A 54315-nucleotide genomic window follows, 5' to 3' on the forward strand; every position below is an offset into this window, starting at 1 on the left:
CCTGGGCTGTTAGCACAAAGCTGGGGTGTGATGGATGCGTGTGCCCAGCTTGTCCGTGTTTAGAAATTGTCCCAGGTCTGCCCTCCTCTTCACTGCAAACTCACAGCTGCGCCTTCAGCATTGCCCAGGGCAACCCCAGGAAAAATAATCCACATATGGGTTAAAGCACCAGGGAGCACACAATGAAATCTGTCAAGGATCAGCATAATCTGTGCCTGCAGAAAGCTGACAGCCGAAAGCAAGCTGAAACCACTCCATGTCTGGTACCAACACAGAGAAGTGCTCACCCACAGCCGCAGGACGGAGAGCTGGAGGTTCGTTTAGCTGCACATAGCCACAAATTTGGGAAAGAAAGAGTCCAATTCCATCAAAACCATCTCTTTTTCTCAAAAATTACATTTATGGTTACACTCCTACCAAGGATCTCTGCAACACTGCAGCCTTCACTTTGTTGACGCATCACTTCACTTCATTTTTGGTGATAAAAGAAAACTGAAACATTTAATTTCTTCTTAGTTTCCTTTTCCCTGGATCCGGGCGGTGCTGAGGGTGCTCTCTTTCTTCCCCTCACCTTTCCTTGTTCTTTTAAAATCTGCCCCACAGGAAGGAGTGTAGAAGGAAGTGGGATGATGCAGGTTGGGTGCACTCTGCTTGGCGCCCTGATGGAGCTGTGGTTTGTTTCTTTCAAGAAAGAATCATCTGAAATGATCTCTGAAAGATGGCAAATATTCACTTAAAGGAAAAAAAAATTCCCATGATGTCTCCAGCCCTCCCATTGTGTTGAGTGGGCACTGAATGAGAATTTACACACAAACAAAACCCATTGGCATCTCCTTGCAGCCAGGCTTGGCAGCAAAATAGTTAATGGTAAATAATCGCATTAGACACTTTTCTACTCCTTCAGTTTTAAGTCACAGCAGTCTTTAGAGAAGCAGCTTTGATAAATCAGCCCTGGTGGCTGTAATGCCCAAAAACATTTAACGGTTATTTTTTGTGTTTTAATTACCATCATTTCCATTTCAGTACCACCCCATCTTCCTGCTTTTTGTTTCCTGCTGTCAGATCACAGCCCAGTCTGTACAGATCCACATTTTCATTACGAATTTCACTGACAGACATGCATAAAAAGAAAAGCAGACAAATAGCTCAGCCCCATCCCTCCTCCAAAGCCAGCCCTGGCACACCAGGACCGTGCAGCTGAGGGTGAGCCTTCATCAGATCCCATGGAGACCAAATCGGAGTGGGCTGTGATTTCTGAGTTCTCCCCTAACAATCCAAATGAAGGTAAACTGCGCACACGAAGTTATTGAATGCAAAGCTTTTATTAACAGGTTTACATTTGCAAGCTTCAAGGCTCTCATCTGCTGCAAGAAGTGATGGTGCCAAAGCCTTGAAGGAGCAAACTGGAAGGTGAGCAAGGAGCAACCCACAGCCTGGAGTGGGCAGAAAGGGGTCGTTTGATTCCTGGAAGGATTAAGGCAGCTCCTAAAGCAGCCCCATTCAGGCTGCAGTGTCTATGAGTGCTGACATCGCAGCTTAACAGGGCTCTTTACCAGCAGTTTAAGAAAACAATTGTACATGCTGCTCTTGAGAGGCTTAAGCTGCCATAATTCATGTTCATACCTCTAACCATGAAAGGATGAAGAGAAGGTTTATTGCAGTGATGTGCCGCAATAATCTCTTTGCAGCTCTTTTCTCAGGATTGCTTTAAAGCTTTAGGAACTTCGGAGAGTTATTTGGACACATCATGAGATGTCTGGAGGCAGTGGAGTTGTGTTTTGTGGAAAACAAGGCTCGCAATTTATTCAGTCCCAGCCCTGCCAGAGTGACCCCAGAGCTCAGTAAATCAAAATGCAAAGCCTGGAAAATGGGGAGAATACACCCTGTCTGCTTTCTGGATCTGTGTGGACCTGCAGTGCAGATACTGCCTAAAGCTCCACGCTCACTGCCAGACACAGAGCACAGCCACAGCTTCCAACATCTTTATTCATTCAGGCCCTCCAATGTTTTAAATTGGGATGATTAATTGTCTAATCATGAATCCTGTTGGAAATGTGTTATTTTGATTCTTTCAGCACACAGGGACCAAAAGCTTCTCCTGGCAATTGCTTCCTAAAAGCAGCAATGTTGTCACTGCCACCCTGCCCCACATCACCAGGAGAGAACAGCCAGCAATGGAGAGGGGGAATTAAGGAGCCTGCTGCTGTATCACTGATCTGATGGCTGGCACAGCACGGGCCCTTGGGACCACACACTGCCAAGTGAATGGGAGCCTTCAGATTCCTTTATTATTATCATCCTGCGAAACCCCCGTGAGTCTCAGCATCCCCTTTCATCTGCCTTGTTCTCCCCTCCTAGGTTTCCTTGACCTGTTCTGCTCTGTGCCAGCTGCAGGACTGGTACCGACAGTCATTCTGCTCCCCTCTAGCCATGTGCCACAGCCCCATCCCCAGGAGATATTGCATCAGCAAACTCCCCCCAGAGCCCCAGCTGCAGTGCACTTCATGCTGTGATTTTCCACCCCATGACCTGTCCATGGCATGGCAAATTTCAGCCCCCCCAGTCCAGCACGGTCCCTTCCTCCAGCACAACTCGATGAATAGTGCAATAAAAGAGAGTGGGAAGAGGAGAGCTTTTCATTCTTTATTGGTAGGAACAATTTGTTCAGTGAGAACAGAGCTCTCACCATCACAATGGTGCTCCAGCTGAGTGCAGTACACGCGCTCCCCCAGCACTGAGGGCTCTGCAGAGATGGAGAGGCTGCTGTGTGCTCTCCCCAGCATTTGCTGCCCGTGGGATGGGAACTGCTCACTGCTGACACTGGAATGGACAAGTCGCAGCCTTTGCCCCTCTCCTGCACCACACGTGCTGTGCAAGGAGGTGCAGAACAGCTCCATACTGCTATGGGTCCTGGCTGCTCTGCTTGTGGGTGCAGATCTCTGACAACTCCCTCTCCACCAATTAATGACAAGTGGGCTCATACTGTGCTGAGCCGCAGGAGGGACGGAGCAGCAGCAACAGCAGCCTGGGAGCTCCTTGGAGGAGGCAGGAGGAGCACTGCTCAGGGGGCAGAGCTCACCCAGTGAGCAGCGGGTGTTTGCAGAGCATCACTGGGAATAATGGAATGAAGACTTCAGGAGGAAGTGCAGGTGCAATGCTAATAGCAGCTCTTGACTTGGACTACAGAGCAGTCTCCCAAAGGAAAGCACAATAACCCTGGTGTTAGGGCGTTTAAAAATAGGCTGTAATGTAATTCATGGAACAAGCTTGAAGGTCCATAGGCAGATGGATTTGTAATTTGTCTCTTCCATCTCCAACAACTCTTCAAGGAAGCACTCAGCAATCCGCAGGTCACTGCTTTGGGCCACGCTGGCGAATTATCAGAGCAAGTGAATCCATTTCTCTTATTGCAAACTGCACATGAGAGACTTTGTGAGAAAAAGACCTACTGAGATCCCACGCGTGTCTCTAACCTGAATGCTAATCCCAAGGGCAGTACTTTCAGTACATAATATGTGACTGGAGTTAGCCAGGAATCTTCTGAGGAAACAGGTTTGGGTTGGGAGATGTTTCCATGCAGCAGCCACACAGTTTGGGACAAAGCCTTGGTGGGGATGGGGCAGGGAAAGGAGGGCACGGGGCAGGGTGCAGGGCTGGGAGCAGTGGGAGCAGCAGGGCAGAGCCCCACACTCAGGGACACAGCTGCTCCAGGAGCAGGGAGCAGATGAGGAGATTGCAATGTTGCAGCTGGGAAGGCAGGATCTGGGCATGGAGGAAGAGTGAGGAGAGATGTGTGCTGCACAGCCTCGGCTGCAAGCAGGAAATCTGGCTGGAAGAGCTCTGCAGAGATTCCATACAGCTGTCCTGCTGTCTTTCACAACAGAGTCCATCCTGCCTGTTCTTAATTCTCCAAAGACCAAAAGTTGTGCTCACCCCAGGCGATACATTCCTGTTTTACTGGCAGCCTTTTCCTCCTGCCCCACAGATAAATGCTCCCACAGCCCATGTGCCTGCCTGCATCTGGCCTGACCAAGGCATTTCCCGCTGCTGTTCCTCACCCACCCAAACCCAATTGTCCCTGCATGTCCCACTGCATGCCCTTGGTGAGCCCCACAACCCAGGGCAGGCTGCTTTGTGCTGCTCCACAGTCAGTCCCTAGGGGAGGGCAGGTGTCCGTCTGTCCGTCTGTCCGCCCCCATCTTGCAGGGGCATGGCACATGCTCCCTCTCTGTGTCCTTGCCTGTTAGCAGCACTGCATCAAGCAGTAAGGGCATCAATCAATAAATAAATACGACTTCAGAAGGGGAAGGGCTCTGCAGGTGGAAGCCTGGCACAGCAGCTCAGGGATGGGGCTCCTGCCTTGGGTCGGTGCTGACCTGTTGTGCCTGGGCCTGCAAGAGATGCTCAGTGACCAGAGAGCTGCAGCCTGCCAGTCTGTGCCTGGGATGCCATCTGCAATGAAGTTGCAAGTTTCCCTATGGTTTTGAACCATTTTTTCCTACAATTCCCTGCCCAACCCTATGTTGCTCCCTGTGTCTCTGTTCCTTTCTCTGCTGAGTTCTTAATATTCCACAAACAGGAGCTAAATGTGCAACAAACTCATTTCAACAGCTACAGCACAGAGCCAGATGCTCTATGTGATTTTGGCTCTCGGGTGTTTAAACTTGGCTCCCAAAAGTGGCTGGTCATGCTAGCATGTGACTGCTTGCAAGGATTGCCAGGCTCAAGCCTTTCTCCTGTCCGAAGTCCAGGCTTTGCAGTTCCAGATCTGTTGGGATAAGGAGTGAATGAAGGCCAGGTTATGTTTGCGCTGCTCAGTGTCAGCCCCATCTGACAGCAGCATGCTGCACTGAGCAGGGTTTGCCCTGTGCAAACCTCCTGCTTGTTGTGTGGGGCTGTCCCATATCCAGTACGTGTAGTGCTAAAGAGAAAAAGAGGTAGACAGAGCAGATACCAGAAGCAGAAATGAGCACAGTATAAACCAAAGCAATCTCCCGTGCTCCTCTTCCCTGTCTTGGTCAGGTTCCTGTTCCACCTGCAGCCCCAGGCAGCACAAGGCAGGACCTTGCTGGGGCTCCTCTGGCCCAGCCACTGCATGCAGCCACGTGGTCCTGCTACCCTGCGCTTCTGGAAGCTCTTGCCAAAGATGCTGTGCCAGGAAAACCCCACAGTACTTCTGTGGTCATTGGCCATTCACCTCCTTCAGCTCACAGGGCTCTTCTAGCATTTTCCCAGAGCTGGTTTCTACGCAGCGACTCCTGCAGGGTGCCTCTCAGTGCTAATCCCCCATCTGTGCTCTGCAGTGCTTGAAGTGCTGGCAGAGCCCTTCCTGGTCCTCTGAATCCTTCATCAGCTTCTCCTTCAGGTGATGCACGATGGGCTATGGGCTGAGATGAAGGCATTTGCCAAGGCAATCACTTCCAAAGCAACCCTGGGCTCAGAGAAGCATGGCTGTGCTTCTACTCCATCTCTTCAGAGCCCTCGTGAGCTCAGGGTGGTGAGGAAGAGAGGTCAGCCTTCAGCTCTCCACCATTCCTGGACACCCAGGGATCTCTGTGCAAGAGAGAAAGAAAAAAAATGCATCAGGTTTATGCAGATTTTCCTACTAAAAACAGAAGAGTGTTTCTTTGCATGAAATAATTAGAATAAACAGATGCATCTCTACATGCACACTTAGACCTGCTGGCCAGAAGATGAGAAGATATTTCCTTCTGGTTTTATATCTGTGAATCTACAAAAAGGAAGGAACAGACCCTTTTCTTGATGGAGGAGATACCTGAATGACTGACGTGTTAGATGGAAAAATGGGAAATTAATCTTGAGATAGAGAAAGGAACAAGTACTAGATATGCCTGTGCTTTTGTTTATTGGAAAGTGATATTTTAATGTGATATTTTAACAAGTACACATTGAAGACTGTGGTCTGTGCGGATGTAGGGGGAAAAACAGCAGTGACAAACAGAATGGATCTGGAGGAAGGAAGAGAAAACATTTCTGTTCTCTGGGAACACAGCACCTCTCAGAAGAACTCTGGGTATCCAAACTGAAATTGTGCTCCTTGTGCAAATGGGAGCTGAAGTCTCAATGTGAGAGGGTTGCTTTGCAGTAGTATCAGTTGCCAGCATCTATGAAAAAATATTCATGCTCCATCTGCCCTGCCACGTTGTTTGGGGGATGCACAACCAGACACGTTAGGGTATAGTAGTTAAGAAGGCACAGTTATGCCCTGAGCAGAAAAATCAAGCTCTGGAGAATTTCTTAATAGCAATTTGTTGCTTTGCACCAGAGAAGGAACAAAAGTCTTCCACTTTTTATGTTTCCTACTTCTAAAAAAGCTCTGTAAGCTGCAATGACTTCTGCTGGTACAGTTAGTGCAGTGAAGTGTGAGCTGAGGCTGGCAATCATTAAACACCTAGGTAAGAAGAAACCAATTTGCTAAATCAGCTGCAATTAGATGGTTTGGATAATTGCTACCATTGAGCTTTGCATACAGGCTGCTGCGGGCTATCAGAGACTAAGGGTGCCACAGTTGGGACCCAGAAATCTTCCAAATCTCTTTAGAAAATCCCTGAGATTTCCCATGTGGAATAACAGCAGTTCCACAACTCCAATGATTTCAGAGGAGGTTCAGGTTGCATATTAGGAAAATACTCCCAGAAAGAGTGGTCGGGCACTGGCACAGCAACCCAATGAGGTGGTGGGGACACCTTCCTGGAGGTGCTCAAGAGCTGTGGAGATGTGGCACTGAGGGCCGTGGTCATTGGGCACGGTGGGACGGGTGGGGATTGGACCTGACGATCTTACGGGTCTTAATGACTTCCTGATTTCCACAGACAGCAGCCACAAAGTCGCTCAGTATGGGACCAAGGGCTGACAGGGAAGGGAACTATACCTAAATATCAAGGCACAGCGAGGAAATCAGAGACGTTCTGCGATATGGTATGAGTTCTTCCAGAACAGAACTAGGGAAGCTTCTCCGCCCTTTTCAACAGCTTGAAGCCGAGAGGCTCTTCTTCGACTGTCCTATAGATGGAGCTTGTAAGCTTACCAGGAAACCTGAACCAAGCTGTCAGCTCCGAGGGCACTGCCACTGATACAGAGTTCATCTGGAAAGAGGAAGTTCTCTGAACAAGCTGCGATCTACATCCAGGAAAGACACCCATGGAGCACAGCGAGGCTTTCTGCATTCCACAGCCGCCGTGATTTAAGTGCCTCCTTTCCCCATGGGAAGGGCTCTGTGCCTTGCAGCAGGGATAACTGCCCTCCTCCTCAGCCCAGCCCCAGATATCCTGACTGGATTCTTGTCCAGAATCCAAAAGAAATCAATCTTTCTCGATATCTAGATGTTTCTAAAATTATTATTGTAATTAGTGACTGTCTGGTATTCCAAATCCAAGCCAAGCTGATTAGTTTTGATAGGATGCAGAAGCCTGATGCCCTCTTTCTGCTCCCCCATTGGATGATCTTTGCTTTCAAGCTCAGGTTCCTATGGCAACAACCAGAGTTTTGTGTCAGGACTGGTAAACTCTGCAGCTTCCAGCCAGTGGTCCCCTTGGCTCAGTTTTCAAGAACAAGGAGAGCAGGACAACCTGGGCCATGTGGGTTCCTACTCAAGCTCAACCCAAGCTGTGGTGAAGACACAGTTCATCTTCACCAACAAAATGCCAGTAAAATCAGCAGAGTTTGTCTCTGTTGCTGGATACAGAGCAAAACGTGGTTCAATTCCATAGTGCCGGGACATGCTGAGCCCCACTACTATTGCTCTGGGTCTGGACTACATCAACAGCAACATTCTGAAGCCAAGAGGGTCTAGCTTTCCTTTACACTGCAATTACAGTGCTGACGTCAGTAGAGTGACTTCAGATTTATGCCAGTGTTGCTGAGAATGGAATTAAACCTTGCTGATTTACATCACTGTAAAACTGATACATAAGGGGAACTAGGTTTGCAGACACATCCCTGGCCAGGCACTGACAGAAGACAGGGCCAGCTACCCAAATAACTGCATACCCTGAAGAATCCTTATTTATGGCCTCTGAATGTGTGTGCGTACATAGAAGGGAGGTTTGGAAGATGGCAATTGAAATAAACAGCAGATCACTTCTCCTAAACATCTGCCTCATAAAAGCAGAAAATCAGATGTTGCCCTGGAACGCTTGCTATTTGCTGCTCTGGGTAACGCAGAGGGAGCACAGCGCGCCCGACCTCTTCCAACATTTCCTCTGCCCTGAATTCCTCCAGGTTCACAAGTCAAAACATCACTTTCAAAACAGAAGTCGCCTGAAGAAGCCTTGTGGTCTCTGCTATTTGACTGTTGGGAAGCTTGGATGTGCTCACAGATCAGACATCAGGAGAGAGTGGGCCACCTGCATCCCACAAAGCAATGGCTGCATGGAGATGGGCCACGGGCCAAGTGCGTGCAACCTGCAAACTAACAGACAGCTGGACATCACTACTCGACATGCTGGAGGTGTTCAAGAAACTATTAGATGTTGTACTGAGAGACCTGGTTTAGTGGAAAATACTACTGATAGATGGATGGTTGGATGAGATGATCTTAGAGTCTCTGTACTTGACTGCACAAGGCGATGCTCCAGGTGACACATGGTGATACCGCTTGTCTTTGTTTCATTGCAGGGCTCTGATGCAGCATCTTCCCACCACAGAGTTCACCCACAACTCCCAGGTACAAGCGGCAGCTTTGGGAATACCTGGCAGTGGCTCTGAACATTTGATAGTGATTCTGTCAGCTCAGGATTCATTATTACTCAGAAGTATTTAGCCACTGCCATTCTCCCCTGCACTGGTCTGTGCTTGTTTTGTACTCATTCCCCATGAGCCCTCCTGGGGCAGCAGGGATCCAGCAGCCAACACAACCGAGCATCAGTACAACTTCCCAATCAGCGTCAGTCCTTAGCACAGATTTAACTTCACATCTTCTCTTTTTGGTTGTTGTCAGAGTTCTCTCAGTCCTCTTTGTCCTGTAAGCCTTGTTGGAGAACACAAATCTCCCACCACAGAGATGGCACCCAAATCTTCCAGGCTCTCTGGGAAGGTCACTGGCTCTTTGACTGATACCAATGGCAGTCCGTCCACTACAACCCAGACCTGGAGCCTCACTTACTTTAGTGAGAAAATGCCCACAACAAACTTTACATTTGAAGGACTCCCTTTTTTTCCTGACAGTTGGTCAATCATTAAATTAACTCTGGAAAGCAGCCAGAATGTGGAACAGCTGAAAAGCAACAGGATTTTAAAAGCTGTGTTGTCCTATTTCTCTCCCTTGTTCGCTTGTCCCAGCTTTTCTGAGGAGCTCTGTTTGCCTCCTTTTTGATTTTTGGGGCAGTTGGAAGGAGATTATTTGCTTTGCAATCACTGAGCAAATTGAAGGCAGTTCCCAAAAGAGCAGCAATTCTCTTTGAAACTGTTAAACTGAACTCTAAAACCTTGCAGTCCCCCAGCAGCTCCCAGAGCTGGGAGCTGGTGCAATGTTTTCCTAGGATGTTCATTTTTTGACAAGTAATGGTTTTCCTCCCTGTATTTTCCTGACTGTAGAACAATGTGCCACAGCATGTGCGTCCAACTCCACACCACTGGCAGACTTCACACAAATGTTGCAACCGTGACACAAACCATCACTAGGGCAAAGAAAAGACATTTTCAGAAGCATTAATGGGAGAGGCTGACTCTGAAACACAGTATTGCGTGCACACATCAGGTAAGGCAAATGATTCTTCACTGCTGGAAGCACTGCTGCAAGGCTCAGTGCAACACCACCATGGCACTCAGCCCACGCTGACCTGGTAATGCTCAGCACTTTGCTGCTGTGTAGGGCTGAATGTGTTCTCATCCTGGCCAAGTGTAAATTCCATGCATGTGGGATCTCAGTGTGCTTCTGAGGTGCAGAAAGACGATTTCACAACGATGCAAGAAAAAAAAAAAAGAAAGAAAAAAAAAGCCACAAAACACATCCTTTTGATATTCTGCAAGCCTGAAGTCATGATAGAGATAAGTGTGCTTTTATAACCAAGGCCTTGCGTGCCAGATAATGCAGGGAATGCTTTCGTCTTGGTTTGTGGCACACCGTAATTTCCTCTCCTTGGTGTGATGCCAACATATACTTGTCCTTAAGCTGGGCTTACACCCAGTTTCCTCTGAGGTTTAAACAAATACGGACTTAAATCAAACAAGTTACAATGAACAGAAAGTCCTTCTCCCCATAGGAACCTAATGCTCAAACAGCATTCTCACTCCTCATCTGCTCTGCACTCAGCGCCTCATTGAAGAAAGGTGCTGGGATGAGACCTCAGCTCCCCTCCCACCCCAAGCCAAGGGCACAGCTCTGAGCAACCAGCTCTTCCTGACCCTGCTTTAGCAGGGGATTGGACTGCATGATCTCCAGAGGTCTCTGCCAGCCTCAACAATTCTGTGTTGCTGTGAAATACACTGGTGTCTGCCAGACTCATGTAACAAAAAAAGACATAGATGAAGACACCACCATCTCTATTTTCTTGCCAGCCAGCTGGTAAAGCACCACAGACTAAGTCCTAATTTCCCTTCCCTCTGGATAGCACGCTGAGCTGGCAGGGCTGTCAAGCACATTATGTGCCACACTGGTGTGAAGGGTCACTCCAGGGGAAGTTTCCTTAAGTACTCTTGAGGTTCCCAATGAATTACAACAGCAAGGACCCTTCACTAAAGTGTCACTCTTGCGTTTTAGTGACAAGGTGCTTGCAACAGGGTCACCAGCAAATGAAATAGAAACCCCACCATTGACTTTACTACTAACTTGTTTTCCCCACTAACTCAGAAGTTCTCTATTTTCCTGCTATGCTGTAAGAAGCAAGCTTTAGTGCAAGCTGCTAAGCTGAGAGCAGAGATGCTCTGCTGAGGGCACAGCAGGGCTGTTTCTCATGTTTGACGAGGTGGGGTCTCACTAAGGGTGGCTGCTGATCAAGGCTCATCCTTCTGGGCTGGCCCAGGGGTGTTTATGGCTGCCAGCCCCAGGACACAGAGGTGGGCCACCATCAAGGCGACCATTAGGACAGAAATTAAGCCCAATGGCTCAAATACTCCAAGGATCTCTGGCAGATGTTGTAAATGCATTTTGAGTGGTCTGTTTAATTGTTTTGTGCAAAATAACCTGAAGTCAGGAGGCAGTGAGAAATAAGTTTTACTTTAGAAATCCCACAGCATCACGGGGCAGCTCTCTGGGAAAACACCGAGTGCTCTTTTCTATCACATCAGGAAAGTGGAGACATCTCCCTGTGCTGCCTTATGGCACAGGCAGACACACATGGGAGGGTCCTTCTCAGCTCTTTGGGAGCTCTTTTCCCATTCCTAGAATATTATTCCTGGTAATGAGAGATTGAGCCAGACTCAGAACCCAATACACAATCAGAAAGTCATATGGAGAGAGAAAGGCTTGGGGAAGGAGAGGGTCTGGGTCTTTGCTTCTGATTCACTGGCAAGCACCCAAACCAGCTGTCCTGAGGTTTCTCAGAGCACAGAAATCTCTCCTTTCAGAGGAATTTGGCAGTCAGAGCTACACAGGTTGTTATGATTGAAGTTCTGCCTCATTGAACTGCACAGTTCCAGGATGGTTTTCAGACTTGAACAAGGAATGAAGATACAGGTGGCATTCAGGACAGTTACTAGGTAATGCCATGACACCTGTGCAAACACTCCTGTAAGTGCTGTGCTGTGAGCTTTTGTGATGCAGCTGTGGCTCCCTGGGGTAGGAGGCAGAGAGCATGAGGCATGGGGATGGCTTCTCCTCTCTCCTACATGCAGCACTGCAGCCATCCCTCTCTCAGGCAGTCCCACATGAGGCTCCAGCATGGAGAAGCTCTGATCCACAAGTGGAATGTCCCCAGATGTGGGAAATGGTTTGCAATCTTAACGCCAAGTCCTTCAACCTCAGGCAGTCTATGAGCCCTGTGCTAGCCCAGGGGCAGTGGGCAGAGAGGTGACACTTCCACCACCTGCAGCTGAACCCTGCTGAGCTGCAGCACTGGGCTCCCTACAACAGGAACCTGCAGCCATTGGGGTTTCCTCCCACCTGGTCCTGCAGCCAGAAGGGAGGTGGCTGCTGCCTACATCAGCACTCAAGCATTTCCCTTGCTTTCAGACTGCTGCATTTCACCTGTCCTTAGCTGGGAAAGCTGTGTCTCTCCCACCCAGAGGAGGGGCCAGGATCCGATGGAGGTCAGTCTGCAGGCTAGGGACACTTGTGACTCTGGTTCCCAAATCTCCAATCTCCAGATGGCTCTTTGCACAGCTCTGACATCTCTGGTGATCTCTGAGAAGTTTATGACTAACATGACTAATGAGGTAACCCAAAGACTAGTTTAGGCTCACACAGAGACACAGCGGATGCCATTTCACCTACACATAAAATTCTTTATTCAAGTTTGTTCCCTCTCTCTCCTTAGAAGAAGACATTACCCCAAAATATGCATTATTCATCACTTTAATTTCTTGAGATTGGGATGTGGCAGAGGAAAGGGCCCAAGAGGGGTGACTGTGGGGGAAAGTTTCTCCTGAGGGGTTCAGATCAGCCCATTGCTGATGGGCCATTGCGTTACACAGCTCTGGGTTTGGTATGAGTGCCCAGCATGACACAGACCCAAAGCAGCAGTTCCTAGATGTGATTTTGGCGATGCACTTTAAAGCACCCCTATTTGGGAAGGAAGGAGGAAGTCACAGCGCTCTGCTCTGTTGATATTCTCCTGCCACGTGATGTCACAAACCACGAAGGGATGTGGGCCATTGGGGGCAGCTCAGGGTCTGCCTGTCTGTCTGTTCAGCTCAAGCTGTTTTTGGCAACACCAAAAGTGTGAAAGAGAAGTTTCCCTCACGTATGAGAATCAAAGTAAAAAGAGAGAGGTGAGATGTTAATGCTTTGGTGGGGAAGGAAGTGCCCCCTGTGCTCGGGAGTGACTGCGAGGCTCGGAAAGGTCAGGGGTTCTTTTTTAGAATCTGAAGTTGTGAAGACATTTGACCTGGCAACGTGTGGCTGCTGCCAATGGGACGGAGCTGCGGGGCTCTGCAGGGAGTGGGCAGCAAGGAAAGGGGAAAGCAAATGAAAGGGGAAGGAAGAAAGAGAAGTCACAAGGCTTAGAGGTTTTCTTAAGGCGGGGTGCTGGGGGACTCGCACGGCATCTGAATGCCTGGGGAGAAGGCATTTACGTAACTGTAAGTGATTCAGCACGGAGAAAAGCAGCCAGCCCCTTCCCTCTGTGTCAGCAGCGGCACCAAGAGTGCGCAAATAACACAAAGGGAACACAAACAGCATCACCGTCCGTCACAGCTGTCCCACAGGGCACACGTGGCTATGGGGATGGTGAAGGTGGGATCAGTCCGGGCAGCTGCACACATCCCCATCCTGCACAGGTACAGCACAGAGCAGCTCTGCCCTGAGCTGCCATACGCAGCACCAGACACCTCTGCTCCCTTTCCCCTCCTTATGATACGTAACGTAGTAAAAAGTAGTGCTGTTTTTCACCACACAGAAGAGAAACCTTAGAGCAAACAGGTGCACTGCAGCCTGTGTGTGCTGGGGTCACACAAACGCCTCGAAGTGGCAATCAATCGCGGGTATCTGTTGGTGTTTGGAGGAAGTCCAGCAGCTCTCTCATCCCGTCACATCGGTGAGGAACACGTGAGAAATTCATGGGCAGGGACAGGGACAGAGTGTGAGCTGTCCTTTATTTCTCTCTTGTGCAACAGATTTCCAGTAACTTTCTCAAAAGCGGCTCAAAATTGCTTTGGGAAATCGTTCACATCCACTCCCCACGTGAGTAGATGTAGCTCGATGAGAAGAAGTCGGATTCTTTTTCCCTCATCCTGCTCATCCACATCAAAGGGCGGAGCACAGAGGTCTGTGCCAGGGCTGATAAACAGCCCCAGTCTTTACCTGTGCAGAAAACACAGCCCCACCACAGCTGAGCTCCCACTATGCGTTGCTGGACACGGCCAGCAGCATCACATCAGGCACAGCACAGTCCTGCAGTGGGCTGGCAAACAGCATGAAGGCCATGGTCAGAGATCCAGGGTGGAGCAGGCCTTGCACTGGATAAATACAGACCTAGCAAGAAGGGCTGTTCTCCCAGAGCCTGGCATTTAGGTGCTGATTGCTCCATAGCAGCCCTCAGGGGTTTTCTGCATTACGTGCTGGCAAAAAATGTCTTAAGCAAATGAGCACATGGTTGGCATCTGCATGGAGATATGAAAAGCTTTCCCTGCGATGTGGAGCTCAGCTTCTTGGTGATCTGATGGCTCCAATCCTGGTGACCTGCTGCACTTGGATGCGCCCATCCCTCCAGTGCTCATGCTCATCATCCAGTATCAGCAGCTGTGTCTGTTTTCATCTGGGTGTCCAGCCAGCAAGGCTGAGAGTTCCGAATCTACTGCTTCCCAACACAGTTCTCTCTGGCACACAACCCAACAAGAAGACCTGTCCTGGTCTCCACACAGGGAGATGGAAGTAAGACAACCCCTGAAGAAGTGAATGAAAGGAGAGGAAAAGCCCAGCAAAGCCTCCCCAGGAACATGCAGAAATGGCAAGGGCAGAATGCTAAAGGGACACCAGGTTCTATTTTCAGTGGTTTGTTTATTGTAATTTCCCTCCTCTTTAGGAAGTGCCAAATCCTACCTCACAGCACCATGACCCTGAAGCAACTGCAGGCTGTGCTGTGAAGCCCAGCTGTAACCCGAGAGCCCTTTTAAAAATGGCTGGTCCCAAGACTTCTGCAGGAATGACAGTCCTGGTATTTATTTATGAGGGTTCAAGCAGCTCAGCTACAGCCCACTGATGGTCTGATATGGAAGGGCTTTCAGGTTTACTGTATTTTAAATAGGTTGCATAGCTATGATAGCACTGAAGTGATGAAATCTGAAGGCCTCCAGCTTCCTATTGGAGACTCACCAGCAGCCGCACGAGGTTGCTGTGTTCCTCCACACCTCACCCTGAGTTATGAGGACTCGCTGTGACAGCAGGAGGAAAGAGTGGGGTTCATGAGCACAGGAGTTTCCAGGAGTTTCATTGGCTGAAATGGCCAATGAAGAACCAGTGATGTGCAAAGAAAGAGTGGTTTCTCTGGCATGGAACTCCAAGCAGATGGAGCCTGCATGGAACTCCTGTAAAACTTTTCATAAATTACTGCAAGTCAAATGAGGACAGCCTCCAGGTAAGGAAGGCATACAAAGTGAAATGCATACATGTACTCAGCTCTGTTCACCTCACCTCAAACACCAGCCCAGCCTTCTCTCCAGAGAGATGGGCACCAACTGTCCTGCACCAGGCAAACAGCACGAAGATCTGAAGGGTGAGCACAATATACCCATGCATATATTTACATAGAGGAATCCTCTAGACATGCACAAGAGAATAGAATCAAAGAATCATAAAATAGTTTGATTTGGAAGGGACTTTTAAAGGACATCTAATCCAACTCACTGCCCTGCAGAGAACAGGGACACCTACAGCTCGATGTGTTGTTGCTCTGTAGCTCTGAATAACACTGGTATGATACCACTGCAAATGGGAGTCCCATAAGGCTCATACAAGACTGAGCAGTTTAGGACAGGATTCAAGACACCTTTTGTAGATCTAGTGAAAATTAAATGTTTGCTTTAAGATGACCTAATAGGTCTAGTTTCTATTAATTGTTTGATGGTAACAACCAGTAATTTGAACTCCTGGCTAAAATCAGTGGGGATTTCCTTGGGCCATTACTTGGACCTGGTTTTTCGGTGCTATAATTAGCATGTGTACAGAGAAGCACCCATTAGCATCCACCGACTCCTCTGTCCCCATTTGAATCAGTGTCTGTGATGCAATTGCCTCCTTGGCGCTGGCTTCTGTATCACCCACGGAGGAACGTGGCATCCCTGAATGAATCACCACAGGAGAAGGGGAAGGAGGAAAGTTCTCTGCAAACATCACCTTTTTGGTAATCTGTAGTAAGGAAATAGGGGGAGGAAACATTAACAAGTACTCGGGGTTAATGCAAATGGTACGTTTTTGTGGGGGATGCAGTCACTTTTAGGTTGGGCACAATCATGCAAAACTCTCTGACAAACATAACAGCTATCGACTTTCTACAGCCCCCCTGGTGATGGCTGCCCTCCTGGTGCACAGGGCTGCATCCTATTCTTCAGGGATCTTGCCCTGGCCTCAGCCTGCTTCAGGTGAGATAGAACGCATTACATCTCTCCAAACACCCTTGCAGAGGATTTGCCCTTCCAGGGCAGGCTCCATTTCAAGGCATGGCGATGTGCAGTGAGTCACTGCAGCTCAGCCTCTAATCTGGTGCCCGAATCGCAGATGTTTGCCGTTTCAGAACATGGTGATATTTTCAGCTATTTCTTCCTGCGACTCAACAAGCACCTCACATAAAAGCTTTTGTGCTTCGGAGAGGATTGAGGTCTTGGGGCATTATGCACAAAACCCGAACAAACATCTCAACACAGCTGCCTTGCTGTGTTTCAGTAACAGACTGCTTTTCAAGGACGGCAGTGGAGGCTGAAGACCTGCAGCAAGTGTGATATCCTTTGGGCAAGGTGCAGCCACAGGGCTCCCTGCACACCTTCCTGAGCTGCTAAAGGCAAAGCTATCTCAGCAGACTGAGGCTAAAATGGTGTGGCTGTAGCAATGCAAACCCATTTGCCATACTGACAAGTGTGCCCAATGGACACACCAGGAGAGACAAGCTATGGTACCCCATCCTTCCCTAACCACAGCTGCTAGCTGGCACACCGTGCATCACGGAGACACCACAAAGTAACAAAAAAAAAAGCAGCAGTGAGCAGCGGAACTCTGAGAGTGATGCTGTTGCAGAGCCCAAGTAGCATCCCTGGTGCTGTTCTGATGCCTCCAGCTCTCCTCCAGGAAATTCCAGCTGTCCCCACCTGCACCTCCTACACAACAACACGGCCATCACCAGGCTGGGCAGAGGCGGCTGTCCCAGTTTGTCTCTGCACCTGGCAGACAGGCTCACTGCTCACAGTGATCGTGCCTTGGCAGGCAGCAGAGCAGCTTCTGAGGAGGAAGCGAGCTCACTGCTCACGTTAGAGGAAACCACTGCCCTGCACTCGGCTGCAGCTCGGGAAGGAACATGGGGACCAAGAGGAAGTCATGAATGTTTTGTTTTATATAAACTTGCCTTGAGCCAAGGACTGAGAGGGGACTTTCCAAACACATAGCCTTGACTTTGTGTCTTCTACAAGGAAGAGGAAGAAAAAGATGCTTCGGGAAAGAGCCACATAGCAGGGCTCAAGGGCCCCTACTGCAGAAGCGGATGGATGGAAAACAAGAGAAATAAAGATGGCGTATTAGAGTCACAGAATCATAGAATCACAGAGGTTGGAAAAGACCCCTAAGCATCCATCTACCACCAATACTGCCCACTAAACAGCATCTCTCAGTGCCACATCTCCACGGTGCTTGAACACCTCCAGGGACGGTGACACCATCACTTCCCTGGGCAGCCCATGCCAGTGCTTGGTCACTCTTTTGGAGAAGTTTTTCCTAATATCCAGCCTGAAAGGTTAAGGTAGACACTGTAACTCTGGAAATGGATTACAGGCTGTCTTCATCTGTTGCCCAGCACTGGTGTTCTCTGGGCACCTCTATCCCTCTATCTACAGATGAGGGATCCCAAGAGAAAACACATTTAAACTGCTATTTTAATGCCATCTTATCATTCTTTCATCACAGACTCGTGGACATCAGAAGCTAAAAACAAAACAAAACAAACAACAACAAAAAATCCCACAAAACCAATTGCTGATGTCATCCAGAGAACAAGCAGGTACTGCGTAAACATGTCTGTCCTGTTTCTAAACCAAGATGCTGCTCTCCCCACTTGTTCTGTTCTATTCTATTCTATTCTATTCTATTCTATTCTATTCTATTCTATTCTATTCTATTCTATTCCATTCCATTCCATTCCATTCCATTCCATTCCATTCCATTCCATTCCATTCCATCCTACTCTACTCTATTCTACTTTCTATTCACTGCTTCCATTCAAAATGCAATGTATTTGGCAGGGACCCTTTCCTCAGTCCTTTGAGCTCTGCTCCTTTGGAGGATGCACACAAGCATTTCAACCTTTCCACAAGATCTCCTTCTTAAAAAAATGTGAGGTGGGACTGATACCTTTTTCACTTGACTCCAACAGGAGTCTGCTGGGATTGATAAAAGCTTGGACACTGACAGTTGCTGCGACATCCATAATATGAAACCCTTCTCCCCTTGATTACCTTTCCTTTGTCCCTGCAGCCCTGGGCAGAGCTGAAGAGCCACAACAGCCTGTAGGAGATGGCTCTGTGCCCTGGCTGTGGGGCTGTAACAGGGTCTATTCCCTTTGCACAGACTGACCACCTGCTTGTATCTCAGAAAAACCTCTCAGGCACATTGAGAGAGCATGGAGAGGCATTTCAGAGAGAGTAAAGATTGTTCCTCTGTTCAGAGGTTTTATGCTTGGATGCAGCAGACAAAGCATTGCTAGCACAGCACAGGTAACACATTGTGGCCTATCAGCCATGCAGGTTCCAACATAGGCATTTTGGGGTCTGCTGCAGAGCTGCCAGAGGTGCAGCTCCAGCAATAAGAAGCAGATGCAGGCACCAAAGCACAAACAGAAGAAAGAAGCTGGGAGCAGCCAGGAGCACAGTGACAGTGCTGGGCACCACCAGCATCACAGCTGAGCTATGGAGCTGGGAAACCCCACCTGCTGCAGGGCAGAGCCCCTGAGTTCACCCCTCCCTGCTGCTCCCAGGAGACACAAGGCAGGGCAGTGCCTAAGCCAGGTAATTTTACATCAAGTTTGTTTGTATGCGTGCTTGTCTGAAATCAAACAGAGGATTTTGTGCTGCTTGTGAGCTGTGATAGTATGCCACTGTGGTGACTCACATGAAAGTCACTGCAGTAAAAATGAGAGCAAGGTCCTGAATGCAACTGTGCTATTTGGTTATCTCTCTATCATGAGCACCCACATCCGTACCAACAGTTGCACAGCTTGTCCCAGGGCTCTGGTGGGGCCGGATAACCCAGGGTCAGGTTTGGGCCACCTGTTCGCACACTGAAGGGCCCTGTGCTGTCAACAATAAAACAAGCTGCTTATGGAGCATCTCAGGTTTGCAGTAGGACTTTCCTTCCATGACAAAATCCCTGGCTTTCCTTCTCACTCCAGCAGTAAAGGAGCCATGCTGTTGCTGCAGTGAGCCTGCTGAGGGTTAGCAGGGAGAACACCTGAGCAGCATGGCATGACTGCAGTGTGCCCTGGGCCTTTTCCAGTGTCAGCCTGGGCTGGGACGTGGCATGGGGCTGGCTTGATCCTGCTGCCTTGTGACCCTGAAACTGGCAGAGTGACAGGGTGTGGATGGACAGCCACGGCCTGGGCTAACTTGGTCCACTTATGGGTAAAATTCATTTATGGGCTAAATCACAATGTATGAGTTTGAACAGGGCTGTTTTTTCCCTTCCTCTTCCTGGAACTGGAACCCCACCGCAGAAAGTGGCACGGCACAAGGTGGAGGAAAAGGGCTTTAAAAATAAAACAACACTCACCTTCCCTGCTCCACGAGCATAAATTAGGCTTTGGCCACTTGCCTTGGATAACTCCCCCAGAGCTGGGAACAATCTGTGCATGCACTGCCTCTCTAAAGGCCATTCTTTCTCCTGCACAGCTCCCAGCACTGCTGTACCACTGCAGCCACCTCTCTCTCTGCTTGCCACCTCCTTCCTGCTGAAGGATGAGGAGAAAACACTGACACAGGAGGAAAGGGGCAGCAGTCAGGCTGCCTGCACTGACATTCAGGTCCTGCTCTCGCAGCACTTCCCAACTCTGTCTCTACTTCTGCACTCCTTTTCCAGCTTCTCCCTCCTTTACCACATGGAATTCAGCTTTCAGTTTTCCATCCAAGTTTGGTGTTTGAGTAATTTTCCCTCCCAGAGACCATTTCTTATCTCCATTTGTTTTTTCATCACTATTTTATACTCTCTTTGGGCTACCTTTCATTTTGCCTCTGTTCTTTGGCTGCCTCCATCCTCCTGAAAGTCCTTCTCTTTCTCTCTAGTCTTCTTCACTAACTTCTAAGTATTTATGAATCTGTTGGCAGGGAGACGAAAGCCTCCTTACAGCCACAGGCCATCAGTAAGCTGCAGTTGTTCAAATCCATGCTGAAAGGTTGGCTTTTCCAAAGAATTTTATCACTATTTTTCATCTCCCAAGATGAAAAATTGAAATTATCAGGCAGAGAATGAAAAGATCTCCCAGATCACTGTCATCGTACATCCTTCCCACCCAACAGCTCTGTACCAAACTCTTGAGCCCAGCTTGTCTCTACAAGGAGCCCAGACTCACTTGGAGGCTCAGTATCACTACAGTATCTTGGTCACAATGCAATGTCACCATGACCTACAGGCAAGGATGATAAGGAATTATCTCAGCATCATTCTCACACACAACCAATCAACTACTGAGCAGATAGCTTCCTGCTGGAGCATCAGAAGCAGCAGAGCTTTGCAGACTTGGTGGGACACCAAGCTCGGCCGTGGTGCCAGTGGAGAGCTATGGGCAGGGCTGGCAGCTGGTACCCCAGCAGGACAACCTGGGTAAGGTGACAACACGCTCCTATGTGCTGCTGCACATCTCCTCCATCCCACTGCCAGGTGCATAGTCATACCAGGTCCCCAGGATCTCTGCTGCAATGTGGCAGCACGTGGCAATCTTCTCATGCATTTATCAGGTGAAGTGTCTCTCCCTGAGCAGTGTGATTCCAGGGTCAGACCTCAAGAATCTTATCTTTTCTCAGGAAAAAAACCCTGCCATTCATTTCCATAAGCCCACTAAAACATGATTCCAGCAGTGGGGACCCTGCAACCCCATGGACATTGTGTACAGGTGTTCTGAAGGCTTCTTCAAGGCTGCCCAGACTAACTGCAGTCCGTGGGACCTCCATCCAACGCATCCATCATGGGGGGCAGCTTTCGCTCGGATGCAACCTGGCTGAGGCAGGAAGAGCAGCGTGGATTTGGGAGAGATAAGAAATGCTCTCAGCAGTGCTGGTTTTGCTTGAGCTGATGGTTGCAAAATGTCACAATCTCAAGCGGAGGGCCATCCCCACCCAAAGATGGACAAACATTTCTTTCATCCAGAAAGAGAAAAGATTAAGGAGGGATTTTTCACACTCACATACACTTAAGAGGAAAAAATATTTACATGAGAGAGAGAGGACTTGGCAGGGGTTTTGCAGAGGCCCTGTTGCTGTTTATGTGTTTCTTAGAACAGGGTTGATGCTGTGGAGCTGAGTGATGGAGCCTGAGCCCCCCCAGCTGCCCAGCAGGGCGTGAGTGGGGCTGCAGGCAGTGCAGGCTGCAAGGAAGCCATGTGGCAAGGACACAGGTTGCTCTGGTAGCCACTGCCATGGTTTCCTAATGCCATTCCTTTGGCATCGCAACAGACCAGAGCCAGGCAGGGCTGTGGGAGCCTCAGTGCAAGCCCTGGAGTGGGTAATGGGCTCTGGACACCTCTAAGTACCAAGGACAAGGAAGGACATAGGGAGAGCTGCTCTCTGGTCTGAAGACCCTGATAGAAAGGAACAGTGGATGGCAGATGGGGTTCCCACCTCTCCAGGATCCCTGCAGTCAGCAATGGCACCTGTTCCCAGCTGGGACCCTCCAGCCCAGCACAAAGTTACAAAATCATAAATTACTGTAATTTGTGCATCCACTGCATTTTGTAAGAGCTCAGTGTGGTCCCTTCCCGTCCTAGCTGCACTGTGAGACCTGCTGCTCTTTTGGAGAGGAGAAGCCTTGAAACACACAGGACACACATCGGCCTTTGCTGCCAATGCTTTCACTGTGGTTTGAGTGGCATAAGAAATGCAAATTGCGTGTCACTGCCACACGCTGGGCTGGGATCTTGTTTGATATGAGCCATGCTCTTCCTTTACCCCTCCTGAAGCAGTAAGAGCAGCACAAGGGCTGCACACCTGGTAACAGAAGGGGCTTGGATATTTGTCCAAAGACCCTCCAGGAGATTTTCCAGCCCTGAAGGGAGATAAAGCAACTCGGGACAGACAGAAAAGATCTATCACTCTGTGCTGCTCTTCCCCCACTCCAGCCAGGTGATTCAAACCCTCATGGCTGCCTCAAGCCCAGCCCAACCAGGTTAGGACAGAGGCACAGCAAGACCTCACTCAGCGCACAGCAGCACAGCACCAGGATCTGTAGACCCTTGCATGACTTTCCTGGATTTCACTTTCCCATCCCTACAGACCTTTGTTTCCTCCCGCTCCCAGGGAACGTTGACACTGGAGATCAGCAACAAAGGATTAAAGCTCAGCTGTCCCCAGCCCTTCTCCATCCCCACCACGCAGGAGGCACACATGACTGCAGCTGTTTGGTGTCCAAACAGGCAGAGCAGCAGGTGAGTTCCCCAAAACCTCTGTTCCTATAAGCCCTGGAGATGGAAAGCAGAGAAGGCCTTTTGCAGGAGGTGCTGAGCACCTGCAGCATCCTCAGTGCTTCCAGGGGAGGCAAGCTCAACGTGCAGCATAAATGAATGGAGCCCTGCCACTCTGCATGCTCTGGGCTCCTCAGGTGCCGGGTTTCCAACAAGCCCTGAGGATTTACTCACTTGGAGAGTATGTGGGAGATACAGCCAGCAGGTCAGCCTGAAGCAAGGACACTTGACGACAAGCATACCATAAATATTCTTTATTTAAACACAATGTCAACCATTAGGACCTGCAATAAATACTTTAACTTTTGAACATACATGTCTTCATCTAGCTAGCACAACAAAACGCCTTTACATTTCCTTATTTATGTACAGATCTATATATCACTGTATATAGATAACCAAGGTATATACACACATATACATACATATATCTAAATATATATGCACTTGTGCAAAAATGGCCTTACCAAGGACAGTAAACAAGAAAATATTTCCCAACCCACTCTTGCTGGCACTGGTAATATTGCACTGAAAAGATTCCTGCCATTGATAGGGTGAGAAAACAGGAGAAAAACTCAAACTGTATGCACGGAGAAGCAGCAAATCCACTTTTTTTCCATGATAAAGAACGTATTTAAGGGCCGGGGTTAGGTCCAGCTCCTACAGACAGATCTCACCACACTTAGCAGGACAGACAACTTTCTTCCAAGCTGTGTGTAAACACAGTTCCAGTGTGCACAGCTCTGCCCAGTCCTGGGATGCACTACCACAACCACAGGAGCTCTGTGTTCCCAGTTGAGCTGCTGCAATTTGTTCTATGGCTGTGCCCCAGCTCTGCCTGTACCACCAGCTGCAGAACGGACACAAGGAACATCTCTCAGCAGGCAGTGTTGCTGCCCTGCTATCATGAGCAGCACCTACAGGTTCCCTTGAGTGTCCCTGCAGCTGTCGCTGGAGGAATGTCTGTGTAAGGGTGTAGCTACCCCAGCTGCCAAACGACTGTGTGTTCACAGCCTGGGCTGTGTGTCAATTGCAAGATGTTCTCTATGAACCCAAGAAGAAAGGTTAGGGCTTATGCTTTCAAAACATGGCACACGGCTCTTACAAGTCAGCAAACACTGCGGCTCAGCTGAGGAACAGGATGCTCCTGGTGCTGGATGTTCCTGCATAGGTGGCTGGGGTGACAGGCCCCCCAGCTCCCCATTTCCACCCTCCCTGCTCAGGGACACAGCCATGGCCAGTCAGGGAACCTCTGTTCCACTGCTGTTGTGATGGGATGGCACTTAGTGTTTGCTAATGGACAGCACAGAAGGGAACGTGCAAGACAGGATGTCCTCCCTCCTGCCAGAGGAATGAACATGCTCATAAACTCATCTTCTTGGGAAATGGGCTCATCGTACCAGGGAATACAAACACTTGGATGCAGAGGGCTGGTGAAGAGAGAAGAAGCCTTTCCCTCAGGCAGTGCTGTGTGGGTGTTTGGGGCTGCTGGCAGCAGTGTTGTAATATCAGAAGGGCAAGAGATGCTGGGAGAGCTTGCAGCCTGTGGTGTGCTCACAGCCAGCCGTGTAAATGCTCACCCTCTGCTGCAAAAACACGTTCCTTATAGCAAATAAATACATAAACAAACCCTTAGAAAAGCACAGCAGCTGTGACGTGGCAGAGCAGAAGAGCACGCTGTGTGCTGCTTGGAGACACGAGGCTCTCCTCTCTGCGCTGAGCCCTGGCCTGTTGTCAGGCATTCAGAAGGGTTTGCTAACTTCAGCCTCTGCTGTCCTCCCTGCTGTACCCACTGCCCAGTGCTGTCTTTAACCGGGGCTCCCAAGGAACAGCCACAGGTCTGGGCCAGGCCCCAGCACCCACACAACAAAGATACACGGAGGGGCACACTGTGCATCAGTAACACACAGACAAACACATCGGCGCTGAGGGGGATCTGCTGCCCCACAGCTCCCCAGAGCTGCAGTGAGCGAGGCTGGTTTTCAAGGCCTAGGTTCCCAGAAAGCAGAAGGTCTCCAGAAGTGATCCCAAGAAGCAAAGGACTGACAGAAGGCAGCAGCTTGTGATACTCTGCCTGTTTTAGGGGATGGAGCCACAGCAGTAACGGAGGGACCTGCAGTGAGAACAGTATTTTGTGACAGCACAAGAGCTGCAATCGTGCCTCTCATCTCAACTAAGGCATTAAAAACAGTAACAACCTCCCTGGCTAAAGTGACTGCAAGTATGAAGGTACAGGCATGCCAAGCTCCAGCTCACAGCCACCCTTCGGGCTGGCACCATCCCGCCCTTGCTCTGTGCACATCGTGGCTGCAGCATAGAAAACAGCCCATCAGCCTGCAATAAGAACCCAGCATTTCATCACAGTGCTTGTCCTCTAATGAAGTTACTGCTGTGTTTTATCAGATGTACATAACCCAAGTCAGCCCTCTGCTAGTGTTAATCCTGAAATGTGGGTGCTGGGTTTCTCCTGACCCTAAAATCACTGTAGCAGTTACAGTGTCCTGACTTAATGCTCCATTTCTGAATCCCTAGCTTACATCTGTAAATTCTTTTCATTACAATGCATTTCAATAGGCAAAGGGATTCCTTTATTCAGCTTTTCTTTTCTCATGAAACAGGAAGGGTTAATCAAGTTTGACTTCATTGGTGCCACAACATTTACTACTCTGGTATTTATCTCTTTTGGTTCCAACTGCTTCCAGAACTGAGCAGTTAGTATCTCACCAGTTTTACTAGTGGAGTCTTAGAGGAAAGAAATCAGCTTTTCAACATTCAGACATGGGTAAGCTTGAGGTTTCCTAACACTGCACCTGAGCACTGCGCTGCAGAGGTCATCAGACAGACAGACATCCCCTGTCCCTTCTACATCTCTGTGCTCTGCACACTGCAGCAATGCTGCAGTCACCCATTGCTCATCTCTCAGCTCTGGCTGCATACGGCACCAACATCTGAAGTATGAGTACAGCCAGCCAAGCAAGCAGAGTGATTATTTGGACAATAAAATCCTCATCCACGGCACATGCTATTGAAATGCAAATAATAGTTAATAATAATAAAAAATCCACACAGCAACTGAGATGTGGATGCTGAACTTCTCCTGCCCTTCCACCAGGAGCCATCACCGTGGGACACCCCCTCACCTTGCACTCCTGCTAACACCAGCCTTGGCAGGATTAATGGAACAGAAAAAAATCAATCGCTTCAACCAAGAGGCTAATTTTCACTTCTTGCTTTCTTTATGATAATCATGACCCATACTGAGCTGAAGTGCATCTCCAATGTGGTGCATCTCTAACCTACATGGGGCACCGACACCAGCCACGCAGCACAGGGCCCCTTGCCTTTCAGCCCTTTAGAGTAGGAAGCTGAGAGCACCTGACCCCACACCAGGTCTCCCCTGCCAGGACAGCCTGTTAATGTTTATCTGAGGAGCAAATGTTTTTCCAACCTGGCCTCCTGCTCCCCGCAGCCACACACCGCTCTGTGCCATCACACCCCTCTCGTTTGTTCATGCTGTAATGTAAAAACTGAACACAGTGACTTGAGGAGTGTTTGGGCACTGCTGACAGCACCAAGGAAGGTGCGGATGGGCACGGGCAGCAAAGCTGGCAGTGACACAGAGCTCTGCTGGACACACTCCCTACTGCTCTGTAGCCTGCACCAAGCTGGAGAAGCTGCAAACGGAGCTGAGCCAGCACCCAGCTCAGGGCTAGGACAGGGCTAAGGGCTGCCTGTCCTCCCAAACTGAATTGGGATACCTGGGGGAAGGCAGAAGGGAGCACGAGGATTTTCAAACCCTTCCCCACAAAACCGGGTGCGGCTTTATCACGAGGAATGCTGCGAGCCCAAGGATGAGTTTACAGCCGCCCTGAACCTTGCAGCACCAGCGCTGTCCTTACGAGCTGATCCCAACCAGCGCGCCCTAGGCGTAACCGCGAGGGCAGCAAAGGGAGCCGCGGTGAAGGGGCTGCAGGAGCTGCGGGCCGGCAGAACCTCCTCCCCACAGAACAGCCCAGGTGGGTGCGAGCCGCCTCCTAGCAGCGCTGCCAACAAAACCGTCCGAATGCAGGCAAGGAGAAGAGCTCCCACGGGGCGCGGGGCCGTCCCTCCCCCATCTTTCCCACGTGCTTCTGAACACACCGCACTTTCGCATCCTCCTCGGCTCCCCTCTTTCAAATTGCAGCTGCGGAAGAAAGCAAGGGGGGAGCTCCATTTCCGCCCCGCGATCGCTGCTTTCTTCCAGCGAGGGCTCCGAGCAGCGCCGAGCAGCACGGCCACCCCGTCCGTCCGTCTGTCCGTCCGTCCCCACCTGCCCGCCCGCGTCTACTGCCGTGACAGCCCGTGCGCCCGCCGCCAAGTGCTGCGGGAACGCAATGCAAAGCCTGCTGCAAGGGAGAGAAAAAACCCTTCACAAACAAACCAACCAGCCAGCCCAGAGCCGTCCCGCGGCCAGGGCTGCGCTGCCGGACTGTCAGCCCTCAGCGACAGAAAATAAAATGCTCCCTGCCCACCTCCTCGGGCTGCCAGCTGGGAACCGAACTTAAACAAACCGGGCGGCTACAGAGCTTCGGCTGCAGTCTCGACAAAAGGACGAGCTGCGACTGCAGCAGAGTATTGCCCAGCTTTCCAGTACCACATTCCTGAGTCCCACAGTCACAGTGTCACATTCTGGGCAAAGACTCCGTTTATTTCTATCCTTATTTCAGCCGAAAGTCCTATAGCACTTGGCAAAAGACGCATTCGTGGCTGTTTTGTTTTGTTTTGTTTTGTTTTTCCGGGCGTTGTTTAAACTTTCCCACTGACAGTAACAGGATCAGATACAGCCGACCGCACTCTAAGCATCCCTCGGGGGGATTTTGGGGCAGGTGCTGCACAGCCCGGGGAGCACGGCGCTCCCGCAGCAGCCGCCAGCACTGAGCTCATGAGGTAGTTCAACACCGGCCACAGCCAGGAAGTTCCTCCTGGGACGAGCTTTCTGCACAGCCTTAAAATACCACCCCCCCCCAGCACTCCCCCCGGCACAAGGAACCTAAGGTCGTGCACTTAAATTCATAACCCCTGCAAGCAGCCAGCCCACCCGAGCCACCCGGGGCCGCCTTCCACCTGTTTGTAGGACGTTTGCAGAGTTTTAGGTTTCTTGCAGCCACTGGGGTTTAGGTGTGCTTTAGGAGAGGATCGTTATAACTATCAGGCTTTTGTATTTCCTTAGAGAAAGGCTCATCGTTAGGAGCAGTGTGCCACGCCAGAGCCCATCGCGTCTCAGAGCTACCCGCTAGGCACAGTACCTTTGCAGTGCAAAAAGTCCTCGGGGTGAGGGAAGGAGCCCTCTTCACAGAGCAGCTCACAGGCTTTATCCGGTGCCAGGGGGTAGCCGTTGTCCTCCTCGTTGTAATCGCTCCTGCCGTTGCTGTTTGAGTAGCCGTTGGCATACATCTTCAGAGCAGACCTGCGGAGGCACAGGAGCTCCTGGAAGGCGTACCTGAAGTCCGGGCTCCGGCAGTAGATCAGGGGGTTGAAGGCAGAGTTGACATAGCCCAGCCAGTTCAAGAGAATGTACACATACTTGGGGATGATGTCGTCCTGGATGACGTGCACGATGTTGACGATGAAGAAGGGCAGCCAGCACAGCGTGAAGGTGCCCATGATGATGCCCAGGGTCTTCAGGGCTTTGTGCTCCTTCAGGAAGAACTTGGAGGAACGGCGGTGCCCGGCTTTCCCGTTCTGGTCCTGCTCCTTGTTCTGGATGTGAAACCTCCCCTCACTCCGGTCTATCTTCTGCAGCTGCTTCTTGGCCACCTGGAAGACCCTGGCATACACAAATACCATGACCACAAGCGGCAGGTAGAAGGAAATGATGGAGGAGGCAATGGCATAGGCTTGGTTGGTGAAGAAGTCACAGCACGTGTCCTTCTCATAGCAGAGGATGGCCTCGTCACGGTCTGCCCGGTACCAATGCATCTGGATGGGCAGGAAGGAGGTGAGGGCCGAGATCGCCCACACCACCAGGATGACCACGCGTGCCTTGCTCTTGGTCAGCAGGCTCTGGTACTTGAACGGGGAGGTGATGGCAAAGTATCGGTCCACAGCAATGACGCAGAGGGTCTCAATGCTGGCCGTGACGCAAAGCACATCCAGAGAGGTCCAGAACTCACACCAGAAGTTCCCAAACTTCCACATCTCCATGATGATGTGGCAGGCACCGAAGGGCACCACGCCCAGGCCCATCACCAGGTCGGCGCACGCCAGCGAGGTGATGAAATAGTTGGTGACCGTCTGCAGGCGCTGGAAGCGGGCGATGGCGGTGATCACCAACACGTTGCCGAAGACGATGACCAGCACGATCAGCGACATGAGGATCCCCATGCCCACCACCCACACGTCCCGCGACACCGTGGGGTCCGCGGCGCTCTGGTTGGTGCTGACGTTGCCGCCGGGCAGCTCGGTGCCAGCCACCCCCATGGCCCCCCAGCCAGATCCCCAGGCAGGCGGCGGGGGCTGCGCTCAGCGTTCCGGCGTCGTGGCGCTGCGCCGGGCTCCGCGCATAGGGGACAGCAGGTGCGGGCGGGCTGGGCGCGGGGTCTCCCGCCGTGCGGGGCTGTGCGCGCTGCGCTCCGCTCCAGTTCGCTCGCTCCTCACCCGTCCGCACCCGTCCCACGGCGGCTCACCCGCCCGACTGTCCCCAGCCCGTTCGGCGCCGCCGAGCTTATAGCAACACCCGCCGTGACATCAGCCCGGCACGGCCAATGGCAGCCCGCGCCGCGCCTCGCGCGCACCTCGCACCCCCCCGCGCGCCCCCCCGTCTCGGCAGCCGCCCCACGCGTGTCCCCGCTCCGGGCTTCAGCTGGGAAAGCGGCAGTCCGTCTCCGTCCCCGCGCCGCGGTCCCGCCGCGTCCCCCCGTGGCTCCCTCTGCCCGTCGCGGTGGCCCCGCGCCCGCTTCCCACGCGTGCTCCCCGTCTCGCGGTGGCCCCGCGTGTGTTCTCCATCTCGGGTGTCCCCACACCCTGCCCCGGGGGTCTCATACTTCCTACCCCCCACGCATCCCATTTGCCCCCTGACACCCCCGGGGCAGTGCGGGGCACGGGGCTGTGTGACTGCTGCGCTGCTCTCTGCCACCAAAGCAAACAAATATCCTAAATAAGGGCTGAGGAATCCTACAAACTTCGATGTCACGAGAGAGAACGCTGTCGCTGGAACGCCACGTCTGCGCGTTGCTGTGCATGGAAGGGCCCCGACGCCTCGTGCTGCAGTCCCGCAGGTGGTACCGTGTGTGTGCTGGGGGTGCCCGCAGCCGCTCTGCCCGCGCTATTAATAGAGGAGCGGCTGCACGCCGGGGGAGTTTTGTGGGTTAACAGAGGGCTGAGCGAGGTGCTGGGATCGGAAACACGATGAAGGGCAGCTCCAGTGGTGTGTGCTTCTGGCTCAGGGGTCTGCTGTAAGGAGCGGCTTTGGAAAGGAGGGACGTGGGGCAGCCAAGAGTGCAGGGGAGCACTAATGACCTTAGTTAATTACCAGGATTTTTCAGTGTCCCATCACTGAGATAAAGAGGTCCATACGATCCATTCAGCGTATGGCTGCAACTGGCTGGTGGAAGGCTGTAGCATCACATTGGCTTTCACAGACTTTGCACCAGGTGGGGATCTGTTCCGTACTTGAATACAGGGTCGCTTAGCATCTGCAGGCTGCATTACCCATCCCTGGCTCCTGTGCACAGAAGTTCTTTCACAGCGCATGCACCTCGTAGGGAGAACACAGCAGTAAACTGCCAGGAAAGTGCAGGTGGATCAGATGCAGTGTTGGGAGAGAAGAGCAGGAAGGAAAAGTGGTGGGTGTGGGAACTACACGAAATGCTCAGCTCGCTGTCCAATGCTCTTTTTAAAGACCTGGTCAGAAAACTCTGGAAAATGATCAAGGTAAGCCTATGGTAGTAACTGGCAAGTTTGCTGTGCTGCTTCCTCTAAGGCTAACATCAGGAAATGCTGTGACACTAAATCACAGCTTTCAAAAAGCATCAGGTTCCTCGTTCCGATAGATATGTCATGTTCATCCTTGCAAGAAATGCTGTCTTGAAAGGAGGAGAGGCAGCTTTGGGAGCTTAGGAGAAAACACACTGAGTCTGGAAGGGTCAGAGCTCAGGTCTGTGCTTCATAACACATGCAGAACACATCAGAGCTGTCTGTTTGTCCTGCACATCCTGGAAACAGCCCTCCATCCTTCTCCAGAGCCTGTATCAGCACCATGGCATGGGATGCAGAACTCAGCAAGCCCAGCTTCTATCTCAGTATTTTGGCTTTTTCTATGTTATATTCACGGCAGCTTGGGCCTCGTGTGCTTAATGGGGCATGGTGGAGGTAGCAGGGCTGAATTTTCTTCCTCAGTTTGGCAGCTCTCTGCTTGCTTTGGCCATCTGCTCACCTGCATGGGGTATGCTGGGGTGTGCCCTCAGTGCAGGCTGCCTTCAGCCCCTGCTGTGCAGCCGTGACCCACACTGTAGCAGTGAACACAACTTCAAATTAAAGGCAGGATTTTGCCCCACATAAATGCCATCACCCAAATTCTGGGTTATTTTTGTGGTTTGCCTGCTTTTACTTGTGCTTTTGAGTAGCTACAGGCTTTTTTTCAAAACAGAAAGAATACCAAACCTCAGAATAGAGGTTGGGAGGAGGGTTAGGTTTGCATTTCTTGCACTGCCCATGGGGGGGGGGGCTCTGCCCACCCCACAGTGCCTCCTTCTGGGGCCTCAGCTTGCAGGGTGTCACAGCCAGGTGCACCCTGTTTGTTTCATGCAGTACATCCCCACACTGACCCTGCTGCTTTGTCATCCCGTTAATCTTTTCCTTTTACAATTGGATGTGCGCTCCTTCCTTGCGGGGTGACATTTGAAGAGCAGCCAGTGGGATCAATGAGAGAGGCAGGGCTGGGAGAAAGAGGTAATCACTTTTACCAGCCCGTCTGACACAAGTGGAAACAAACAGCCATGCTTTCAGGTACACACATCTTCAGGGCTGTGACAAGGGATGCTCCCTTGGCCTGATCCTCAGGTGCGTATCGTGGGCTGGGAAGCAGGAAGCCCCCCGGTGGAAGCAGGTGGCCATGTGTACATGCATAAGGGTTGCTTACATTACTCTGGGTCTCTAGGGGCTGTTGGCTTCCTAATTCCTCTGCTCAGACAAGCGGCTTGGCAGAGGCAGTGAGCTTTTGGCAGGTTTCTCGAGGCGGCTTCCTGGCTCCCATTCCTCTTCCTCTCCACTTGTCACACCGTGAGGGGGAGCCACCTCTGAGTCACAGCTCCAGAAACACCTCCTTTCTGTTAGTCAGGAACAAGTGTGATTAGGAATTAGGGCTTGACTGATAACACCCACCCCTGCACTGCACAGGGGCAGGAGCAGCAGAGGAACTGCCTGCAGCGCTGGGGCTCAGGGATGGCACAAAGCACCTGGCACAGCAGCATCCCTACTGCCTTTGTGTGTAACATCTGATGGCCCTGGCATTCACAGTTCTTGTGTTGTTGTCCTGATTTTAGAGTCTAGACCAAAGGGAAAGGAAATGGCTGAATATAAGAAATGATCCCAGTGAAAACCAAGGGCTTAATATGGAAGATGGCATATGGAACAGCCGAGCTCTGGAGATTCGTTGTCTCTGGGCTAAACTCTGAACTGCTGGTCCATAAATCAGCACTGATGGTGAATACAGGTTGTGGAATAACGTAACATGAGGGCAACAGCGGAAACAGAGTAATAGAGATAAGAGGCTGTTATCAGGACTCTATTTCTTCTCATATCTATCCCCCATCATTGAGAGTCTACAGAGACCCCCAGGTGAGTCCTGGTCCTAGGGCAATGGTCCCTTCTTGCAATGGGCTCAGGGCTTGTCCTCTAATTCCTAATTTTAGAAGGCTACTTCATAAGCTTATAGGAAAGGGAACTGTGTGTGCCGGAATATGTGCCCAGTTCTACTGAGTCCAAGAGGAAATTTGTTTTTTCCTGAGAGCTTTCTTATCAAATCTGCTGCATATCAAACCCAAAATAGCTTGTGAGGCTGCTGGTCAGAGCAGCTTCCCCCAGCTTTGAGGGATTGTTCAGGAGCTTTGCAGTCTGAGCATGCCAGTGTACTGCAGCACGGCCGCTAGCGCCCGTTTCTTTTGGAGCAGACTTCACAAGGTGGTGCAAAAAAGGTTTTTTTCTCTTAAGGGTTGCACCCTCTATGGTCCCCAAGTGCCTTGCTGGAACAAGGAAATCACAATGCAGACATGGTTTAGGGTAAGCCCAGGCTTGTCTCATTTCTCTGTTATGCCTCAGTCTGACCAGAGCCATCTGTCTTCCTGCTTCATAGAGGCTGTGACATTGCAGTGGGAACTGTTGTGGAGTTTTGCTCTCAGTGTTGACGAAAATCCATGTCCTGAAAGAAAGGCAGTAGTGTTACGCAAGGTCCAGGGACATGGAAATCCCTTGGAAGTGAACGCATTGGCTTGAAATGATCACACTCAGAACCCTGCACACAAACACTTCCAGAACACACAAAGATACTTATTTTGCTGATCACCAGTGTGGTGGAAATGCTAAGTCATGTCCTGAAGCAGTGATTGAGCACCTGGTAGGAAGGCAGGGCCAACCCAGGGGAGCTCAGGTGCATGCAATGCGTCTGAATGACCTGAATGGGTGAAGCCAGGATCCACCCCTTCGCAGACCTCATTTAAGGGTTGGCAGTGGAGGTGAGGGTATCTTGCTGGAGATTCCTGCACACTTGAAGTCTTCCAAAGGTAGGCAGCTTCTTTGCTTTATTTCTGTGGCCACAGCTGTTGCATTTGGGCAGATTCTTACTTGCTGTAGCCTAGAATCTTGCTGCTCTGCTATCATTGCTGTGCTTTTCATCACATTACAACCACTAACAAACATACACAATTTTCTAGCAATGAGATAGGCAGTAAGCACTAAGAAAACAGTCACATCTCTTGCCTCTTTGCCCCAACCTGTTTCCAGCATGTGACGTGAACCCTGTTCAACTTACCCTTAGCTCGGGGGGGAATTAGCAGCACGTTCCCAGCCCACATCTCATATCCTGCCTGGCATCCATGGAATCATTAAGGTTGGAAGAGACTTTTAAGGTCATCAGGCCCAACCACCAACCCATGCTCACTGACAACATCCCTCAGTATCACATCTCCACAGTTCTTGAGCACCTCCCTGGGCACTTGTGCCAATGTCTGACAGGTCTTTCAGAGGATTATTTCTTTTCCCCTAATATCCAACCCAAACCTCCCCTTGTGCAACTCCAAGCCATCACTTCTAATCCTATTTCAGTTTCTGCTCCCTGATGATCTCAGGCTGAATTCTGAGCAGCACATGAAAGTGAAAGGCACCATGTCCCACGACCACCCAGTCTCTTTGCCCACCCCAGCCCATTTTGGAATGCCAGAACAAACACTCCTTAAACAATGTAAGTAATTGCTTTTAGATGGACCATTGTGTGTGGCATTCATCTAGGAGATGCTATCTGTGAATGGTGTTTGTGTGTTAGTGTATTTTAAAAGCATGTGAGACTACATCTTTGACTAGTGTTTTTATTTGCTATAGTATGGTAATTGAATTATTTTAATCTGTGGTTGATTGGTTTTTTTTTCGTTTTTTTTTTTTTTTTTTTTTTCCCCTCAGCCCTGAGGAAATGGTGTAAAGCTTCTCTTACTAAAATTAGCCCTGGCAAACTCAAATTCACCCCTTCTACCAGTTCTCAGCAGAACACTCAACATAAAAAGGGGTGTGAGTTCAATCAGTAACACAAAGAGGTTTGATAAGTTCCAATCCAGTTCTGTAAGTGTTTTTTTTCCAGAAAACCTCTCTGGCTGATGCATGGCAGTGAGATGCTGTGGGACATGGCATAAGGCTGGGGCAAGTGAGCTGGGAGTTGTGATGAAGATCTCAGTGTATGAATTGAGCGTAATGCGTGCTGGCTCCTTGCCCCCTCCCAGAATAACAGAAATGTAATGCAGTGCTCCTGGTGTGTCTGTAAATAGTTCTGCCTTAAATCGGTCCCTGCCCAAGCGTTGATTCCTTACTTCAAAGGTCAAAGTCATTTGGTTTCATAATCATTTGTGTAAGCCTCTGGTGGGAGTGGAACACAGTGGGAGGTATCCCAGGTGGCGCAATGGAGAGATCCCACTGATCCCGAATGCTGGATGGTAGTAGAGGTCTTGTATGAGGACTAGAGAGAGGGAAGGCAAAAATGCCACGGAGGGAGCTTGGGGTGGGCAGAGGACTTCCTCCAGGCCCCCTTGATTCTATCCACATTGCTCCTAGCAGCCTTGGGCTGCTCAGTCTGGAGAAGAGAAGGCTCTGGCAGACCAAAGAGCGGCCTTTCAGGAGGAGATAGACTCTTTAGCAAGGTCTGTTGTGGTAGGACAAGGGGAAATGGTTTCAAACTAAAAGAGGGAGATTTAGATTGGATATAGGAAAAAAGCTTTTTATAAGGGAGGTGAGGCACTGCACAGATTTCCCAGAGAGGTGGCAGTGCTTCATCCCTGCAGACACCTGAGGTCAGGCTGGAGGGGCCCTGAGCACTGATGGAGCTGTGGGTGTCTCTGTTTGTTACAGGGGGGTTGGACCAGATGGTCTTTAAATGCCCCTTCCAACTCAAACTGTTCTATGAAGCAGAGGTGCAGAGGAGACCTGGTGCTTCCACATCCATCAGCTGTACCAACTATAGCTGTCCTCAGCAGCATAATTGTTTTTCATCCACAAAAACCTTTGTCCCTTTCCAGGTTGGAATTTTAGGGTGACTCATGTTGATAGACATGGATAAGATGGAAATATTTTACAGGAAGGTATGCATTCCCTTCCCTTGGAAAGCTCGGTTAATTCCTGTTGCATTAGTTCAGGCAGCTGTCTAGTTTGAGTGGGTGCAGTTTTGAAAGGGAAAATCCTGCTTGATGTCCAAAATAAACAACAATGAATATAGCCATGTGAAAAGTAATTATGGGGGCTTTAAATAAACCAAACTAACGTGAAGTAACCCAGCACCCTCATCCATCACCTGCTAGCAGCTGGACCTCTGCAGCTACATTTCCCAGTTAAGGTGGGTGAGGATGGAGCACTGCAGCAGGTAATGCAGCCCAGAGCATACAGGGCAGCAGTTCTGATGTCTGGTGCCAAGCAAAACAGCTTTCTCTCGCAGCCCTAGTATGGGACCAGGAGGTCACAGGGCTGGGCTCCATCACTCACTTCGCAGCCAAGCCACCAAACCTTACTTTTCACCCAAGAATTTGAAGCTCATTAACCAAACAGCCCTCACAGTCTGTGTTTATTATTATCATTGAGTGAGGTCAGCAGCTTTTGTGGGAGAAGCAGCAGACCCTGGTTCACAGGAGCTTCACTGCAGGCAGAGGGATGGAGGTGTCTGGGCCAGTGCTGTGAGACCCAGCTCCCACCAGCCAGGGAGAGGAGATCCAGCATAGAATTACAGAATTGCAGAATCGCCAAGGTTGGCAAAAACCTCCAAGATTATCGTGCCTTACTATCCACCTACCACCAATGTTTCCCCATTAAACCATGTCCCTTAGCACAACCTCCATTACCTTACAGGCCTGTGCTCTGTTTGCAATTCTCTTTTAATTCTGTTTGTGTTTTCTCTGACAGCCCCTGTAGCCTTTATCTTTTTCTTTTCCTTTTTTTTTTTTTTTTCCTTCTTAATTAAAACTTTATCTCTTTCATGCTTGGATGCCACTAAAGCAAAGTTCACTCACCTGGGAGCCCATGTCAGGAAGCAGGTGCCTTGTTGAACCCCTCAAAGAAGCAAACAGGAGGCATATATGCACTGAGCTTAGAAACTGCTCTGCCATGCCCTTCACTCAGCTGTACCACCTCATCCATGCCCATCTTCAGGATGTTCTCCTACACATCTGAGTTCCATATCAGGACTACAGCAGAGCCCCAGCAATTGGGATTCCTTTAAATGTAGGCATTTTCCTGGAGTAAGGTTTAAAAATGTGCTTTCCATAGATTAGACTCACAAATATAATGCTGCCCTGTGACCTCCAACCACCTTCACATGGTTTTCTCTCTACAGACAGTGTCTTCTGCATCTCCACTGCAAAATCTTGACTCACCTATTTTATGCTGCTATATTTACTGAGCAAAATGAAAAGCACACTGTGGCTGCTTAGTGTTGTCCTTATTTCTTTGTGAAGAACGAGCTTATTATTGCTTAGTATTATGTAAATACTAATTAAAGAGCCAACCCTTTAAGAGGAGCAGAGCAGGGCCATTCACTTCATATGGGTCTGGGAGCAGCAGGGCTGGGGTAGGTGAATGTGGGCATGGCTGGAAGAGCCCCACAGGTCTCAGGGCACAGAGACCTGGGAGATTTCAAGAGAAGAGACCCATTGTGCTTGGTGCTGGGAAATGGACTAGGACAGGAACTTCGTTAAGAGTTCTTCTACAGTAACAAGGGAAACACCCTCATTAGGAGCTCTGGCTTGCAGGAGGGCTATCTGATCTGTGCCATGTGCCTGTGATTATCCCCTTGACAGAAAAATGTTCCTGCTAATCCCCAGCTTCCTGCTCCGGATGGTGACTTCAGAGCCGGCGTCAGCACTCGCTCCAGCAGCCAGGGCAGCGGCAGCCTGCATACAGGCTGGAGGGCACCGGGGCCATCCATCCTGCAGGTAAAATCCTGGCAGTCCTGAAAGCTGCCTTCTAGGCACGTGTTCTGGCTTTTCCCGATTTCCTGATGACCTTCAGGGAAGACCACCTTCCCCTGAAAGCTCGGTGACCCTCACAGCGTTCCCAGAGGGGCGCTCAGCCCTGGGGCACAGCGCCGGTTGGCAGCACAGCAGCAGTGGTTGTGCATCTTCCCACCTCTGCCCCATCTGCCCTGTCACTGAGCTGCCTGGGGCCCTGGGCACTGCCACAGCTGTGGAAAGACTGTGGCTGCACCAAGACCCGAGGTCTTGCTTAGAAACACCCCCCCAACCAGTATTGCTGCCCTGTTAAATGAAAATTCCCTTCCCTCAATAACAGGGCCAATTGCTTCCTGCCTTTCAGCTGCTGTTGATCTCCAGGGGCCAGTAAAACACTTGTGGGTCTGCAGTGCTCTTTAAAAATTGCAGTGGGTCTCTTTCCTAAGTGGTAAATGTGTTCCTGCATGGAGGAGAAAACTTCTCAGTCAGGAGACTCTTCCTGGGTACAGAGCACTCTCTGAGCGCTCTTCTACTGCAGGAGCCAAATTTCTGGGACCTGAAAGCAATGCTGGGAGCTCAGAGGACAGTCCTGAAGCTCTTTTGGGGTTAGGTCCACTTGGGGATTTCTACAGTTTGGAGAGCATTTCAGCATAGATTTAAAGAAGAGTTCTGTCAGTGCATCTTGGCTGGGACCCATGGCACCATCTTTCCACCCATCCCCAGCCTGCAGGCAGCTCTCACAGCCTTCCTGCTATCCCAGCCTTCAGCTTCTGTCTGTATTTTCAAGCAGAACTCCATCCAGAGCTACAGTAACACCCAATCTTCTGCATCTGAAAGTAAACACAAAGTTGATTCTAGATTTGTGATGTGCAAAGGTGAGGAAGGTGCCTCCTTGGCAAGCAAATGCTGTTCTCTAGCAATTGAAAGAATTTATATGTATTTGATACATCCTTCCAAGTTCCCTCCATCCTACTAATGGAATACTCCTGAATTTGTTATCTGAGTTGCCTGTGGATCCAGATCTGCTGTTTTATATTGATAATGTGTTGGTTCCCCTCTGGAGCGCCGTGTCTCTGCTATCAGTGGGTGTTTTATGTGGTTATCAGAGTTAAAAGCACAGCTCAAGCATGGCTAGCCATATGCCACATAGCTTATAGATTTGGAATAAGAAATGAAGGAGCCTTATGTTTTTGTTATTGTTGTGTCCCTCACTGTTTTCTTGCTCGCATCTATATGTATACACTCACTGCTGAAGCTCAAAGGATTTAGCTGGAAACAAGAATACTTCATCTGAGAATAGGACAAAGCACTTCAAAGATTCTGAGCTGTGCTTCAGTCACTTTTGGACCTCTCCCCAGCAAATGCTTTTGTTAATAAGGACACAGCATTGTTAGCTTTGGATCCTTCACCTAAGGGAGAAGAAATGAGCATGGAGCGACTGCTGCAAATTATAAATCATGGGTTTTCCAAAGGCCTGTTGGCAGTTGGGCTTCCTCAGTGGTTTGAGATGTTGCTGTCAGCTCCCACTTGTGCAGTGGTTCAACAAAGGGTGGTTGCTTGTTCTGCTCTGGGAAAACAAGTGAAGAAAAGGATCCACGAGCAACTGCATGGCTGAATTGTCCATAGCTCACCCCGCCTCAGCTCTGAACACCTCTCTCAGGCTGCAGGTCATGGATCTAAAAGCTTCTCATCCTGCAAAGTGCAAACTGGTTTCCAATCACCGTGCTGGAAAATAGGATGCCTGGAGATGCCTAATCATTAATTTCATGCATTAAAGTTAGTTTTGAAGTTCTACCAAGAAAGAAGGATTAGGGAGGGATTCTTTTTTTTTTTTTTTTATCTGCTTTTCATATATTGTTTTTATTTTTTGTTTGGCATAGCAGCACTGTAGATCTTTCAAGGGTTGAATTGAGTAGGTCAGTGTCCTTTGTAAAAGCATGGTTATGAGTTGGGACTAAGGTCTGGAGCAGCAAGGAAAGGATAGGGATAATGGGCAGACATGCAGATGTGAAGGCTGTTCAGTTCTTCTGCTAAAGGCTCTTCAGCATTGGGTTTGCCTGGATTAGGAAGAGATGAAGATGGATGTTGCTGGTGGAGGCTGCCTGCTAGCCATGTCCCTCAGTGCCACATCTCCATGGCTCTTGACCACCTCCAGGGGCAGTGACTGCACTGCCTCCCCTGGCAGCCCATTGCAGTGCATCACCACTCTTTCTGAGAATAAATTCTTCCTAATATGCAGCCTGAACCTCCTCTGGTGCAACTTAAAGCCATTCCATCTCATCTCCATGGCTGAGTCCTGAAGGTAACAAAGAACATATATGCCTGCACTTAAATTTACATGCAACGCCTCAATGTCTGCTTGCTGCTCCCCACGCGTCGTTTCACACCATATTCAGCACAGCTGTCAGATATTGATTAAAACCCCTTTTGATTTTGTTGTTTAGGATGAAAGAGAAGAACAAAATAGAGTTATATGCTGCTTTAAAGGGTCTTACTAAAGGTACTAAAACTAATGGGTTTTAGAGTAGTCAGGATCTGGAATCCAAAGAGACAAGTTTAGGGAAAATGAGGGATCCATCCAAGGGTGAGCACTAGTCCTGTTAATGTAGAGTTCCTGTACAGTGATTTGAAGAGGGAAACCAAAAGATTGAGGGCATGACTGACATGAAATTCTCTGAAAGAGGCACTTGATGCAGAACTCCCACAGAAACAACGCAGCCAGGTTGCAGTCCTGTGTGTTTGGGCACATCGCGTTGCAGTGGAAGTTATGGTCAGAGCAGTGCCTCTGCCAGGAAGGAGCAGCACCTGCACTGGTGCCTCATCTCAACATTGGTCTGCTTCTTTCCAGGGCTTTAAGCCAAGGCAGATGTCAGCAGCAGAAACAGCAGCAGGAGGGGAAGCAGGAATAAGTAATATGAGGTAATCTTTTGCAGTGTTGACAAGCTGGGGTTATCTAATAATTGGGTTAATTAATTAAAGCCCAGTCAACACCTAACGTAATGAGCTGTTCAGGTTTCTGGTTGCTTATTTCATGGCTCGTGTTCTTGGGAGGAACATTGTGACCTCTCTGCCTCTGCAGAGGTTATCAGTGTTGGATCTTACCACAGCTTCTTGTCACAGACCTCCTGGTTATGCTCTGTTCCACATCACAGCAGAGCTCGACCTGGCTCTACAGTCTGTGTAATTCTGATCTGGATCTGAAGCTCCTAAAATCCTCAGGATAGAGGGACTGAAAATCAACTCATTCTTTTGGATTTCCGTACTGTAACTCCATCTTCAAGGGACAAAGAATGCTACAACAGAGGAATGATTAGGACATTATCTGGCAGTGCTCCTAGTAATGAATTATCATCATTTCTGACCATATAGGGTATTAAAGCTCACAGTCCAAAACTGTTTTATTAAGAAAGCAGGATAAAATCTATATTTTGCATGTGATAAAACTTTTATATTTGCAAGCTCTGAAATGAACTTGTGGCTTTGTATTGTATTGAGAAATTGCTTCTTGCATTTTAACTTGTGTTTTGCAAAATGCAAAGAAAGCACTTTTCAAATACTCACTTAATGCTCCTGAAGAATTGAAAGCACTTAAAGAAGAAAAAGTGAGCTACAGTAGAGCTGATTGTTTGTAGCAGTAAAAGCAAAACTGAATGGATTCTGAGTTCCAGGAACGATGCTTCATTTTATGAAAGGTAGATGTATAAAATTGGTTACTTCCTTCTTTAGAAACAAAGCACAGTAAAGTTAAAACTGGAGCACTATGGTAAGATCTACTCTATACGGCAAAAGTAGGTTTGTTGTCCTACTTGTCAAAGCAAGATTAAGAAGTGCTGCACTGTAGATGCTTGGTTATGATAAAAGTGTGTCTGACTTATAACTAGATGAAGAATATGAGAACTGATCTCCTCTGTCCAAAGCCCATGTTAAAGGTACTGGAAATGGAAACAAGATTGTTTCCCCAATGCACACAAAATAAGTTTTCATAGCATGTATGGATGTAGAAGCTTGTTCAGCTATATAGTCATTCTTTAATATCCTTCCTCAAGTGTCCTCAGAGGACATTCTTCCTCCTGAGATGTGATTCTGTGATTTTTTTCTTTTTCTTTGGTTGAAGGCTGACATCTGGGAATACACAACAAACTCTTGTACTGAATGGATGTTCCATTGATGCTGTAGGAGATCATCCTCAGCACAGTGCCTGTTACCATATCTCCTAGGTTTTGAGCATTCTAAGCTGGTCTGGCTACGGTTTGAACGTGCAGAAAACCTCAGGGTTCGTACAACTCACTTGGCCAGGACACTGGGCAGTGTCAGCCTCATCCCAGGACTCTGCTGCAAGCTTCCCAGCCTTGTGCAGCATGTCTGAAGATTCCTTCAAATTTGTACATGCTGACGTAAACAGAACCCCTCGCTGCGGAAATAAAACTACAGAGAATTTCTGGCAGTGTTTGGAATGATACATAGTTTTGTGATGACCTCTCCATAGCAAGCATAAAGTTCTATCTCTGCTTGGCACCAAATGAAATGTTTGGCATGACTTGAAACACCCCGAGAACCAAAGTCACCTCTTAAGGTCCTTGTCCCCACTGATCCCTGCAGGAGCAGCGAAAAAGCATCATTGCTCTTCTCTTGATCCAAGAGAAGTTGTACTATGGAAAGGTTAAGTGAGTTGCTCAGGGACACACAGAAAATCAATAGCAGAACAGAGCCTTCAAGCCATATTTCCTAAACGTCCTGGGCATACCCTTAGAGAAACATAAAGGAGGTTTCATCCTACTGCCAAGCAGGGGCTGGGCTGCCCATGGCTGTTGTACAGCTCCAGCCCCACATCGCACCCACAGCTCTCCTTCCTGATGCTGCCCTGTGCTTTCAGCTCATTTCCAGGAGTGCAGAAAAAAAAGAAAGCCCTGGAGTTCAGCAGCAGTTTGACAGCAGCTGACCTTTATATGATAAGCGATGTTCCTCAGCGGTGTGCATCAGCTTGCATCAGTTTACATTTAGTTTGCTCGTCTCTTGTAAGCATCCAAAGTAAAACTGATTGGATGGGACAGGTGGGATCTCAGCATCTTGAAGTAATCTGGAAGGAGCCGGCAGCGGAGCGTCATTAAACAGCAGTTTCTACGAATAGCTTTGAGGAATTTGTCTGTGCTAAAGACTGTTCTCATGTCAGAGGATTGAGAAAGGCTCGGCAAGCAGGATTTTGTCTTGAAAGATCTTTGAGGAATCACAGGGCGACTTGGAAGGGACTGATAGAAATGACTCCATCCAGGCTTCTACATGAGCCCCAGGGAAGCAAGTGCTCTTCCAGCGTCCCTCTATCTCTTCTGATTAACCCGCTGCTAAGAAGTGATGTCATGGACTCATCCTCACTGCATTTATCAAAGCATGCAGCATGTTTCTTCCTATAAAAATGGCAAAATGCCACCAAAATTGGAGCACGAGTTAGAGACCTAAATGCAACTTGAAAACTTCAGCAAGGTGCTCTGCATGCATATGCTGGCTTACTGAGACACTGGACACTAAACAGTCTTTTAAAAGTCCTTAAAGGTGAATTAGGCAGGCAGCAGACCTTTGTGTGCTTAGCGCACTGCAGGCACCTGGAGCAGAGGCAGTGCCTGTGCTGATGGACAACATCCACATGTGGCATTTAGAGCTGTTTTGATGAGAGCAAAAATATGTGCAGGGTATGCTTAGCCTCTTACAGTTCAAGGTCAAAAACATTCATCAGACCTGGTCTTAAAGCATGGAGCATTGAGAAGAAGTTTGGAAAGCTTTGGGATGTGGGGGCTTGGAATATCTTTACCCCCATCCCTGTGTGAGACCTGCTCCTTCAGGCAGCTCCTGTTGGCATGACCTCTTCTATGGAGCTTTTCCAAGAGGATCCAATGCACACAGAAGCACGTTTGCAAAAACAGGAAGGAGGGATGAGGCTCCAGCCTTGACTCGTGCCCGGCTGGCTCCCAGTAGCACTGCAGTGGGGACATCTGCACTCCCAAACAGACAGCAAGGCACACATGTGGCACAGAGCCTTGGCACAGCTTTATCAGTCCCTTTACCAGGATGACTCAAAGGAAATACCAGCAGCCTTTGAAGCTGCAGTGAAGTTCTGTCAGCTCGGCTCTGCTCTAGTCCCAGCAGAAAAAGAGCAGCAACTCTCCTCGGAACCCAGGTAACACACTCCTCCAGGCATTAGCCATTGCATTTATTTTCATTTGCCATCGTCTGAGCAGGACAGCAGGATTTGGCCTTTTGGCAGAGATGTTGGCCGTGTTTTATGAAGCTGCAGCCTCCCAACCTCAGGAATCTGTCATGCAGTGATTTGGATCTGTGGAGAAACCTCGGATGAGTCAATTCATCATCACAGCCCCCTGGCTTATCACCACACAGCCCAGGTGGGAGAACTGGATCAGGAGAACAGTTTTGAGTGGATTGCTTAAGAAGATTGTCACCGTGGGATTAGGGCTAGAACAATCCATTGCCACTTGTGTGTCTGAGGTAACAGTGAATAATGTACTCTGGAAGGGTCAGTAAGACATTCCTTCACGTTTTACATGTGGATATGGGTGTAGATACTGGAGATTCAATACAGCAGTGATGAAACAGAAAAATCTTTTTCTTTTTTTTTTTTTTAATATGGGTTGGGCAGTATTGAGTGGGTTTTGACACTGAAAGGAGAAAAGGCAGAAAAACCATTTAAAAAAAAAAAAAGGTTGGCAAGTTTTTTTTGTTGTTGTCTAGATCTTAATTAGAATTCAGAAACTAACATCAGAATGTAACATGTTTGTCTTGGCATTGAATGATGCCAATGCCATGTCAGCAGGCTATGCCATCAGCAATAAGGAGTCCTGCACTCAGCTTCGTAATCATGACCATATAACCCTAGGAATGTCCATATTCACACCCTGAGACAAAACCTGTAGATTCTGGTTATTTTCTGGGTGTTTTCCCACATCACCCACTATCCACAACATCAGCATTACCAGCATTGCAACACACCTGTAAACTGGAGCTCAAGCAGTCCTGCTGCTCACCCCTGCTCTGTAGCTCCACTTGCCCAGCCTGTGAGCCTTCCCAGCTCCCCATCCATCCCCTTCTGTCTGACATCAGTTCCCTCCTTGTGCTTTTGCCCCCTGTGCCAGCACAATTTACATTGATCTTGATGGATTGCGTGTCCATCCCATTGAATTTCTGCGTGTGTTCTGACTTTGAAACAATTCTGCACGTAAGCACTTGGCCACCAGCGACCTGATGAGACTGAACTGCTGTGAACCCGAACGCATATGAAGCAGCTTTGGAAAAGGGCAAACCAGTTTTTACTACACAAAGCAGGATGTAGCACTTTGGAGAGTTTCAAGCAATAAAGCCGTCATCTCCCCTGCCCTGCTCCCACAGCACAGAGCTCGCTTTCCAGGAAGAAGAGGAACAATGCGCTGCGGCAGAGCGGTCAGATGGAGGACAGGGACGGGCAGTTCCATTGCAGGCAGTGCACTGTGCAGGCATCCACCAGCCCACCCCCCGGCATGTCCATTCACTGTGACCCCACAGTAGAAGATACCCCACAGCAGAAGATACCAAGGGCTGACTAACAGCTTCCCACAGATCAGTGGAACAAGAGAAGGCTCATGCCTGGAGCTCAGGAATTGTGGTCCTGGGTTGGGTTTTGCTTCCCTATGAAGTCATTGAGCTTCCCTTTATCTGGAGGCTTCCAAAGGAGTTTGTACAGGGAGCTCTCAGTGGGCATCCCAGGGCATTCCTAACTGGGCACTCACCAGCACAGCCAATGAAGGGCTAAAGACAACATGCTAAGTGAGAGACATCTCATAGCATTTCTGTTGTAATGGAAGCCACCACTGCATGGGGACGTCATTCCCACTGTGAAGGTTTGGCACCAGAAGAAGTGAATCCTTGACTAGTGACACACTTGAAGGCAAATCCCAGAGGTTTTTGTCCTCCCTGCCCTGGTGGCTTTCTGCAAACACGCTGCTACTTCTGCAGCTTCTTCCTTCTCCATCCTTGAGATGAAAGTAGTAGGTTCTCAGAGCAGGAGTGCTGGTGGAGAAATCTTTCCTTAAGCTAAGCTCAGCAATAGTTCATAGAATAATAGAACCATTAAGGTTGGAAAGACTACTAAGATAATCAGGTCCAACCTGTGCCTGTGGCTGCTCTACACCACATCCCTCAGTGCCACACCTTCCCTTTTCTTGACACCTCCAGGGGTGGTGACTCCCCCACCTCCCTGGGCAGCCATTCCAGTGCATTACTGCTCTTTCAAGGAAGAAATTCTTCCTAATGTCCAGCCTGAGCTGAAAAATAGTTACAGCAGGAAAATTGTCAGAGCTTTGAGAAGTGCCTCACGCCCTTTAGGAATGGATCATTTTCAAATCCCTCCACTTTCCCACCTCAACATTGCCCAGCTCAAAAGGAAAACCTCATCTAACAGCTTCCACACGATCTCACTGAGACACGTTGCCTCCCACAGGAAATTTACCATCTCCTTAAAAACCCCAAGGAAGGCAGAACTGCTCAGAGCAAAGGTCCAGCTTGAGCAGTATCCTGCCTCCAGCTGTGACCAACTGAGGAGGAGGGGGGGAAACAACAGCAGCAGAACAAATCTTGCATGAACCCTTCCTGAGAGGCACTCCCTGTTCTGGCAACTGGCAGCTGAAGGAATTCCCAAGCCAGCAGTTGCATCCAAACCACAGACATGAGCAGAGGTGACACAGCAGAAATAATACAATCTGCAAGCTTTGCTTACAGTGTAGGATCACAGCAGAGAAGAACTAACTGCTTATGTCTTCAGAGGAAAAAGAGATTCCTCTCTGTACTGCCCATCAAAGAGAGTCATCATCATCATCATCATCAAGAGCCCTCATCTGTGCTTGGATGAGAGAGATGGTCAGTGACCTTTGTTGAGAAGGCGGAGACGTGTCTGCATGAGCTACGTGCTGTCGTGTGCTTCATTCTGCACTTCGACATGGGTTGGTTTTATTTTGTCTGGGTCTGCTGCTGGCAGGTAAAATCTGACCATGCTCCTGACACATGTTTTGTGTGTGCAGATTTAATGAAGATTCCCTTGTGCTGAACTGGTTATTACCGCTTATGTAATTACAAAATATCTGGAAGCCGTGGCAAAGGGCTCGCCGAGAACGTAAATAACAGGGGATGCATTCACCATCAGCTGTAAAGCACCATAAGCCAATGCACTGCTTTTGAATAAGTTGCTCCAGGGTCATAAAAAAAAAATACAACCGGCCTTGCCAAGGCCATAAGAGAATAGAAGCTGTAACATGCAACTGTGCAAGCCATTATTTATTGCAGGGCTACGAGTGTCTGTACATACAACAAACCCGCTACTTCCCTGCTATTCACTGACCCCCTGCCCCTACTGCATATTTCATCAAGCAGCTATGAAGTCCATCAGGACCACGGTTCAACCCCCTGCAAAGCCTCCACGGGGGATGTGAGGAGGCTCGTGCAGCCCTGGAGCTGTAAAGGGAGGAATGTCAGCACCTCCACCAGTCTGTAAGCAGCACCATCTTGATTTCAGCTTTTCGGTGCTGAGTGAGCTGGAAAAAATGTATCACATGCTCTTTGTTCCCAGGGCAGACGCTGGTTTTTATTAGAACATCTTGGACGGAATCTTGTCTCGGTTACATTGATAAAAATCCGGTTATGCTACTACAGACAACTGAAGTATTTCAGACATATCCTGGTGTGGCTCGGAGCAGAGCGTGTTCCTGTGCTCACAAGGGACTCCTCGGGGAAGCTGATAAGCAGCATCTGGAAGTGCAGGAACCCACACTTTGGATAAAATGTTGTGCACAAATATCATATGTCAAGCCATTCACGTTGCACTGCTAACAGATGATGACAAGATTAGGTAGATCTTTTCCAGCTCACGCTTGTGTTTATCTTACTGTTGAAGCTCAGTGTTTTGGCTGGAAAACCACAACAGAAAATGATAGGGGATTCCAGGCTGAAAATAACTAAGGAGCAAGCTCTGTTCAGGGCCCAGCCTTGGTAAAGAGGTTTGTCACTGCGACTTTAATTAAAAAGGAACCTCTCCCTGCTTCCTTGAGGATCGTGCACAAACTGTACTGTGGTTCAGCTGGTACAAGTGAACAACTGTCATCTTGCTGAGGACACAGTATGCAAAGATTGAAGTAAAATGCAAAAACATTTGAAGACAAAAATAGTAGACTGCAAATCTAGCAATTTTTTTTTCATGTGTCCGAGTGCCAGCAGATAGGGCTGTGTGATTTGAATGGATATACACAATGATGGCAACAGAGCACTTGGACAGATAGTCCAGCCAGCTGTTTCTCTAGTGCAGGTGCCCACATGAGACCAGAACACCAGTCCCTGAACAACTCCAGAGAGACCCTTCCAGGAACTGTGCTTTGGTTACAGACTCAATACTGGGAAGGCTGTGGACAGGGGAGAAAGGAGGGGAGAAGGAATTTGAAGTCATTCTGATGTTTCAGATATGGGAAGTGAGGATATCGGGGACAAAGGTAAAGATGGCTCCTGGCGGAGGATGGCTCTGTTTGTGGTGGAACATGTGCAGCCCAAGAGATTCACAAGAGTCCTTTGTTGGGGGTACATAAAGCACAGAGGGGGGGAAGCTGGCAATGCCCTGCCAGGAGTCTTCACTGTCCTGGAGGTGTTTGAGACCAGGCTGGGTGCAGCTCTGGGCAGTCCAGTCTGGTGCTTGATCTAGTGGTCAGCAGCTCTGCCCATGACAGTGCAGATGGAGCTAGATGATCTTTGAGGTCCTTTCCAGTCCAAACCAATCTGTAATTCCACGGTTCTGTGATCCTCCAGAGAACCACAGCAAGGAGCACAGCCCTTGCCTCCAGATTCCCTTATGCTAACCGATGGAATTGTACCACTATGCTGGCTGGATTTAGGACAAGAGGGAGGAGAGGGCCAGCACTCATGACATAAGATCCCTGCTTGGAAGAGCTCTTTGTGTGAGGCTGTGAGCTGGAGGCAGACCATCCCCAGCCAAACCACTGTGCAGCTCCCAGGGGAAGCCCGGAGTTGGCCGGGTTAGGCAGAGGAGCCTGCTGCAAGATCTGCTGCACAGATAGCCTGCTTCCTGATGAAGGGCTGTTTTCTCTGCCCTGCAAGGGTGTTTGTGAAGGGCTTTAGGTTTATTCTTTTCTGTCAAGACGGGATGCACTACAGACATCAAGAGGACAGAGTTCACGACCACCTAGGCATAACAACCTGTTATTTATTAAAGGCTCAGCTCTTTGGTGAGCTCAGCATAGCTCTCACCCGCTGTAGTAGAAAACAATGGCCAGGCAGGTGATGGCACAGCACAGAGACATGGGCAGAAGCACAGAGGCGGCTCAAGTGCTGAGCATGGGTGTTGAGTGCCGGGGATGCTTTTAGCATCCAGCACGCAAGGTGTTGAACAGCTGTCTGTTGTGTGCTTGTCACTAGCAATTCACCACAGCCGCAGGCTCAGTTCTGAGTGAGTGATCCAAGACACTGAAATCCTTCTCAGCACAGCAGGTGTCCATGGGCAACGCTGCATGGTTGCTGGTGCTGAGTAGTGTTGGTCACACCGCTGCACGATCCCCATGTTTGGTCTCTTAGCACAGTGCATTCTTAAATATCTGGGATTTAGCAGTACTAAAGGACTTCCAGAGCTTTTTCTGTCTTTTAAGATGCTCTGTATTATACAAATGCAAATAGCTTTCACCTACAACAGCTGTCCAACCTGTGTGATTGATTTAGTAGTATACATAAATGGGACAACATTGTCACATCCATCAGGTTGCTTGCCCCATCAGTTTAGCATTTCTCACACGTAACTTGTTATGAAAACTGTGACACATTTATACCCTGAAGGTATGCATTTTCTATTAAAAACTTGATTAAAGTTTTACAATGTAATGCTGTAAATCAGTAACATCGGAAACGATCAGTTTTAACTCTGCAGTTATAGAGTACTCTGCATTAAAAACATAACTGATCGAAGAAAAGGAGAACTGTGGGACACTGCAGGAGCAACACTGGGAAGTCAGAAGAAGGTCCACGTTCAGTGTTGGCTTAGCAATCTGTTTCTGTTTCTGCCCCAGCTGATTGGAAACCTTTAACCTTCTCAAAAAATATATGCAGCCACGAAATGAGTCAACATCTAATCTGGGAAAAACAGCCAAATGTTAAGTAACGTTAATTGCCTCTTTCTATGACATGCGGTGAACAGTGCAAAGTTCACTGGAGTGTGGTGGGAATTATCCGTGGATACTTGCCAGTGCACCCTGTGTGTGTTTATGCACACACACACCTTCCCAAGAGACTCTCTTGTCACTGATGATTTGTATCTCCACTTTGGCAACATTGGGAAATTCATGGTCAGCCTTTACAACTGCTCCAAAGCCACCAAAGGAATTCAGACATCCCTACAGCGGCTGTATTCAGCAGCATGGGATGGAATTCCCATTCAGGGAAACAGTGTGTGTTCTCCTTCCCACACCAGTACTTCAAAATAGTTTAAGAAATCCTTCCAAAATTGCTCTCTGGTGGGCATATGTCTCAGGAAGGCTCTTTGTTAACAGGTGATCAGGGGAGCTGTCATGGTTTGACATCTTCTGCTTGGGAAAAAAAAAAGAAAACAAACAACCCAAGCAGGTGTCATTCCAGGGAACTGTCTCATGTGGGTTCGGGATGCTCCAAGAACAGCCATCTTCTGGCCAGTCTCAATAGCAGCTGGGCCCAGTTTCTGCCTTCTCCAACCCAAGCTGCTGCCACCTTTGCCAGCTGGTTCTAGAGGTGATACAAGATGTGGGGTCAGGCAAAGGGAGGACAAAGCCAACTTGTGGCCATTCAAAACCCAAACACGGGAGGTGAAGAGACAAAGCCCTCTGTCCAGCCACTAAACACAGCCATCTGGTGTGCTCCTCTGTGGAGCTGCTTCAGGCAGTAAATGAGAGCATACTGTGTGATGTGTACAGCCAGGAAACTCAGGGCCACGATGGGCAGAGCTCAGAGAGGTTTTCTGTCAGTCTGCCTGACTGAGGAGCAGTCTCCCAGAGGGATGCTGGTGGGAGTCAGTTTAGAAACCAGCCAGTCCTGTACTCCTCAGAAAATGGAAGGGAAGATCTAGTATGTGATCTTCATCCAGCATCAAGCGCTTAGGCACCACACAGATCATTATATTTCCTCTGTTTTTTGTGATCTGAGCCCTTTGGACACAGATGTAGAAGAAACTGTACCATGGGCACTCTCCCTCAACAACCAGCTCTCAGTGCTTCTCACCATCCCTCCACCTGGCAGTGGCCCTGCATGGAGCCGGGCAGGGATGATCAGTCTCTTCAAACTGTTTTTCTGAGAGTCATCTCTCTCTTTCCTGCTAAAGTTCAGCCCATTTCAAGAAGCTGGAGAGAATTCAAGATCAACAGAAACTCCATATTCTGGGCTGCCTTTGTTTGTTACCAATTATGTTACTCTCTTCCCCTGGAGCTTTGAATTTCACAACGCAAGCTTTGTCAAGAGGTCATTTCTTTTCCTGCTCCTGTGGCACTTTGCTTGCTGGGCCCAGGTGGTGCTGCCAGAACTGCAAGGGACATTGAGAAAGGGTTGACAAGATGAGGTCAGCTCCAAAGGATGCTGTCAGAGCTGGGGAACACCAAACACGCTACCCTTGCCAGGCTGTTTCTAGAGAGGCACTTTAAGATTTTAAGATGGCATTAATCACAGGCACGAATGAATCAGAAAATAAAAAAGACTTCCAGCAGGGATAATAAAGACAAAATAATTACTTGAAGTTGTTTCGCTTTTTGTTCAACTTCAAGAGAAGGATTCAACACATAGGAAGAGCTCACAGCAGAGGAGCTCCATGAGTGCTGGTGATTTGAGACTGACCTTTCAGTTACTGTTTCAATGCACTTAAGGTTTGTGTTTGGGAGTTTCAAGAAATGAAATGGCGAAGGTTGGATGGAAATTTAGCTGGGATTTATAGACATTGGCATCACAGTGCTTTAAAAACAATCACAGCAAGTCTGGAGGCTCAGACAGGAGCAGCTGGTGGATTGCCAGGTCCGTAGCGGGTTTGAACCTCAAGCGTTTGATCCAGCTTTGAACAGCTCAGGAAACTGTGTTCCCATTCTTCTTTCAATGCTTTCCACAGCCCTGTGCTAGGAATTATTTCCTGACATTCAGCTTATACTTTCCTCCAATTAGTCACTTTATTTCTCGTAACTATATCCCTAATTGCTTTCCTTTTTTTGTTGGTGTGTACACCCTTCTTGTGCAGATGGTTACAGTGCCCTGTTAGTCACTGGGTGATCTGTGCTGCTTCCATTTTCCATCGTATGTCAACAGCTTGAGGCCTTCCATTCCTTGTGTTCCTCTGACTTTCCTCTCACTGGAGAAAGCAGGCACGTTCCCTGGCACACAACAGTTACACCACCTTGAAAGACAGCTGAGCAAGAAGCACTGACATCTCTGGTCTGATTTTAAGGACATTCTCCATCTCACAGCAGCTGATCATTTTCACTGTTTTTTCATTCACTTGGAGTGCTGCTCTCCATGCTGGTAAAGTAAGCGAGAGACTTTGCCATCTCCCTTTCAACAAAGGAAGCTGGGGATGATATTTTCTCCTGAAGTACCTGAGGTTAAAGGGATGAAAGTTCCAAAGCTTAGAAATGCTCTCCTAGGACGTGAGTTCCCTTGGAACCAGAGTATTGCTGCACAGAGGTGATAAAGATGTGCACTGCAGTGACCACACTTTGCCAACAGAGAAGGATGCCAATAGTTTGACATCCTTCTGCTCTCAGTCCATTTGCAGGAAGCCCTTAGCTCTGACTGAAAGTGCTCTGTGCACAGGGATCTGAAAGGTTTGCCTTCTGCTTGTCATTACACACAGTACTTTACTCTTGGAAGGCAGCCTGGAAGGACAGAGAACGGTGCCTTGAAGTTCACAGGTTGTAGCCTGCAAATGACCTACTGGTTGCAGGACCTCCATCTATTTGATCACGGCCAGGAAAAAAAAAAAACATTAAAGTGTTGACAGGGAGAGCAAGGCCCAATACACTGTAATACACTGCTCAGTGCTGTTGTTTCTGAGTAGTGACAGATGAGAGTCACAGCCTGAAGCAATGAAACCCTTCCTGGACAGGTGAGATACACTTCTAACCAAGCTGAGAATGACCCAAAGCTCTAGGAGGTCGACACAAACTGGAGCAAAGAAATGGGGACAGAGAGACTACGTGGGTGCAGGAAGAAGTAAAACATCTCATCAACCACCACCGCAGCTCAGATAACAGACTTCTTGCTTTCCAGCCTTTCTTTAAATAGCCCAGCTGAAAACAAAACAAAACAAGACCAAACCACATTTCTCCTCTTAGTGCCAGTTCTTTGGACAGCCAAGCATTGAACAGAACTGTTGGGCACACCCTGCAGTAGGTGTGACAGAAGTTTCTCAGGGCAGCAGAATGAATGACAGCTTCAGCACCCTCAGCCCCATCTGTCTTTTCTCCCCCTGCCCACACAGGTCAGCAGTACCCAGAGGGAGCACTGCCAGCATGCAATGCTCTCCATGAGCATGGCTATGGACAGATGTCCCCGGGACCATTTGCATGGCCTGCTTTGGATAAAAATCAAGAGCAAATGGTCTAGTCAGTGCAAGATCAGGGATGGTCTTGTGGCTGGGGGTCGGCTGTGCAGCTGCAATTGACATCAGTTGGCTGACTGTGCTCCCAGTCACTGCAGCAGCAGCAGAATGGGCAGGGAAATAAGGTGTGAGTGCCTCTGATGGGACAGGAGCTGAGTCATTCCCGATGCCCTGCAGTCAGCCACTGAGCTGAACTTTGCTAATCCCCAACTCCAGCTACACCCAGATACCGATGTGCAGCATTTTGCCATGTGCTCCCACCATGACCAGTTTCTGCAAGGTTGAGTTAAGCTTGTATGGCCCATGGCCTTGCTTTTGAGAAGTTTTGTGAATGAAACTGTGTTTTACTCTTGACATAGTACTCCACATCTGAAGTCCAGAACCACTGAAAGATGTGGCCCACTTCCTTCGGCCCATTTTCATAGAATCAATAATTCTGAGTGTTTAACTGTTAAACTCCCAGTGCCCCACATGATGTTATGATGCGGAATACCAAAAACCCATAATCACAAAACCATGACTCTGAGGGAAAAAAAACCACTAAGATCATCAGGTCCAACCGTTATCCCCACCATGCTCACTGACCATGTCCTTCAGTGCCACATTACCCTTTCCCCAGGGTGTCAATAAATGCTCCCACCCCAAGGAGACCAAGGAGGTGCTTTGCTGTGGGCTGATTGCAGGGACAGCTCAGGTCAACTTCTACATGAGGAGAGCTAAGAACCGGGGCAGAGGAACACACAGAACCTTAAATAGTTATGCAGAGACCTACACACCCTTTTAACAATGAAGAAGGTGGTGCCATTATTATTTTGGGACTGTTCACCTGTTTTTCTTGCAAACCCTCCAAAAGCTCTTCCCTCCTCCTTTGCTTGCTGCAAGGGATGTAAGTGCAGCCACATCACACAAAAAAAGCACGTTTCCATTTAAAATATTATTTGTATTCATCCCACCCAGACCAGTACCATGGGCAAATCTGCAGAAGAATAGAGTTGTGAGACACAGGTAGCAAGCACACGGGTAAACAAATTCCTTGGTTGTTGTTCATATCATATTCAACTCATTTAGTTTTTATTTTTAAAAAAATCATCTCTGAAGTGTGAGAAAGAGTAAGTGCTTCCATTGGTGCAGCTCTGCTCACTGGCTGGTTTCACATTTATTCATGCCTCTGACTCACTTGCTCTCAGCACTTACCCCTTCCCTCCCCCGAAGGAACTGCAGTGTGAACACCTCCTGGCGATGCTCATTGCTCAGCCACAACCTGCAGAGCTGAGTCAGGGCTGTTCTTCCTCTCCCCCCATCCCCATCCCCATGGCACATCCTGATGCTCTGGGGTGATGCTCTGGCCATGGGCTGGGCCCTTTGGGCTTCCCCAGCTCAAGGGGTGTAGAGTGGAGATGATGGAGGGGGCACAAAGTGGGGCAAGCACAGAGGTCCTGGTGGCCCCTCCATGGGGCCGTGGCTATCCCTGCTGTTGTTTGAGGAGCTGAGGTATTGAAGGATATTTCAGTGCTTAGCTTTTTCTTTTTGAATGTGTCTA

At 49.1% G+C, this 54315-nt stretch overlaps 1 protein-coding gene and 1 long non-coding RNA gene across 7 annotated transcripts; one reads left to right on the forward strand and one right to left on the reverse strand.

Moving 5' to 3' along the window:
- Positions 1-2629: 2629 nt before the first annotated feature.
- On the reverse strand, positions 2630-29158 carry ADRB2 (adrenoceptor beta 2). Of its 2 annotated transcripts, XM_031598089.2 has the most exons (2): positions 27764-29158; positions 2630-5553 (listed from the first exon to the last, which is right to left on the reverse strand). In XM_031598089.2, exons 1-2 carry the CDS (start codon positions 28935-28937, stop codon positions 5519-5521), a joined length of 1209 nt encoding a protein of 402 aa, XP_031453949.1. In that variant the 5' UTR covers positions 28938-29158; the 3' UTR covers positions 2630-5518. The 2 variants fall into 2 exon arrangements, with proteins under 2 accessions (XP_031453949.1, XP_090006774.1); XM_090150648.1 differs by lacking the exon at positions 2630-5553 and having other exon boundaries at positions 20203-29158.
- A 1980-nt stretch (positions 29159-31138) lies between these two features.
- Positions 31139-41104, forward strand: LOC149915899 (uncharacterized). Of its 5 annotated transcripts, none has more exons than XR_016471386.1 (4): positions 31139-33235; positions 33777-33912; positions 36998-37132; positions 37488-41104. It is a non-coding gene; the product is annotated as an uncharacterized LOC149915899 (long non-coding RNA). The 5 variants fall into 5 exon arrangements; XR_016471384.1 differs by having other exon boundaries at positions 31143-33235; positions 37022-37132; positions 37512-41104; XR_016471383.1 differs by having other exon boundaries at positions 31144-33235; positions 37512-41104.
- The last annotated feature ends 13211 nt before the right edge of the window (positions 41105-54315 follow it).

This window comes from Phasianus colchicus, chromosome 15 (genome assembly GCF_987193195.1).
Source record: "Phasianus colchicus chromosome 15, bPhaCol1.hap1.1, whole genome shotgun sequence".
NCBI classification, from domain to species: domain Eukaryota; kingdom Metazoa; phylum Chordata; class Aves; order Galliformes; family Phasianidae; genus Phasianus; species Phasianus colchicus.

Bases quoted from the DNA above. Each gene is read 5' to 3' on its own strand.
- ADRB2 (XM_031598089.2), bottom strand. From the start codon at position 28,937: ATGGGGGTGGCTGGCACCGAGCTGCCCGGCGGCAACGTCAGCACCAAC. The intron at 5,554-27,763 runs GTACTGTGCCTA...TCTCTTGCACAG, and splicing joins GGACTTTTTGCACTGCAAAG to AGATCCCTGGGTGTCCAGGA.